General features: G+C 47.0%; 5 protein-coding genes across 7 annotated transcripts; 4 read left to right on the top strand and 1 right to left on the bottom strand.

Annotated features, from left to right (window-relative positions):
- Positions 1–1,139: 1,139 nt before the first annotated feature.
- LOC134516499 (interleukin-8-like) lies at positions 1,140–3,393 on the top strand. The gene is made up of 4 exons (XM_063336737.1): positions 1,140–1,237; positions 1,597–1,726; positions 2,453–2,536; positions 3,114–3,393. The coding sequence occupies exons 1-4, from the start codon at positions 1,144–1,146 to the stop codon at positions 3,124–3,126; spliced, it is 321 nt and encodes a 106-aa protein (XP_063192807.1). The 5' UTR covers positions 1,140–1,143; the 3' UTR covers positions 3,127–3,393.
- Positions 3,394–4,542: 1,149 nt separating this feature from the next.
- Positions 4,543–5,549, top strand: LOC134516572 (alveolar macrophage chemotactic factor-like). The gene is made up of 4 exons (XM_063336901.1): positions 4,543–4,606; positions 4,868–4,997; positions 5,170–5,253; positions 5,377–5,549. The coding sequence occupies exons 1-4, from the start codon at positions 4,543–4,545 to the stop codon at positions 5,399–5,401; spliced, it is 303 nt and encodes a 100-aa protein (XP_063192971.1). The 3' UTR covers positions 5,402–5,549.
- Positions 5,550–5,942: 393 nt separating this feature from the next.
- Positions 5,943–7,504, top strand: LOC134516574 (C-X-C motif chemokine 2-like). The gene is made up of 4 exons (XM_063336903.1): positions 5,943–6,063; positions 6,570–6,705; positions 7,032–7,115; positions 7,246–7,504. The coding sequence occupies exons 1-4, from the start codon at positions 6,000–6,002 to the stop codon at positions 7,346–7,348; spliced, it is 387 nt and encodes a 128-aa protein (XP_063192973.1). The 5' UTR covers positions 5,943–5,999; the 3' UTR covers positions 7,349–7,504.
- A 5,185-nt stretch (positions 7,505–12,689) lies between these two features.
- On the bottom strand, positions 12,690–45,897 carry CNOT6L (CCR4-NOT transcription complex subunit 6 like). 3 transcript variants are annotated; one of them, XM_063335240.1, is made up of 12 exons: positions 45,742–45,897; positions 25,198–25,319; positions 24,558–24,744; positions 23,992–24,077; positions 23,455–23,544; positions 22,572–22,640; positions 20,495–20,652; positions 19,361–19,515; positions 17,804–17,955; positions 16,462–16,686; positions 15,608–15,810; positions 12,690–15,234 (listed from the first exon to the last, which is right to left on the bottom strand). In XM_063335240.1, the coding sequence occupies exons 2-12, from the start codon at positions 25,307–25,309 to the stop codon at positions 15,022–15,024; spliced, it is 1,650 nt and encodes a 549-aa protein (XP_063191310.1). In that variant the 5' UTR covers positions 25,310–25,319; positions 45,742–45,897; the 3' UTR covers positions 12,690–15,021. The 3 variants fall into 3 exon arrangements, with proteins under 3 accessions (XP_063191310.1, XP_063191308.1, XP_063191309.1); XM_063335238.1 differs by lacking the exon at positions 45,742–45,897 and adding an exon at positions 42,999–43,195; XM_063335239.1 differs by lacking the exon at positions 45,742–45,897 and having other exon boundaries at positions 24,558–24,740; positions 25,198–25,311.
- Positions 45,898–48,003: 2,106 nt separating this feature from the next.
- MRPL1 (mitochondrial ribosomal protein L1) lies at positions 48,004–62,176 on the top strand. Its single transcript, XM_063335241.1, has 9 exons — positions 48,004–48,114; positions 48,270–48,381; positions 49,529–49,772; positions 50,859–50,942; positions 52,498–52,569; positions 52,816–52,927; positions 54,170–54,270; positions 59,773–59,854; positions 61,726–62,176. Exons 1-9 carry the CDS (start codon positions 48,081–48,083, stop codon positions 61,896–61,898), a joined length of 1,014 nt encoding a protein of 337 aa, XP_063191311.1. The 5' UTR covers positions 48,004–48,080; the 3' UTR covers positions 61,899–62,176.
- The last annotated feature ends 6,067 nt before the right edge of the window (positions 62,177–68,243 follow it).

Here is a 68,243-nt window from a genome sequence, read left to right as displayed (position 1 = left end):
GCCCACTACGGTTTGATTATCCCCGCCAGGAATGATGGAGAACGGGCTCCCTGATGGCACAGCACACCGCGCCTTCGAGCTGATATTAAATTGGCTGCTGATTTAATAAATAAAAGCTGCTTTTCCTGAAACTACAGGCAGGTAGGACACCTCCAGCTAAGCCCAGGGTATTTCAGGTCCTAAGTGCGGTAATGGGCTACGAAATGGGGCCGAACAGGACAAACCCTGGTGCCACCCCATGGCTCCGTGAGGATTTGATCCCTGTGTTATGGAAGGGCGCTCTGGGCGTACCATAGATGTTGGGAAGGGAAACGGCCCCTCTCCTTCCAACCCCAACACCGCAAGGGTGGGTGTCTCACCCTCACACATCCCTGAGTCCGTCCTAACCCCGTTGCTGTTCCTGATGCCGTTCTCTGGCATCCCAGGCCGCCGGTACCGAGAAAGTCGCTGCTGATAAATGCGCACGTCGGCACTGAGTCACAAAATGTGCGGAGACGTAGGAACAGTTTGCTTTTTTGCTGGTGCTACCGTCCCAGTCATCTCTTGCATTTCCTGGGTGTTTGACTCCTACAGCAAAGCGCTAGATGTGAAGAGATCTTGATTTTTTTAAATTTATTTTATTTTTTTTCCCCCCGCTACGGTGCTAGGCGTTTTTGCTGATGTAAGAGCTAGCAAAAAAAGACCGTGGGTGGGAATTATAGCCCTAAGAAAGAAATATGTAAATATCTGAATGCATTAAAAAAAAAAACCAACAACCCTGCTTACCCGGGGTTTTGCGCTCTGATTTTATTCCGGGCTCTTTTTGTGGTTGAGGGGGGTAAACGCTAAAGGGCCCGAGGGGTGATGTTTGTACGGACCCAGCTAATCACAAAGGGGGTGTGGGGAAGATTCTGCGGGGAATCCAAACACGCCCTCTGTCCCAAGGGCTGGTTTTAATCAGTAATGGGGCGTAAATGCGGCTTCTGGCCCGGCTGCGGCGAGCATCTGAGAAATCACGTCACTTTTTCACGGTCCACCGCCCAGATGCGGCTGCCGAAGTTTGAATCTCGCCGCTTGTGTGGGAGCGTGGGCCCCCCCGAATAAATAGGGGTGTTTCTTCAGCCGGTGCCTCAGTCCGTGCCCGGGGCTGAGCCTGCCGTGAGGATGCGAGTGCCGGCTGCGGGGGGGACAGGAGCCCCCGTGCTGCTGTGGCTGCTGCTGCTGCTGCTGCTGGTGATGTCCCACTCGGCCCACGCAGGTGAGAGGCGGGTGTCTTTGCGAGGGTCCCCACGGCTGTCAGGTCCTTGGCGAGGGATGGGCATCTCCTGCGTCCTGCACCGAAAGGGACCGGAGGAGACAGGGAATCCTCCTGGATGCTCAGCCCCAGGGTTTTTCCTGGTAGCCAAGAGAAGAGCGTGACCTTCCTCCTTGGCTAGGACCCGGTAGCAGGGCATCGAGGTAGAGGCACAGATCAGTTTCCTAGCGTGGTCCCTAAAGCGTTGTCAGCAGAAGCAGGGAAAGGGACAACTTCTTTGGCCCTCCAGGAGATTCGGAGTTGCCGCACCTCGAAATAAGGCCATTTGTCTCCGTTAAGTTGCCACCTTCTCTCTTTCTCAGCCATCCTGGAGGTGAACGGAAACCTGAACTGTAGGTGCGTAAAGACAACTTCGGACTACCTGAGTCCGAAGAGGTACGAGAGCATTGAGATCCGGCCCGTGGGCAGCACCTGCAGGCGCACAGAGATCATGTAAGTGCTGCAGGCGGGGAAGGGGGGGTGTCGGGGGGCAGAAACCCGCTTTCTCCTTCGGCCCCCGTGGAGCAGCGGGGCCAGTGCCGCACCTTTTCTCCTGCAGCCGCCTCCCTTCTCCGCTCCTTTTCTTGGCAACTAAAGCTTTCCAAAATTGCTGGCGGAGCTCTCTCATGCTTAGGGCCTGAGAAACATCGGATCCGAGCCGACCCGGAGCTCCCTGGGACCTAAAGGAGCCTTTCCAGCGGGGGGGAAAGCACAATCTCCTCATGCTGGCGCTTAGCGGGGAGCGCGATGGTGGGGGGCTGTTTGCAGTTTGGAGGTAGCGCATCCTCAGACACCGAGGCGGGATGAGCCATAACCAATTTTCCCGCTGCCGATACGCTCCTGAGAGCAAACAGCATCTCGGGTCAAGCCCTTCTCTCGTTACTGACTAAAGCGGCGCGTTAAGCAGAAGCATAAGATTTCTTTAACTGTTGGCTTTTGTAAAGAAAATTGTCTTTGAAGGGCCACCTCTGGCTTTCCAGCGCCGTCTCTGCTCTGCACGGGAACGTGTTGCGTCTCGCTTTTTCCCCGGCCGTCCTGCGGCTTCCCTCTGTCCCAGCGGCTTTCCGCGATCTGCCGGCGCTGTCAATGAAAGCCGAGCCCCGTGGCTCGGCTTTGGCTGCCCCGATCCCCGCCTCGGGGAGGGGAGGGCGACGCTCACGACTTCTCCTTGCGTTGCAGAATTAAATTAAAAACTTCGGGGAAGGTGTGCGTGAATCCCGACACCCCTTGGGTAAAGAAACTGCTGAAGCGTATTGCGAGCACGTAAGTTGCTTTGATTGGAGAAAAAAACCCAACAAAACAAAACAAAAAACCCAACCCACAACCCTTTGGCTCAGGTGGGCGACGTCCCATCCCATCGGCGGTCCTGGGGAGCACTTGCAGGACCGAGGGCTCTCACGGGGGCGCTGTGGGGGGCCACGGGACCCATCCCAAGGTGATGTGGGGTGAGACTTTGCTGTGCAAAGCAGCCTTCGGGCGCTCAACGTGCCAATGCTGCCGTCCCTGCATCCCGCTCTCCGCGGCTTGTGCACGGTGCTGTGATGCTGAAAACGTTTTGGCAAAAAAATCTATGTATTTTGGGGGCGGGGGGATGGCAAGAGCGGGGTTTGCTCGTTGCGGGCGCAGTAGTGTGTCGACGCTCGGCTGCGAAAGCCGCCCTCCGCTGTGGTGCCCGGGTTGGTGGCACAGTGTAGGGGTGGCTCAGACGTGTCCCCGCGAGTGACGCCCCGGGGAAATGGCAGCCGCTTCCTTCGGTTGGGGCAGGAGCTTCCTCTCCCGCCCCCCGCAGGAGCCACTTTTCTCCGCGTTCACACGTTTCTCCTCCTTCTGCTTTTCGCAGGAAGAAAAAATAAGTTTCCTGCTAAGGAAGTTGAGGTGCGGAGCCCCGAGCCGGGGGCACGGACGATGCGCAGGCGTGCGGACCTGGCTGCTCCTCCCTTTGCCCTCGCTTCCCCCCATCCCAAAAAACCCTGTGTCCGGCCCCAACGCGGCCGCTGCTCTCCCCCGCCCCACGGCAGGTTTTGGAGCGGGGGTCCCCGGATTTGGTCCCCGGATCAGCGTAGATGTGAACCCTTTGTTTATCTACTTGCCCATAGACTGTGAAGCCTTTCTCTGCCAGGGGCTGCTCCTGGCTCCGTAGGAACGACTTTGCGACTCTCTCCGGGTTTTTATTACCCAGCGTGGCGTGTCCTCAAGTCAAATAAAATTCAGTTTTGGGGTTTTTTTTTTTGGTTTTTGTTTTGTTTTGTTTTGTTTTGTTTTTCTTCTGTTGTATTTTCCCTGCATCTCCTGGCTTCGAAGAAACGGGGCAGAGTTTTGATAAACCCCATGGTTGTAGCCTTGTTGGAGCCAAATTTGCCGTCATTTGCATCCGGCGCTCTTGTCTTGGTGCTCTTCCACATGCTATGGAAACGTGCATTTGAATATATGTCAGGGGAGGTATTTCGACTATAGGTAGGGGAGCGAGGGCAGCACCCAGGCGTGGGCCAGGCACCAGGAAAACCCCTTTTACGCAAAGGAATAAGACGAAGGCAGGGAAGGGTTTGTCCAAGGCAATGCTGGCAGCTGGGATGGGCGCTGGACCACCAGCCAGGGATCTGGCAGCCCCGGCAGAGCCGGCGGAAAGTGAAGCTCCTTCCCCACGTAACCTGTTCTCCCCCGCGGTGCCGATTTGTGGGCCACGATGTTGCCGGAAGGGAAATGGGTGACACAGGTGACGTCCCCCCCCATCCAAGCATTGGTGATGGGGCTGGGGCATGCAGGCGGGCGTACGGCTCTGGAGAGCAGCGAAGGCCATGAAGAAAATATAAGGGAGGGGTGCGAGGTCACTTGGAAGAGGTTTTTGGGCTAATGGCAAAAGGCAAATGCCCCCAGAGCCCAGGCTGGGATGAGCCTTGCAGGGGGGAAACCTGGGTGTAGGAGAAAATGAGTAATATCTGATGGTGCAGAAGAGAAAAGCAGCCCAAAAACCCTCCAGGCTCCTGCGGCCACTAAGAACAAGGGCCGGGGGAAAGGATGGGTATATTTGCAAGACCCAGCTTAGCAGGAAGGGGAAAACGGAGTCGGTTTCAGGAAGCCGGGGCCCCTGCCAAGCCCGGACCTGCTTTTATCAGCATCGTTGCAAACTCCGCGAGCGCCGTCAGCAGGGAAAGGGAGATGGGCAAAAAACCACCCCGACCGACCCCGGGGCCTCCCGCCTGCGCCGCTTCACTTCTCCTATTTTCCGGCTCAAATAGGGGGATGCCGGCGGGGCCGGGGATGGGGCCGGCATGGCTGCGCGGGCGGCCCTGCTTCTGGGGGTGCTGCTGCTGATTCACCGCCCCGGGGATGCAGGTGAGGCTCCCCGTGACCCCCCAGGCGTGGGGCTGGAGGATGCTTGCTGGGGGGGGGGTGGTGGATGGAGGTTTTTGGAGGTGGCATCCCACTGTCACCTCTGGGGCTTAAATACATCTGAGGCTCTTCTGGAAGTGGGTCCGGTGATGCTGGTGGGATGTGGAGCGGGGGGAAGATGCATTGCCCAGAAAGGGTTTTGGGGACTTTCGGTGGGTTTTCGGGACACGCAACGCGTGAAGCCGCGGCCGTGTGCCCCTCCAGCTCTCCTGGAAGCCAATGGCAACCTGAGCTGCCGCTGCGCCAAGACCACCAGGGCCTTCATCTCCCCACGGAAATACAGCAGCATCGAGGTCCGGCCGGTGGGGAGCAGCTGCCGGCGCCTTGAGGTGGTGTAAGTGGCTCCCTGGGGGGGGAAAGGGGGGGGTACGAGTCCTCTTCTCCCCCCCATCCTCCCCAAATTATTTGTTTCGTACTCTTTTCCTTTATGAGAAGTGCTGGGGGGCTCGGCTGCTCCAGCCCCCCGACTAGAGGAGGATGTGGTGAACCCCCTCCGTGTTTTCTAGGATTAAGCTAAAAAGCCTGGAGAGGGTCTGCGTGGATCCTGACGCCCTGTGGGTGAAGAAACTCCTGCAGGACCTCCCGCACCTGTAAGGTTCCCCCCTCCACTCACACACACACCCCCTCCCCAGCCAAAGGGGCTCCTGGCGGGAGCTGGGGCGTCCCGTGGGGACCGGTCTTCACGCGTTTCTCCCCACTTCTGCTTTTGGCAGGAGGAAGAAAGAGGCTCCCCGCTGAGGAAGCTGCCGCCGCTGGGACGGCCAGATGTGCCAGGCCCCAAACTGGACCCCCCCACACCCTGCTGTCCCCTTGCTCCGGTGCGAAGGGGGGGTGCGCGCTGCTGCGTGATGTCCTCAGCCCCTTTTTCCTTTGCGTTTTATGCATTTAAGCCCTGGAAAATGCCAGTCCGCGCTTCCCCTCCCTCCCACCCTGTGGCCGTGCACTGGGTGTCCCCTTTGGGCGCCATCCAACGGGTCCAATAAAGGTGGAAGCCCTCGGTCACCGTCACTTGCGTCCCTTCCTGCGGCACGCCGGGGGTTTGGGGGTGCTCAGGGGGACCGAGTCCCCACGGGGTGGAGGGGCAGAATCGGCGTTCCTCCACCGACAAACGTGGGGCAAGCAGGAGGTTTGGGGAGGTGGCCACTGTGTCTTCCGCCTTTTTTGGCGGGGGGCGGCATGGGCCACGTGCGTCAGGGGGAAGCGATGGCAGGGAAGTCGAAGCGCGGGGCAGCTCCTTTTCCCCCCCGCCCCCTCCTTGGCGTTTCCCTGCTTGCAAAATCCCCGTGGGGGCTGGCTATAAAGCAGCCCCCGCGGCGGCTGGGGGCGAGCGGCGAGGATGCGGCTGCTGCCGGCGGCGCTGGCCCTGGCCATGCTTCTGAGCGACCTGGTGCCGGTGGGCGGTGAGTGACATGGGGGTGTCCGTCCGTCTCCCCACCCAAACCCCTCGGTGCCCCGGATGGAGCCATGGGCTCCTCTGGGCTTTCACGTTTGTCTCCGGCCCATCTTTGAGCTGGAGTTTATCCTTTAAACCCGGTGGCGAAGCTGGAGGGGGATGCATGGGACTGCCGGGGGGTTTTGCCCGATGGGTTTAAGCTGCTTCTCTTCAAGACCCCCATGAAACCAGAGCGCTTGGTGGGTGGGTGATGGGTTTAATTCATAAAATGTTGGTTTTCGAGCCCTGAGGCGCTGAACCCCCTCCGTGTGCATGAAAAGGAAGCTTTGGGAAGGATTAGCCTTGCGTCAGCCTCGCCGCTACAAACCCCATTAACACCAGTCCGTCCCTGCAAGCATCCCCATGGGTGCTGGGGAGGGGACAGGACGGTGGCAGGGGGATGGGGGGGATGTCCCCGTCTGCCTCCCTCCGAGGGGACGCGGAGAGCTGGGTGCGGGCTGCTGTGGGGCGCAGGTCTGTCGCTGGAGAGCCTGCTGACCAACGTGAGGTGCAAGTGCATCAAATCCACCGCCCGGGTCATCAACTTGGGGCTGATCCTCGCCATCGACGTTACGCCGCCGGGGATTCACTGCCGGAGGAAGGAGATCGTGTAAGTGGAAAGCCTGCAGACTGATTCCCGCGGGTCGCTTGCTTACGTTCCGGCGCAAAAATACGCTTCCACCCTCTCCGAAGCCCCCGCACCTCGCGGTGACTCTCGCACGGGACACCGCTGCTCGTTTTAATGGGGGTCACCCCCGGCGCAGCTCACGGAGCCGCCCAAAATCCCGTCTATCTCCCAGCGAGGGTTGCAGGGGTTGGCTTATAACGGTGCCGGGGAGCGAGAGGGGTTTTCTCCGCAGACAGCGGCGCGGTTGGAAAAACGCTGGGGAAGCGGCGTGCGTGGGGCTGAGGGGGGGGTCTTGTCGCCCCCCGCAGCCTCACCCTAAAGAAAAACAAGAAGGTGTGCGTGGCCCCCGAGGCGCCCTGGATCCAGCTGCTCATCCACAAGCTGATGCAGAGGTACGCGCTGCCCCGCCGCCCATAAAGAAGGGATGTATCCAAGGTGGGGCCATCCCTTCCTCCCCACTGCTTTATTTTCATTTCTTTCCTTCCCCCCCCCCCCCCCCCCCCCCAAAAAAAAACCCCGCAGGAACGCCACCAAAAAAGAAGGGGCGTCGCGGGCACGGCGGGAAGCGGAGCGGTGGGCTGGGGGAGCGGGGCCGTGGTGCTGGCCCCCCCCCCAGATTCCCTAAAGCATCTCTCTCCCTCTCTCCTGACACGACGATAAATAACTGGCCGCGGTTATTTATTCCTCTGCGCCGTGATAACGCTGGGTTTCACGGCACAACGCCGGCGGCGCTTGCTCTGCTCCCAGGGTTTTGGCAGGGGGTAGGAGCCTTCCCCTGCTACCCACCCCCCCACCCCCCAAAAAATACGCTTCCCCCTCGGTCACCCGGCGTCACCCTCTGTCGCCTGCATGCGATGGCAGCCTGTGCCAGGCGCCATCAATAAAAGGATGAACGTGTTTCGCTCCCTGGGCTGCAGCAGCTCTTTCTGCACGGATTTGTGTGAAAATGGGGGGGTTTTGGGGGGGGAGGTTAGACCGGACCGTGGCACCACGGGGCCCTCGGCTGCTTCATCTTAACGTGCCGCTTTTCGTCTGGCCCGGGTTTTGGTGGCTTTTTCTGACAGCTCCCGGGAGGAGCGGGTCGTGCTATGGGGACACGGGGTGGGGTCTGACCTCTCCAGCCCCGCGGCGTTGGCTCCCAGTTGGGCGAGCGCGGGAGGAACGGGAGATACTGGGAAATTTCTGGCTCTCTCCGTGGACCCCCATTTCCCTGGGAGGGATGCACAGGTCCCGTGGGGACCTCGGCGCGGCACAGGGATGTCCCTTGGCCACCGGGACCAAGGTGATGCAGGTGTGACTTGGAACCCAAATCATCGCTGTTTAAAGGTCTCCTTGGCGTCTGAGGTCTGGGAACCTCCCCAAAAGGGTAGGAATCAAACCCGCGTCACCCTCCCCACCACCCAAAAGCATGTCCCGGGGCAGGGACAAGGTGTGATATCCCCGGCCGGTCCCCGCGTCCCCCTCCTGCCCACCCCTGGGCTCCTCGGGAACCACAGCAAGGGGCCAAGAGTGGTGGCAAAAGGGACGTTTATTGCCTACAGAAGGAAATAAAAGTACACAGGTGAGGAGAAAAGAGATATTTCATCTTATCCATCGCGCGTGAGCAGTACCCCATCTCCACTGGGGATGGGTGGGGGTGGGGGGGGCATTTAAATTAAATTAAAAAATAAAAAAATGGAAAAAAAAATTAAAAAGGGAAGAAAAAAGTAACAGAGAAAAAGAGGATCCTTTTGTAAAAGCCAAGGGGAGAGCTGGAGAGAAGGTTTCTTATTATTTATTCTCGTGGGAAACATGGAATAAGCAAGTTACTTGGTTTTTTTGCTGAGGTCTCGGTTGAAGTTGGAAGCGTTGGTGCCCAGGGCTGGTGTCAGACTTTGGGCTGGTGGGGATGGCAGCCGCCCAGGGCCCCCCCTGCCCCAACCCCCGGCTGTTTTTTTTCCATAAAACGAGATGTAAACCCCCCTAAAATTTTACTGTAAGCGTGCCCGGGAGTGACACTGCCACTGCCGCTTCCCCCCTCCCCACGTGCACTTCCATCTTTTGAGGGACAGGACCTTGCGGTTGCAAAGACAACGCAGAAGGAAGAAAACCAACTTTAAAAAAATTCCGCCCCCCCGCCTCCCCGTCCCGGACATCCCAAAATAACCAGTGGGAAACGGGGGCGGGAAGAGGGGGAACCCGGGCTGGCACGGCCGCTGCTGCGGCCTAAGCCTGCGAGTTTGTGAACGAAGGGCATATTTGGGTAACGCGGTGCGCACAAACGCTCTTCATTGCTCGGAAAGCCAACAGAGGACGCGATAATTAAAAACAGAAAAAGTCACGTAACGTGTCACTCGTAAAGAAAGCCATGAGGAGGGTTGGGTTTTTTGGTTGAGTTGGGGTTTTTTTTTTTGGTTTTTTTGTTTTTTTTTTTTTGGTTTTTTTTTTTGTTATTTTTTTCTTTGGAACAAAGACAAATACAGACAAATGCCAGCTCAGAAGGGGCGAGAGGTTTTGCAAGCTCAACGCGCCATACGGCTGCCGGGGGAGGGGAAAGGAAAATAGAGAAAGAGTCATATCACTTGGCGTGCTTCGCCATCAAGGCTGAGAAATCACCCCGAAGTACCAAAATAGCCCAGCATCTCTCCATCTTCGTGCTTCTTTTCAGACACACTCCGAGAAACCGTGCTCCTGAAGCCCATCATCCTCCAACGTAGCCGAACCAGCGAACTTTACCCTCTCTCAATACCTTTTTATAGGGTCGAATCGTTTTTCTTAGGATGAAGTTCTTTAAAGGTGTTGATTTTGTCCCTTTTCTGATGGTGCGATGCCTGCGCCTGCCTCGTCCCCTCTGGTTTTTGTCCCTGCTCTTGTTTCCTGGAGGAAAAGCCAACCCGTGGTCGGTGGCGGTGCAAAGAGTGGTCCCAGGAGAAGACACTGTGTCACTTAGAGCTGCGCCTGTATCTAGAGCCTAATAATCTCCTAAAAAGTGTTTTTAATCTTAAAAGTGAGTTCTCGGGTGATGCTCGGCATAGAGACTTAAGAGATTTACGGTTTCCACCAGGTTCTCTTGCGGTTTGTGTGGCCTTTGAATGCCGCGGGGTGGGAGAGGGGAGGTGCATGACTATACTTTGATTATATTATAAAAACTGATGAGCTGTGTATTGCAAGATGCTTTCCCTCGCTATGAGTGTCTGTCAGAAAAACCCAAACCTTTCTGCATCTAGGGCTCGTTTATTTTCCGGCCTCTAACAAAGCAGGTCCTCTGCTCCCCAGGGTAAAACCTCTCCAAGACCAAGCGCTCGGGCTCCTTTTGGGACACGGGAAATGAGGCAGGCGAGGATTTTCAATGCCCGTGCTTGGTGCCGAAACCATACCCCTTCTGCAGCCAACACGAACTTCAGCCAGTCTTCGTGCGCTGCTTCGCTTCCTACCAGGTGGGTTTCGGTGGCGAAGACCGCCCAGACCATCATCCCACCTCTGTGGTGACCCAGCAGGCCAACGACCCGCTGCACCTCCTGCTGCTGCCCGGTGTACCAGGGCGTCAGATAGGGATGCGCTCAGTTCGGTCACCCCTCCGTACAACAGGGAGAAGGTCTTCAGGTTTAAATCAGGTCTTAGATCTTCCTTATCATTACAAGAGAAATATCTACGGAGAAGCCAAGAACAGAGGAATCGTAATTGCGTACAAAGCTGCGGTCGCTGGGGAGAGGACAACTAATATTTGTGACTAAACTCCCTTTTATACCAGTGCCTAGAGGGTGCGTGTAGCATTTGGGTGATGTTTCTAAGGCGGGCCGTTGGTTCAGTTTGGGTGGGACTAAAAGACCTTTCGCTCCGTCCCGCTACGCCAAGTTTCATCCCAAAGGAAGGGTCTGATGCTAGAAGCCGAAAATGCTCGGAAATGGTGGAAGCGAAGTCTCTGCTCCTCTGTCGCTGGGTTTAAATCTGGTCTTTGCGTAGCTCCTGCTCCCTACCGAGAAGGTGCGAATACTGTGCTCCTGGACTAGGAATCCTTAAAGTGTTTCCCCCACCCGTCTTCTAAATTAACAAAGAAACTCTGAACTTCAACAAGCCCTTCCAGTCTCCCCCCCGCCCCCGACCTCATCCAAACCAACCCCCCGAGAAACAAGTGATATGAACCTTTGAGGTCTCAAATTCTCGCTCGCGATTCGGACCCGACGTCTCTCACGAGCTGGGTGGGGAAAACCAGTCTCCAAAAACCCAATATTGGGGATCAAGTGGGAGCTGCAGACGCTCAGCGTCTTTGTAAAGTGGGCAACCATCAGCCATCCGCAGCGTCGCCCAAACGCTGAAGATGACGACGTGGTTTTGAAAGCTGTGGTCAGCGGTTAAGTGCTCCTGAAAAGGTTAAGAGTCAAAGATTTTGGCTTTCTAGTCTATAAAACACAGAAGGGTGAGGATTTGGGACTGATGAGACCTTTTCTGAATGTGTCTGCGGACTAACAGGGAGTGGCTTCCGACAGGCAGCGAAAGGTTACCGAAAAAATGACGTATTTTCTCCACGAATGCTAGAAAGAGACGACAAAAGCTTTTAAGGAGGCAAAATGGGATGGGAAGCTGGTCTCGGAGCCCATTGTGCCATACCTGACTTCAGCGTGGGGGACGCAAGTGTTCACGCTCCTTAACATCGAAAGAAGGAAACAAAAATATTCGGCTACATTGTACAAAATTCTCTTTTTTTTTTTTTCTTTTTATATATATATATATATATATACACACACACACACACACACACACACAAAACCCCGTATCTAACAGATTCACCGTATTGAATTTTTAAAAAGTTGCTTGTAGAAGGGTGTTGGATTTTATTTTCTCTGCTTGCTTTAGGCAGTGCTGTCGCTTCGAAGTTGACACCAGGCACCGTATTTTCCAAAGCAAACCGAGCCGGCGAGGAGCCGTAAAGGATTCGGAGCTTTTTTATTTTATTTTATTATTATTTTTTTTAATCTTCCCGGCGTCGCCTGCGACGTGCTGGGAACCGAGGGTCGGAGATGGAGGGAAAGTGATGGTTTCCCATCCGTCTCTGCTCAGGATGAGGGATGTTCCGCTTTGTAATACTTCCTCTCCCCTAGGAAAAAAAACCCTCCCGTCGCCTTCCGTCTGGGTCAGGAGAAAATCAGCGTCGCCATCTGGACGATGCGTATGTTTTACCCAAAGGGATCTCATCCTGCGCCGAGGGCTGCCTGCTCCCTTGAGAGATTTTTTACAAAATCACGTTTCTGCTCGGGTCGGGGAGGGGGGAAAAAGCGCAATCCCCTTACTGCTCCTGCCGGGAAAGGGGGAAAAAAACAGAAGGAAAACTGGGAGGGAGCCAGACACGTGAAAGGCGGGCAAACACGTCCCCAGTTACATGCATGGACTGAAACATAAACAAGACTCCTTTATTTTAAAAAAAAAAAAAAAAAAAAAAAAAAAAATGCAGAGGTTTTGTGCAATGTCTGTTAAAATAACGTGGGTTTTGGTTTCGTTTTTTTGCTTTTTAAAAATCGCAGAGCGTAGCGGACGTTCGGAAGTGGGTTTCGCAGCAGAGAAAATCCAATTAAACACCTTCCCGCAACGGAACACTTCAATCGGTTAGAAACCAAAGAAAGTCAAACGTAAGCAGCGTACAATGTTTGCCAGGTTGGTTCGTTTGGTTTTTTGTTTGGTTTTTTTTTGTTGCTGTTGTTGTTGGGTTTTTTTTCTTCTTCATCCCCATCCTCTCCCACCCCGATATTACAAAAGGATTGTTGTTGGTTTTGCTTTTTATTAACAAACGGGCTCCTCCGCAGTTCATATACAATCATAGGTGAAATTTGAAATCCCATTTTATACAAACAGCTCAAAAAATATTGGGAGTGAAGTATGGTAGGAAATATTGCTCGCGTCGCTAGTTACCATGCGGGTAGGAAAAGGAGGAGAAGGGTTTGTTAGTGCACACCTCCAGAGCAGAGCAACCCCCCCCCAACCCCCCCCCCCCCAAAAAAAAAAAAAAAAAAAAAGATACAGTAGCTGATTACAGAAAGGTAATGTCCACAAAATTAAGTTTTTCATGCTATTCTACTTTCCAGTACTATACTCTCAAATCGCTCCCGCAATTTACGGGCAATGGCCAGGTGGCGAACGCTGAGGTATGTTAAAAAAGAGATACCTGCACCTCGAGGAAAATCCGTCTTTAAAAAGGGCTTTGTTTGTGGGTTTGTTTGTTTTTAGCGCTCTCCGGGGATTTCACCCGGCTGCGATCGCTTCCAATTTAGAGCAGACAATAGATGACGCCTCCTTTTTTCTTTTTTTTCTTTTTGGTGGGTTTTTTTAGGCACTTCTTTTCCAAGGGAGCTACGGTTTCGTTAAACCCCTCTTTGCGTTCTGTCCCACACCACCCCCTCCCCGGCCCCCAACAAGAGTCAGGGAATAGTTTCTACTCTAGATCCAATTGATTATTATTATTATTATTATTAATTTTTTCCTATGGGTAATTTCCTACGTATAAAACGACAAAGGAAACGCTTAATTATAGAGTTAGAGGAACAGCCTGACTTGGCAGTTTTGCGAGGCAGAAGATGGCTCCTTAGTATTTAAAATTAATTTCACAATTTTAAATTTGACTTTTTTTTGGTTTTTTTTTTTTAAGTATACGAATGAGACATAAATATAGGCTATCAATCTCTTTAAAAATTTCATTCACATCATGGAAAATTTTTTTCATTTATTAAAAATATCACATTTTGAGACTAGAAACAGTAAAGTGCATGAAAAGTTTAAAATATAAATTCAAGAAAATCTTATAGCAGCAAAAAAGCAGAATAAGGAAAAACTTAAAAACACAGACACGACCTTTTCCTATCACTGTGCCATTTGTTGTTTTGCCCTTTTTTTTTTTTTTTTTTTTTTTTAAACATTAAGCAGCCAACCAATTTTTCAGAAAATTGCATTATGTTTAACGCCTCTTGAGGCACAAGGTTTTGAACTGGCCACCTAAAGCATAAAAATGGGGAAAAAAGAAAAAAAAAAAAAAAAAAAAAGGATTTCCAACACATCCAAAGAGCATTAACAGTTGGGAATGAACCAGCAGCTTTTTAATTCAACCCTGACCGACAACAGAAAAGCGAGATTATTTTAAAAAAGGTGGGATGGCTATTTGGCAACTAGGGTCAGGAAAAATAATCCCAAGGAATGACTACGGCTACCGCTCGCTCCCCCGGTGAAAAAAGCTTGTCGCCAGCTGCTGCGCGGGCCCTTCGGAGACAGAAGAAAGGTCATTTCCAGCGGCTTCTCCCCGTACCCTACGCTTAGGTGGTTAATCCCAAGCTTCCCGTCTTTGAGACCGAACTTTGGAAAAAAGGGAAGCTAGGAGGGATTTGCACCGTCTTTACTCCCCCACAACCCGAAGGCTGGCGACGGCAATCGCTTCAAGTGCAATTTCTTACCATTTCTACGTCCTGCTCCCAAACTGCGCTGCTCAACAGCGTCGCCCCGGCTTTGCCGGAGCGGAGAGGTTCCTTCGGATCCCTGCGCGTCTCGCCCAGGAAGGACGGAGTCCTTCAGAGCTCCGGAAAAAACTAATCACCGCGGCATCGGCCGAGCAAGCGATCTACACGCAGCGTTAAACGCTCACCCGCAATGTCTTGCGAGACGCAGCTTGGCTGGAAATTTCGTTGTGAAGGAAATTACATCAGGAGAATTTAGACCTCCGATTTTATCACAGGTATGAAGCCATCTTTGGTTTTCTAATATGAGTTAGAGGAGGGGCAGGACCACGCTGCTAATCATTTATAATCAGGAATTAAGTGCTTCGCTAATGTGCAAAATTTATTTCGGATGCAGAGTTCAGTCTGCGTTTTGGGTTCAAACAAACAGTATTTCTAATAGCCTTCCTACAAAACAAGCGTTTCTATTTTTGTTTTCCTTTCTCCTAAAAGGCTGGCTCATTTCGCCACGTTCTGGAAAAAAGCGTTCTCTTGAAATATGTCAATAAGCAAGTTTTTAATCTCATTTCTCCATTTATAAGTGCAGCTTCCTACCGAAAAGAAAAAGCTTGCCAGTTTTTTAAAAAAAAAAAAAAAACAAAAAAAAAACAAAAAACCCCAAACTTAAATTAAAAACCTGGAAAGGGAATAATACTTTGGTTCCAGCCCTAGTGCCAAATGATACCAATATGCACCAAAATGTGCAAAATCTCATCTCAAACACATAAGGAAAGGAGCTTGAAGAAGCAGCTTAAGGTTGGCCATACTTCACTCCTATATACTTTGATTTACAACTGTACAGGTCCGTAACAACAGGTCCTTGCCCTCAAAGGGGCAGGGCTCCACACTACCTCCTGTTCGGCAAGTGCACACCGTTGACAAGAGGCAGGAGCGGAGGATGGAGTTCGAGTTGTGTTAACAGTGAGAAGTGGTCTGAAGGGATGTGAGGGTGTGGACACCCAGTGATGTTGTTGTCAACCAGCCACTGAGGGTCCAAAGGCCCCAGGACACCAAGCACGTTCATGTGAGTGTTGGAATAGAAAATGTAGTCAATCACACCCTAGGGAGAAAGAGAAACACGAGAGTGAGAACAGACCTGGCTTCTTCTGGGAACCTCAACTCGACTGGCCTCTTGGCTGCGACTCGCAGGAAGAGGCACAGCGCTGGGATTAGGGTAAGAAACGCGCGCGGCGTTTTGTGTTCAAAGCGCGGCATCCATTCTCATTAAGTCACTGGCCAGAGCCAGGTGGGAAGCTTAAAAACACCAGCAAATCAAGGATTTGTGTGCGGTAGGAAAGCGTCCAGCGAGTGTAGGAACCAGTGATGAAGCACTTAGAGGAACAAAGAGAAAGACAGCCAACGGTCAGAAAATTAAGACAGCGTCCTGGGGAGACCAGGTCAACGTCTGCCATTTCAGAAAAATCGCTGCTTACTTTGAAATCAAAAGTGTAATTGGTGTAAGGCATCAAGTTGTTTTCGTAGGCGCTCTTGAGTTGGAAGCCATGCGTTATTCTTCCTTCAGAAGCCCCGTTTTTTCCGTTGCCACTGAAGTTCATGAGACACTCGTTGTAACGCAACTCCTTGAAGTCCTTGTGGTTGTCAGCTACTATGCCATTGCTTAAGTATTCCACTACACCTGTTTGCAAAGGAAAGGATTCAGGGACTTGCTTTAAAATACAACGTTCAGGGAATGTTGGCCTCGGAGTCAAAAACCAAACCGCCAATAAAACACCCCACGAGATGAGAAAAGAGCTTTCCACCTAAGGGGAAATCTAAACAGCAGCTGCCTTGTCCACATCTGAGCCACCTTTCCGACCGTCAGCCAGGGAACTGAGGTTCTCCAGCGGTTTTGACACCATTTTTTTGAGGATTACAGTAAACCCATAGAACCTGCACTGTAGTACGCATATGACGGGGTGCTAGAGAGGCATCTTTCACAGACATACCTGATATTACAGTATCAAACCTGTCCGCTTAGAAAGTTTTCACGTTCCATCACAAACTCACACCTTTCCTATTATTGTTGCTCAAGGCGTGGGTATTTATTTAATGATTTATGGCAGGCGCAACCAACTTTTCTGGAGCGTACGACCGATGGCGAAAAGCGGTCTACTCAACCGGAGGACTTGCATTCTCTTCAGCCAGATTTCGAAGGACAGCTGTTACTGAGGAAGCTTTCATCCATACCTACCCAGGGAAGCGCAAACCGCCCCGTTGCCCTCCGAGGACAAGAGGATTCAAACGTTCTAAAACCGTAAGTTAAGAATTAAGGCAAAACCAGTCTTACCTGAATCAGGCAATGAGTTGAGATCCGCACACAGCACCAGAGGGATAGAGTTAGGATCTGCTGTTGGGCTACCGGGCCTGCTCGAGGCTTTCTCCAGGATATTTTTCAGTTCCGAGACAAACATCATAGTCTGAATGAGTTTCACATCTGAGTATTCGGGGTCCCAGTGCATGTGGGCATTGGCCACAATAAGCAGCTGTTTGTCCACATGAAGCGATTTCATACCTAGATAAACAAGTACATTTCTATCAGTGGATTTTTTTATGTGTATAGACAATCAGGGTCTACCTACTAAGGACTCCAAGTCAGACACACCAGCAGATGGAGGCATTACCTGAACCGCTATTCTTTTCTAAATTAGCAGCATTTACGTAATGTTATGTGACTAAATCTCTCCAATATAGGAAAGAAATAGCCAGCAGAATCTGATACCATTACAATTGTACCCCTTTTCTACTGCTCAGGCGGTCGTCCCTTGACCGTGCACCACTATTCAATATTTAAGGCACAAGGGAGTTTCTCGACTTAGCTCCTACGCTGCGGCAAATTGTTCGCTTGGGTAAAAAAACCTGCTTAAATGAATGCAGCGTGAACCTGGCCGCTGCCAAACGCTACAGCTGGTTTCCCTATTTATCTGAGAAACAGTACGCTGAAAGATGGGGCATAAAGTCACCGGCAGCTCCTTCCAGTCCTGCGATTTAGACATTCTGCTCCTTTGAAGGGTGCACCGGAAACCAGCAATCAAAAAAACAGACGCACAGACAGAGCAGGGTGGCAATTTTAAGTACGTTGAAATTGTCTGCTGCCTCTGATCGAACTTAATGAAAATGTGACAGTCGGTCAATCAGGTGGCATGAAAAGATACCTGATAATCTCATTCCTCCACATCAGTACATTAGCACTGTCATATAATCACTGGGGGAGGATGGAAGGATTCAATCAAGGGGAAAAAAAGAGAGTTGAGAATAGAAGTTGAACGCTGCCGGCAACTATTGGTAAGAGCGTATGCATGTGAACACGCTGACCTTGGAAAAGCTTAATTCTTCAGGTAGAATTTAGCAGAGCAAGTCAGCAGGGACAAAAGCTTGAGAGGAGAAAGGTAAAGCTGGGCATCTGGCTGCGAGCGCAAGCAGACCAGGAAATCATGTCATCTGTGCCCCGTCTTAGCCACCGACTTAGCCACACAATTTCCCAAATTAGCACAGTCAACAGCGTTTGCTCATCTGCAAGCATTTGGTTACCGCCACCGAAGGCAATAATATTCTATAGAGACGTTTTACCTAAAGAATAACTCATGCCTTTACGTGGAACTGAATAAAGAGAGAACCACGGTCATACTCACTTGCTCCAAATAATTCTTTGTGCACCTCCAACACCACAGCAACTCCGATGTTGTCCTTCGTCATCACTCTGTTTAACATGGCTTCTGAACCTTCAGAGTTCGCCATGGCCACCTGGTTGAACTCCACCGTATGCTTCTGCACCAGCGTGAATCTGGTTAAACAGAGAGAATCGCGTGTGAGCACGCGTGACGTCCAGCTACGGGCAAAGGCATGGTTTCTACCTGCACTCCGGTCTACCACGTCCAAGGAGAGAGCCTGCAGGACAGGGTGAGGCGTATTTCTTTTGTTTTATAAAAGGAAAAAACAGGTGTAAGAGACATTCCCCCAGTCAGGGGAGAGCTCTCGGTCTGGCAAGTGAGATACTCTGAGGGGTGATGAGCAACCTGGGGTTTGGGAAGTGTTTACTTGTTTCAGCGTAGCACTATTCAGAGCAACGCTCAGAGGTTACTGCACCTCCTCCGGCGCGTTCTAGGCAAAAAATTACGATGAAATAGTAATTAAAGGCTTGCCTTTTACTTTGGGCAACTGCAGTATTATAGACCAGCTTCTTCCAAACCACCAGCTGTCACCACTAGTTTTGTGAAATTGGGTTTTTACTCCATCCCAGCCTTAGTATGCCCCAAAACACCTTGCTTCGGGACAAACTGAAGGCTACCTATTAAAGGGGGTTTTTTTGGTTTTGTCCTCTTAGAAGTTAAAAAAAAAAAATATCAATAGCAAAACAAGAAGATATTTTCTGTTTGTTAACCGAGAGTGCCACAGCGTAATAGGCAGTTCTGTATATACCCTTCTTTGTACCAGGGTTTGAAAAACACCAGTTGTTTGTTCTCACAGACTTCCTCTATTCAAAACCAGTCGGATTGTTTTTATACATGATCCCAAAGGCATATTTTGGTTTCTGGAAGCAACGAAAACTCTGTAAAAGAGGTAAAGCTTTGCAAAACTTCCATTCTCATCACCGAAAACTGTTGCGAGGGGAATATTCAGAGGGATGCTCGGGGTGGTGCAACCCATCAGCAGTTTACGCAGATGAGAAGCCTGAATGCCAGCACCTCCCTTCCCTTCCCAACAGCTCGCTGTTTTTGGTGTAGCAGAACTTTTTTGGAGCGGGTATTCAATAATGGAAAGTCTCCATTCGGAAAAGCAGAGAATATTCTGTGAGACATCTTCTAATACCTTAAGCCAGCACAGTTTATAGATCTTTGATCTTAGAGGGGGTGAAACTTCTGTCAAGCAAGGCAAAAGTTTGTAGAGAAGGTGAAGTATTTGTTAGACCTGCCAAAAAATGCTCACACGGAGCACAGAAGTTTTTACTCACACTAGCTCTCCCGCAACTCCCGTGTCTTGGGAGAGAGATATTTGTTCGTAGCCTGAAAGGAATGGAAGGACTCTGTCGCAAAAAGAGCAGGAAAAGGGGAGGGAGGATCATTTTTGCAGTGAAGTTTATTTTTTGTTTTATAGCACGGTACTTAACACGCACCCTGAGAGAGGAAAGCTTTCAGACCTACATCACGCTGGTTTTAATGTATTTTTAAAAAGCCGCTTCTGCCCCTTACTTTTCAGTTTTGAAGAATATTGCACAGCCGTCCACATGCTTTTTCTCCTGCTCGGACATGATTTTGGCACGTGACTTTGGAGAGAAGAAGCCATCGTATCCCCGTTCTTTCAAGGCTGGCAGAAAAAGGGTGAAGTATTGCTCTGTTTCCACTTCCTGCAATTGAACACAAACACCCTAAGGCTACCAAAGTCAAAGAAACCCTTCCTGCCGCTGCTGTCTGGCAACTCGGGCCTGCCTTGGCTTGCAGGCAGCAGCTCTCACCAAAACCAAAAGGTTCTGTTTGCACAAATCATGTCACTTCCCAGATGAACGGCCCGCTGGAAACAGATCTGCATTCCTGGATATCCTGGAATCCTCCCAAAAGGGCAAGTGACAGGTGTATTTTGAATAGCAACAGATTACACCTGGTATTTTTGACAGCTGAATGCCGATACCGTCCCAGGTTAGATCGATAGATATCCAGGAGCAATTAATATTTAATCTGGAGAGCTCTTTGGCACAAGGGTCTCTTGCTGTTCTATAACAATATATTTTCTTTGTAGTAACGTTTGGTCGCCCAGAGGATTTCAGAGGTTGATCTCTTGAGGTTTTCAGACCGAGGTAACTACTCTCTTCTTGTGCAGGCTTTTTGCCTACCACAACTTGCTTGAAAGCCGAAAAGATCAGTTTAAAGGCAGAAGCATTCAACTGTTCTACACTTTGGCGATAAATTTCTAATAACACAGCAGGATACACGTACCGATGACAACTTATATTTAATTTTGACCGCGAGAATCCCCTTGCTTGCCGATGAGAGTATTTTTTTGGACTTTAGCTTCTGTACTTACAGCAGTCTATATTCTCCCTTTCTGCAGTAAACCCCGTATGCACAGAGGGAGAATATTCAGGATGCTTACCTGACGGGGAAAAGACCCAGACCTTCCAATGCAAATTACCTACCAATTTAGCTAATTTTATCTCACTCCCTTTGTCTCATTTTGTAAAACACAAGCCAACGGGTAAGCAAGGTGCGTAAACCCCAGAATTTGTTAGTAAGCAGGCGAATATGGTGTTTTCAAGGGAGCATTTCATTCTAAAGGTGGAAGTTAATGTTTTCTGTTTCTGATGAAAAATACAGTTATGTTCCAATTACCTGAAGACTAATGATATCTGCATCACAGTTGACGATTTCTTCCATGATTCCCTTTTTTCTGTACTCCCAGTTGAGTGCCCAAGATGGGCAGTAGCCGTAGAGCTGCCGGGTGGCGTATTTATCGCACAACACGTTGTAACACATAACTGTGAACGAAGCTGGAAGGAAAGAAAGAAAGGGAAAGGTTATCGGCCTCTGAAGGTTACGAATGCTGATCTTGTTCAAGCCAAAACTACTGAATCTTACACGGTCTGTTCTGGAGGGCTTAGCGAACACAAGTCAGTGGGCCTATTCCACTGAGCGTTTCGTGAGCGGGAGTAAAAAAGGCCCTGCTGAGCCAGCAGTTACCACGTAAGGCTAAACTCTTCCCGAAAACAAATCAGCATCGCTACCAAAACGAGACGGCGTCGTGTGCCTAACAAGGCAATGCAATCCCGTTTCACGGTCAGTTCTTTATTCCGTCTGAGGATGGAGGAGATGCAGAGGTCGGAAACAATTAGGAACAGTCTCCCTCTGAATTTGGGGGTAAGGAGAAGGAAAGCAGCAGCCAGATGGAATCAAAACCCAGTATTTATTGCATGAAATGCCCCGATAAAGCAACTTCAGGCTTAAGCAACCGGTACAATTCTAAAGCAAAGGCAAACCCAGGCTGCTAAAGCAGCTGATACCGTGTCATGACACCACAACATCATAGAGAAACGCTGCTTTAGAATGCTTCATTTTCAGACAGTCTCATTCCAAAATATCTGTACAATTTTCCAAGAGCCTATTCAACATTTCTAAGTAGTATCTAGTTGTATCTGTGTCTATCAAGTCTGAGGGGGAGAGAGAGGTCTGGGTGGGGGCAGGGAAGGGAAGGAGAAATGAAGTCATAAATTAGCAAGCAGCTAATACGTTATTTGGTCGCATTTTTTTTTAAAAAGAGAGAGAGCAGTCAGCAGGCAGCTCATCAGCTCATTCAACCTGAAACACACTTCTTCCACACAAACTTCTGAACTCCCTCAGACTTCACATCAATTTAAAAAGATAAGTAAATGCAACATCCTAGCACCCTGCCACTGGGAAAAGACTGCTCGTATTTGCAGGGAAAGAAGTGAGGTTTTACTATAAGCTGTATTTTTTTATACTACCATGAAATATTCCACAGCTCACTTGCCTAACTATGCTTTCTAAGGACTTCTGAATTCTATTTCTGCTCAGGAAGTATAAAAACCAAAACCAAGGTCCACAAAGCTCCACCGAGATACTGATTTGTAAGGGAATTTGAAACAGAAATGCAGAACTTAATGTTGTGGTGGCTTACGGGACTTTGGCATCTCTCATTTCTTCCTTTATTTTTTTTCTGGTGTGTTGTTATTTAACAGAAAAAAAGTGACAGATGATCTTAGCTGCAACATTAGCCAGCCTAACGCACAACCGAGGTAAGTTTTGAAGACCTGCCATCTTCATGTTTCTAAAAAACCGTAGAGGACCGCCACGTTATTCTCGCTGGTTATTAATCTGATCATCTGCAATAACAATATTAGTATTTTTCTTCTTTGTACAAGCCCACAGATGCTTTTTGAGGGCTATATCCAGGATGCACAGGGGAAGAAGAGCCACTGGATTTGGACAGCCAACGAAACGCTGCCTCTTGCACTTTACCAAAAGCAACAATAGAGGGCATTAAATTAACTTCATACCAGGCGCTCCAGGGGTTTACTTGCAGATAGGGACTTCTCAAAGTCTCACTTTAGTCAGCCCGTGCACGGACACGGCATTTTCAGACAGTTATTTTACAGTTCTTATTATTTCTGAGAAATAAGGTTTTTTTAAAAAGCTCTTTGGCTTGGGCATCCGTGGCTAGAACAGTTATGAGAAAGCCTAACGTGGAAAAGAAATGACCGGCATCCCATTGAAATTACAAAAACGATATTTACAGCACAGCTGTATGTTAATTGTTTTAGCACGGAGGAACACAAAACTGCTATTTTCAATCCGATCCACGTGAGGCAGACGACTCCTCTGAAAATCGAGCCAAAGAAAAGTTTTTCGGTGCGCCATTGTGCGAATACGGGGAAAAGAACCACAGATTTACCTGAGGGCAGAATTTGGTCTCGTTCTTTTAAAGTAATCCATGGCCTTGGAGGCAGCTGCTCTGGATGAACTAAAAAAAAAACCAACAAAAAACAAAAACAGTGATTTATTCGGGTTTATATTTGTAAGTTACAATTTCTAAGTCAAAATGACAACCGAACAGTAATGTTCCGTACTGTGCTTTGCAACCCCAAGTCTTTTTACACTCCAGGGGAGGCAAAAATCATTTAAATGGCTAGCTATAGTAAAAGCAAATTTGTCAGTTTTAAGATTCACAACTACGTTTGTCTCTTGCTTGCAAATCTAGAAGCACCGCTGCAATATTCCTGCTGAAGAAGGAGGGATAAACCCTGTAGTGGTTCAGGCATCCTATACCCCTCCGTTCTCCAAGAACTTCACCCTATAGCCATCATTCCTGCAACGTTTTAACTTAGTGGACGTCAAGTGGCAAAACAGAAAGCTCAGTTACGGCACCACGAAGCAGGATTTAAGTCAGGTAATGGATATTCTTAATCACTTTGGTATTTTTAGATCTCAATTTGCCATTCTGCTAGCATTTGGATTTCTACTGGGAAGTATCAAAATGGCTTCGGTAAGGAAGTACTTTGCACTTTGTTGGTAACTGAAGGGTTTTAAACAGAACAGTGGGAACAACTGGCTGTAACGTGGTAACATGGGAAAAGCTCGGACAATATATGTCAACCGCTTCCACTGTGTGTGCGAGCGTGTGTTTGTGCGGACGACTGGAACCGCTTGACAAAAAGGCAAAAGCGGTTAGGAAATACTCTCCCTTCAGGGGTTCGGAATCTTGTTTTAGCAGCAAACGCTGTCAGAAATGCACGCTTTTAAACCACTTCGGTCAATCAGATTTGTAGGGCTGTCACCTGCTAGATTGTCGAGCATGTAGTTCAGTAGCTTTCGAGTTCCGTCTGGATCCTGGTAGAGGCTGAGAATATCTTGTGATAAAGGATTGCCTGCCAAGAGGAGAAAACGACGACTGGGTGATTAGCTGCCTGACTTTCTCGAGGCTTTCCAACCAAAGAAAATCTCCCATAATGAGAACAGACAAATTGACCCTGAAGATATTTAGGTTGCTTAACTTGGAGCTGTGGAATCCCACAGCAACAGATGCTATAGAAATAGCTAACACACAGAGACTTTCTTCCTTCGACTCACCTCAATCAATAACACAGTAGGTTAAAGGGTTTATTTACCTATCTACAGGTTTGAAATAGGCTCGTAAGGAAGTTTAATAGCATTAAAAAAGAAAAGCATTGTTTTCCAAACTGGCTGGTCATTTTTGCTCCGAGCTTACTATCTCAAATAAACTGTAAGAAAATGTTGAGGTAATACACAAAGCTTTTGAGCCCAGTAATTCAAGAGTGCTCCTAGGAATATTTAAAGGTAAAGAACTCGCTCACCTTTCAAACCTAGGGTTTGTAGCTGGAAGAGACGTCCAAGTTCATAAGGCAAAACCCGTAACAGATTGTTATTTAAAAGCAATTCCCTGCAGCAAATGCAAAAACACTTTTGATGAGTATCACTTCACAAGAAAACTCTTAAAGCGCTATGTGCCGCTCATCTTCAAAGATGACATTTTCAACATCTTTTTTTTTTTTGTATTACGGAAAGATATGCCAATCTTCCCATTTCAAAGCACGACCAAAATACTTTCATTAGAGGGGAAAAAAAGCCGCAAAACCCCCAAACGCGAAAGTAAATCAGGGAGAATTTAAACAGCAAGCAATCACCAAGTCTCAAAGAACGTTTCAGAGCAGAAGACTACGTAGCTTACAGACGTTTATCTGTAGAGGTCAGAAAAGAAGGGTAACGAACCCAACAGTAATTATTGGAACTGAAGCTTTGCACCAATCTTGAATTTTTTTCAGAATTATTTTAAATACAAGAATGGAAAGCAAAATAAGATTCTCGGTCCCAATCCCAGAATGTAGATTTTTGACTAGTGAACCGGAATAATTGCTCTCACCTGAGAGATACCATGTTTCCTAGTTCTGCTGGTAAACTTCTGAGTTTGTTGGATGACAGATCCAGGTAAACCAGATTATGAAGCTTGGCAATATCAGGTGGAATGCGAGTAAGATTATTGTCATTGAGGTGCAGAGCAGTCAAGTGCGTCAGCGACCAGAGAGACGTACTTAAGCTCCGCACTCTACCTAAAAAAGAAAAACAAAGAACCACCTCTTCAGTCAGGTTTGTGCTCTCAAACCATCAGATACAAACTGTGGGGGATGTCCGAATATGGGATTTCCGGGGTGGAAACCCTACCACTTCACTGGAACGCTCAGTGATGCTTGCGGAAGATAACTCCGTGTATCTTTTCCACAAGCAGATTTTAAATAATTATTTAATCCTCCCAGTTAGAGACCGAGGTACAGTTCTCGGGAAGCAGATGTGCTACCCACGTCCAACCTGAGTTGGCGTTTTAAATCAACTGGGCCGAATATGAGCCAGCCAAGCCCAAAGGCAAGCTGGGAAGTCAGTTATTCTTCCTCCCCCAGCTCAGAAAAACTGTTTTCACAACAAGATCTCCTGTCTGAAAGCAGCTGGTGCGATTCTGGGGTACTGACATCTCCGCCGAACCAAAATTCAAACCCAAATCAACTCACCCGAGATCTCCAATTCAGCCCAGTGCGACTTCTTCCCGTTGGCTACCTCTTCTGCTGACATGATGGTGTAAATTCTGCGAGGATCTGGAGGATCATATTTTTCCTTTGGCATCCCTGTTAGTCTGAAAGACCATCACAACCGTTACGGTCTGCCACTCGCCAGCGTTTCCTCATTTCTAGCCCGCCAGATTACCTTCCCCAGTGACACTCTGCAAAAACACATGCCCTGGAGTTTATGTACAATAAATATTATGCTGATGTCAGCCCAACTGCTCCCAGCGCAACGAGTTAAGCAGGTGCTCAGACCTTTGCAGAATAGGGGCCCATAACGGAAAAGGGCGTTTCTTCCTACAAAGTTTGGGTTTCTGCAGTTATCCGCAGTGTCACCTTGTACCGCCCTGATGCAGACTTTCTGGATTTCCTAGTTTATCCCCCCCCCAGACCGAAGCCTAACGTACGTCATCGCTGAGTTATTTGCTGTGTGCAGAACCTGCAGACAAGATGACAGCGTTTCGCTGTTCCCGGCGGAAGCGCAGGGATTGCTCCCTCCTGTAGTTTTCCCAGGGAACCAACGATTGAAGGGAAGGCTCTTCTCTGTGCTTCTACAGCCATTATTTTCAACATACAAAGTCCTACTTTTGCGCTCCACTTATACAAGACTTGAAATGGCAACGTGAAGGGGAATTAGCTCAAGTTTTCCATTAACTATCTAGGATTTCTGTTCTGTGCTTTTTCACACTCAGTATCAGTCAAGACCTTTTTACTCCTAATGGCCTAGGAGACATAAAACGAGCTCGGGTAAAATTCTCGTCAGCCGTTCTTATACATACAGGGCTTCAGCCCATGCCAAAACTTTAATATCAGACGCACACATGTCTTAAGGCTGAGCTTGCGCATGCACAAATTCAACCGATCGCATTTTCCAGATTCTTGTCACAAGGGAGTTCCGATGTCCCGTTCAAAAAACAAGACACTTTCCAGATGACACGGGGAGAAGTTTCCCTCCGCACCTCCCCGGTTATCATCGTGCTGAGAAAGACTGGGGCGGGAGAGGGGCTGTTTGGTTTAAAAACATAAGGTTAGCTGAACTTGCTGTTCACTGCTCTTTTCCTCCCCAGACACACAAAATACACAAACCTTGATTTTACACAAATCCAAAGCAGCTGTTTTACAGGCTGTGTTTTTTCCCCTCACCCATACGTCTCTACTACAACTGGCTGCGATAGCTGCGAAGCTCTTAAAACAACTCCAACTCGTCTGGTTTGCCGGACTGACAAGACAGAAAACTACAAAGAATTTGAGAAAACTAGTTCAGGGGCTTTTTTAGCTAGTCCAGCTAAACAAAGACCACACGTCCCCTTTATGAGCTTAACGTACTGCAGTTTTTTCCAACTGATGAAGACCAAAAAGAGCGTTGCGGCATTGCGCGGGAGCAGGAGCTCTCAGGGCTGTCCCCAGCGAAGGCTCTCGCTTACAGGTCCGGTGCTTCCTTACCCGACAAACGCCCGAGGAAATTCCATTCACGCTGAATTAAGGCTCCCTGTTGCAGGCGCAGGGCAGATGCGAGCCCCACATCTAATTATAGCCGACTTCTATTTACAGGTGAAGTCACACGGCGAGGAAAGCTACAGGGTAAGAGGATTCTGCGCTCACGCTGCTCAGCTGCAGCAATTCAGTTCGAGGTGATGAATGAAATAGATAACTTAAGGACACGGGATTAGAGCTGAAATCCTTCGATCCTCATTTCAGAACCCCAAAATCGGGAACGGTACTTCCCGATACAGTCAGAGTTACAGGCTGTGCTTCGGATGTGCTAAATCTCCAGTGGTCGGGGTTTGATGGATTTATTTTCACTGTTAAATACGCGGATGTGCAGAGGCAGGGAAAAAACGGATTCCTCAAAGCCCCTGCTGAAAGCCACAAGAGCCCTATTTCACCTTTTTTCTCCCGAGCATCCCTGCCCTTAGACGTGTATGAAACTAATCCACATTCCAGCAAGTCTCGACATGGCTCTGCCTGGATTTTCTTCGACCCCCGGAGCCGACCAGAGACATCCAGCAGAGCCGTGAATCGCTGCCGAGACAGGGGGGGCCAAGACCCGAGCGCTGGGAGAGCCTGAAGTCCCTGGCAGCTGCGGGGGGCACGGCCCCAGCCCCAACACCTGCGAGGAAGCAGATCCCAACGCTACCGCGCTTCGTATTAAAGCCTAATTGCCTCCATCAGCACCGAGTGTTATTATCTAGCGTATTACTCAACAGAAATTTTACGAGATACACACCCAAATCAAGACGACAGTCAGACGCAGCATAAATGGAGCGAGCCTATCCGTGCCAAAAAGCAGCAAGCCAGTTTTGCGGCAAGTAAAGCTGGCACGTCACTGTCACACAGTTACCTACAATAATCCTTTACTAGAAAATGAGATTTCATTGCCTGGCAATATTTATTTCATCCGCAAGGCGTACTGCACGCTAGAAGGGGAAAACCTAAAAGCTGGGTGGTGGAAATCACGCAGAATACCAACAAAGGATTAAGTGTTTATGGCAAAAGGGAGTTTTTTGGATCTTTTAAGTCTTAATTATCAAACATTTGAACTGATCAGGATGGGTATTCATTTTGCTTTTTTAATCTGTCATATATCAAAACAATCCGTACTTCCACCGCATCTGGACCTCGGACATCGCAAACCTCGCTGTGCAATACCCGGCATCACCATTTGGGTGAGTGCTCTGTAAAACACGCTGTCCTCGCCGGGTCTTCGCGTTCTTGTTTTCTACAGTGTAATATTATAGTAATATCAGACGCAGGCAGATTTACATTTCAGTTCCCGCATTCTGCAAGTCCTCCCTGCCCTGCATCCTGCTGGCAAAAGCTTTGGCCACGGTTGCTTCTCAAGGTGCGTTTCCAGGTTAAAAAAAAAAAAAAGGCAAGTGGGAAATTAGCTGTATTTCTGCTCGCCGTTTCATCGCAAGCCAGACACAGATGGCTACGAGCCCGAAGAAGGCTCAGTCCAGCCAGTTGTCCTTGCTGTCACACACACGTTGATTCGAAGTCTGGAGGCGGCAGAGGTCTTCTCCAGCTGCCGAGCAGCCTCGCCGGAAACCAGAGCCGAGGCTCACCGTTCCCACTGCCAGATGCCAGTAGCTTCACTCCTCGCAATGGGAGAGAAGTCAGACAAACACCCCAGAGCCTGGTGATAAAGTCTTTAAAACTGCGGTGGTTAAACCATCTGAGTCACCCCATACTCATCCATGCCCCTCCCCAGGCCAAGAGATGACCACTGACCAGGTGACACCATCAAAAAGCTTCAGGATTACAGTTTCCTCCTTGGCAGGGGACCCAATTAAATTATGTTGAAGTATGGCTCGTTATGAGAAGTGCTCTGCCAATTTAAAGCAATTTGCGGCAGTCAGAGGCCCTCCAATGAAATGAGCCCTGAACGGCGAGTCAAACGACACGCACATTTTTCAGATATTAGTCACTTTAATATTATTTTGAAATAGTAGTGAGTCAAACGAGCATCAGTGTAATTTCCACAGTTACAGAAAAGGGAAAACAAACCTAAATCAAATATACTCTTTTTTTTCCTTCTGCGTCACAACAACATTGAGCAAGACTTGAAAGCCACCACATGTATTTTTTTGAAGCAAAAATGAATTCTGCCTGGGTTCCCAACTCCTATCGTTCCCATCTCTTCTTCTGCTTGTCCTGGAACTAAACCAGTATCCAAAAATCTCAGCCTATTTTTCCTCGGTCTTCAGGGAGCTACACTGAGTTCCCTGAATCAGTTAACCCCCAAATCGGAGGGGTATTAGCAAAAGGAACAAAGCAGGAAGATGCAGCCAGGGATGTGGGAACTGAAGCAGCACTGATTTAGGTCAGCTTGAGCTGTTGCGGAGTTGCACCCTGTGGGTTCAAGCAAGGCCTTTGCTAAAATTCAGCTTACGCAGGCATGACATGCGCAGAATAAGTGCACTCAGTTTCTTTGCTTTTCAAGTGGGATCAAAAAAGGAATTCTTGCCGGTTTTTCTTCTAAGGCGTTCCCTTGGAAAACTTCGGAAGCTGCTAAAACTTTACAAGTCTAACCATGTAAACCTAAATTGTATGACCCTGATACTGTGTTAGTTAAAGAAAACTTGAACATGAGCCCATCACTGTATTAGTAAAAGCAGTATTTAAGCTCTGAACAAACTTCAAAATCCGGGGATTCCTAACAATGTCATGTTTATGCGCTAACTCTTTGGCTACAAGTCCATCCCTCAAAAGCCTAGAGCTGAACTGTCAGAGCTGGGTTACTCAGCTGAAACCCTTTGTGTGTCCCAGGTGAACTTAATCAGCTCTCACTCAGGTGTATATAAAAAGGGCTCGGGGGAAGTTGCTTGGTTTGGAAGTGTTGCAAAGGGTGGGTCTGTGGCTGCCTTTTTTTACACTCTTGTTTCTCTACGCTGTTGTTTTTGCTGTTTTTTGTGTATGGGGCACACTGACTATCAATTAAAGCCCCCCAAAAAGGAATGCCTTAACAGTAGTGAAGAGCGGCAAAGAAGAAAGTTTTCAGCTATCAGGCTGCGTCACTGGCTTTTACGCTGAAGACATGTTTTTTTGGCAACAAACAGGAGCTTCTGCACTCTCGGAGTTTCAGACAACCAGGTAATAACAAAAAAGAGGACTGCTATTTTCTATTTAACTGTCTAAGATCCTCTGAAGTTATACAGGTGTGGAGAATAGGAGATAGGGAGGATATAGTTAGCAGTATGAAATATAAACTGTGATTTTTCTTAGGGAGAAGCTGAAGGCAGCCCTACAAACTGCATCAGCACGAGAGAAAAAAGGATGCTATGCTAGGGATTAAGAAATTTCTTAAATCACAGTGTATTTTTTCTTGTATGGGTGGGGGAAATCAACAGCAGCTGTGAACACAGGAAAACCTCTCCCATTACACAGCACGTCCAAACCCACCAAAGTAACTACCTCAGGGTCGCTATGAGAGATGAACTGCATCACTATAGTTTTTAATGAAGTCAGATGTCGTCTTCCGAAGGCAAATACCCCTCATCAGGCAGTGGGATTAATGTATGTTCAGAGGAAAGAGAAAGCCTGCTCAAAGCTGTCCAGATTATTTGGTGTCTATGTTGCAGGAGGACTTTGAAGCCAGATAGGTCAAAGGCCCTTAAAGCAACGTGCTGCTCCAAAATAATGACCAGTCCCTTCCCCAGAGAGGTTAGAAGATGCATTTCTTAAATTACAGTGACTATAACGTGTCATTCCATTTAAGTTTTCCTACCTCAGTGCATAAGGTCTGCCTCTAACGAGGAAGCAAATCAAAAAGAGCTGCAACTTCATCTCGCTTCAGCCCTGTGTTCACGGATGTGTTGACGCAACTCAAAACCCTCGCCTCCAACGGCGTGACGTTCTTTGTGATTTTTATTTTATTTTTTTTTTCGGTCTCTGGATAGAGATGAGTCAAACTGCCGAAGTGTTTTGAAAACTATCCAGGCAGACGGCCCTGAATCATTCCTCCTTCCTCTGCGTGCTAAGAGCCTACTGTCCATCCACTTCCATATGGTGATCCCTCCCAGGATTTAAAAATCCTGCTGGTTGATGAAGCCAGAGCGTGTGCGTATGTGTGTATACACGCGGGCACATGTTATTTAACGTTGGAAAGTTGGACCACAACCCGGAAAACGGTGCCATTTTTATGTGTTTATTTTGTAAACGGGACTAAAAAGTTGCAAAGGGAGGAGAGGAAGGCTACTCGTCTGTAATAAGCGTGCTCTGCTTTTAAGTGAGCGTATGACAAAAGTCTCCCCATTTTGGCCTTCTGAAGGAGAAGTACAGTCAATACCCACAAACATAAAAAATTCTTAAGAGTCCTGTGGGGGGGATGAAGATCAAGAAAATAAGGTGATTGTTTGAGGGTATGTTAAGGGCATTTAAAACAAAACTGCTAATGCTCGGATACGTATATATATGTTAGCTTAACGTAAACTACTTAGTGTATCAGTGTATATATAGTAACTAGTGTATATATGCTAGCAAGAAAACATGCATGGGGAATTTGGATCGTCTTTTGCTTGGATCCGAATTTCCTTCATTGTGCTTTCCTGCAGGAACACGTTCAAGCACCTCTGTGTACGCCGTCCCTACCGAGAGAGTTCAACGAGCACCGCGAGTCTGCCAACAAAGGTACTGTCCTTTTTCAGTTCCTTATTCCAAGTAACCTGGTTGGGAATAGAGAGTATCAGCAGAACAAATAAAAATGCCTCATTGTGGGGTTTTTATTAAAAAGAGGAAAATAAGCGCTTTGTTGCTGTCATTTCCAATGCTGAGATTTCAAACAATCTTTGAGGAAAATATAATTTAAGTACAGAAGTAGCAACTACTTGGACACAAGTATCCTACCAACAGGAAGAGTTAAACAGTAAGTGGAAATAAATCGCAAGGCAAAAGATGCAATTTGAGGTGAATATTACATCTAAGGAATAACAACGAAAATTTCAAGCTTAGCAGCATGGAGCTAGCAACAAATGATGAAGTCCACAAGTACAACTGAAAAAAAAAATAATGTTTTGTTTTACAAATCTGTGAAAAGATGTATTTATTTTCACGCCATCCATCCAAGAAAATTGTTTCTCGTGAGAAGGCACGCCGATTCTGCTGTACAAAGGGCTCCTCTATGTGAACTCAGTAGGACTACTGATCTCCACTCACTAGCAATCTCTTATTTACCAGGAAGAGTCCAAAACCACATCGTGAGGAGACATCTAGACCATTACAGATGATCTCCTTTCAAGTCTGTAGTAACTGCTTCTATAGTAACCTGTAGGCAGGGCCTCAGCCCGGTTTGCTGCTGCTTAAATAATCTGGGCTCCAAGTGGGAAGGAGACAGGACCTTACTTCTGTAATGCTGTTAGCAAATTACATCAGCTTGTATTCTTCTCGTCTGCTAATACATTTAAAAATACAGCAAGGTAATGGGGGGGTGGGGGGGTGGTTTCTTCAAGCACATCAGTCGTGCATCTAGAACCAAGCTTGCTCTGGTAAGACATCTTTGTTACTCTTAGGTTCGGTAATTAAATACCTTAACGTGAAACTTTTAGAGAGCATTGACACATAGCGCAGGCTGAACATTTCAATATAAGTGCCGCTTCTGCTACATGATCCAGATAAATACTAGATGTAGAAAACATACCAACAAAATAAGCTTCAGTCCTTCCACGTACCTATCACAAGGCAGATCTCCGTCAAGGACTATAGCTTTATGTTGCAGCTGATGTAGGCAACATACACAGAAGTGGAAAGACTTTAGTGGGATCTCTATACTGATGCCAAGAGGATGAAAAGCTGTTCCTCTAAGATGTATATATATGACCTATAACGGGTCAGGAGGCATGTTTGTGCTGAGAAGCAGAAGGGACCAGACTCTTACTATGGTGCTGCCCCTGCCTGGCAATTTTATCTTTGCCACAGTCGAGGGAAACTCACAGCCATCCATTGGGTTTGGAACAAGGTCGTACAGGCAGGAGGCATCTTCATGGAGTAACTTCAGGGTTGGGAATAGAGCACTACTCCTTGATGGACTTGGTTGACAATTTGGAAAGTGTTGCCATCCTTACCTGAGCATCCTTACCTGACGACCCTGCGAGAACCTGCAGGCGGGATTTTGGACTTGCATTCACCCACTCCAGCTAGCGAGGCCAGAAGCGTGGTGAAAAGGATGCGTCAACAAGCAGCACGGCAACAATACGATGGAATTTGTCCAAACCTTGCTCTAGTTTTTATTCCATGTGGTACTTAGATTAGGCTCAGCAAGAGGAGGCTATTTAGGTTTCGCGTGTTCAGTTTCACAGATGATCCTCCCTTTGCTCATGAGCGAGTTCTCCATTGCGCGAGAGGTGCAGCAGTTCATAGGGATCTGCCAGCGGCTGCTGTACAAAGGGACTGTTTTCAGGGATTGAAAACACAGTAGCTATTACCTTAACTACACAGCTTTCTTCCTTTCCAGCAGGGAATTGCCTATGCCCGGCACACTGGTTAGGGTACCGGCTCCGCTCGCACTGAGCTGCTTAGGTGCTGTCGAGCCCCTGTAGGGCATGGAAAACAAGACGTACGACCGGCTGCAGGGATGTTCAGCAACCACATCCTGCGAAGCTTCTCGCCTCCTCGGCCCGTCAGACATAAGGCACAAGCCCAAGCGCAGGGAAATTCAAGTTTGGGGTGGGAATTATGAAACGCAAGTGCTAACCAAGAACCTGCAGCTGACAGTCAGTGCAGTGGTGAAGGGATCCCAGGGGGCTTCGTGTTATCACTTCAACAAAGACCATGAAAGCCTAGAGAAGCATAGAAAAGTCATAAAGCAAATCCTGGAGAAAAAAAAAAAGGCAGCAGAAGCCAAGGGGAGGAGTGGGAAGGGAGGGAACGAACTGTATTCGATTAATTCTAGAGCCAACTGGCACTCACTTGATGGAAATGCTAATTGTCCTACTGACATACACCCACTAGTTATTTCCCCCTGTTCACTCATCTCCTCTAAATGAAGTACAGAGTCTTTTCTTAAATCACAGGTAACACAAGAATATCCAGGTTTCCACCCTTCCTCTTCCTCTATGTCACATCCCCACTTACAAGAACAGCCGAACTATTTACTGCATGGAAAGAATACGTAGCATTACGCAGCTATTTTTAATTTCTGTACTTAGTTAACACTTCGGTCCTCACTCCAAAAGAACAGTTTTTGCTCTGTTTTAAATAGTCTGTTACCTCTTGTTGTGTGTGTATATAAACTCTTGAGTATCTGCATCAAGTCACAGGGTAATACCCGCCTTTGTCTGCAGATGCCGTTTATTCTTATTGCTTTCAAAGGAGCTCTCAGGGACTAGTTTACAGGCAAACACAGGGTAGGCAGCTCGTCAAAACCAAAGCTCTGATTAACAGAAATGCATACAAGAGGTCTATTATAGGGCAAGAAGAGGTTTCAACAGGCAGCCTGTAAATAAACCTAATCAGAAGCCCCCAGAGGGATGGTTTAAAGAGTACATTTATTTACACAAGTATCCCACACCAGTTCAAAGAAATGACCCATTTGCAACACCGCCCCATCCCCTGGAGAGCATTGGTCTTTTAATGAGATACAGGACAGAGTGGCTTAAAGGATTAAGAACTGAAGTCACCGGGAGTCCGGGGAAGGAAGCAGGCAGTGCCGGCTCAGTGGCAAGCATCAAGAAGGAAAGCAGCAGTGCGTGGCTGCAGTTTAAAGCAGGAATTTTTCCTAGTACCGGTTTGACAGCGATAGGACCGGGGACGCAGAAAACTCTCAACACCAAGAACGGAGCACGCTTACAGCGTCAGGGGGTGTGCGAGCGTCCCGCCGAGCCTCGAGGGAAAGAGCTGTTTTATTGACAAGCCTAATCCCGCACCTCAGCTCATCCAGGCACTCGCTTAGAAATGGTAAAGACCCTGTTCAGGTCGCCCCGAGCCAACACCTTATCTCATTCAACCCCTCAGGATCAATAATTGGAGAGAAGTCAGCTATCGACCTGTTTTTTGCACAAAACTACACCGGAATTGTTAATTCACGCACACCGCTGCAGCAACTTGGAAGTGGTCTTCTCAGCGAACGTTTCCTCCGTTCTTTAAAATACAATTCGAATCATCAATAACCTTTCATCCTTCAAAGAAAAGTTTGTGCTAGGAGAAAAGAAGAAACGAGATTATTTCTGCAGCTACGACATTATCTTACCCTTTTAAGTGGTAGGCTGCCAACACTTTTAACAAAATAAGCGAAGCCCAGCAGCACTTCAGCTACTCTCCTTATATGATAGAAAGATAACGGCCAGCTTATCGCTCACAATCTGTTCTTTGCAGCAATAATTAACAAGAGAGAAATCTGCCACCAGAAAACTTAGCTTTAAAGTTACACGGCCTGCTCTGCTCAGCTACAGGTAGGTTTGGATGAGTCAAAGCTCAAGATTTTAAAAGGAAGGGGGGTGGGGGTGGGGGGGGAAGCCACAGGAATAGGTACACACCAATAGTGGAAACTGTTTTGCAATCGCTGGCGCAATAAATTAGTCCTTTAATATTACAGCCCCGTTTCGACAGGCCACAGGATGCTGCATCAGTGCTCAAAGTAGCTAGGCTTGTATGCTCAGAAGAGGAGGAGAAAGAAAAGGGATCTCTTTAAAATCAAGCCGTTTGTAGGCATAACCCCCTTTCTCGGTAGGGCACGCTTAAATGTACTTTACCTCTTTAATCAAAGTATTAAAAAAGCTTGCCGGATAGCCTAAGAAAAGCATATTGTTTGGATATCGAAAGATAGTTAGTTCAGCTGCTTCTGTATCTGATTACACAAATCTTTCCCGTGCGCATTTACACCACACTTAAACTTGCAAATACTACATTTAGTTTTAAAATCAACGTTGACAAGTAACAGATACTCCTCTAGCTACACTCCAGCAAGCTGGAAAATGAGAAACTACGGCAACGGTAGCCTAAGACAATCTCTGTGGGGCCCAGGAAATTCACCTCTCACAGAAAGGGAGACACGGATATCCGGAGGTTAAACAACGAGCATCTGTGAAATCTGACTGCAACAAGACAAAAGATCTGGGATCTCCAGTGGGTTAAAACGCTACCCCGTGCAAGAGGTAGCCTGCTCTCTAAACCAAAATTTGCAGAAGGCTACTTCTGTTGCCCAGAACGATCGCTGTAATGTTTCATTTATTAGAGGGAAGCAGGCCGTACAGGAACAAACCCTGAGGTCTGTGTTAGCTGTCAGGGGGCACGGCCGAGAGCCGACATGAATTTTACCCTTTCCTCTGCCAGAAGATAGGTTGAACTTGGGTGGATTCCTCTGTTCAGCCACTTGAAGGGATTTCATCTAAAGTCCATGTGTTACCTAACAAGGGAATACCTTTGGCACTTCTTGCTGAAGTTTTTCAAACCGGCCAGTTTCCTGCTACTTCTTAATATGCCAGCATGAGAGAAGTTAATTCAAGAGTTTCCTAATGTTTGCGTTTGCAAAGGCTTCCTCATGGTCCCCCCTCCCTCTCCGGCATGCTGAGTTTTGGTCACGGTCCTTTGCTGTGGATTTGGAGTAACGCAAGCCATCGGGCACCATGGGAAGAGCTGTGGCACTAACACTTTCGAGGCACTGAGGTGCTAGGAGGTCCAAGTGCTCATGGCACTAAGTACTATAAACCTGCAAAGAAGATAATGATCTCTGAACGGAAGATCAAGAGGAGGAATACAGTCCGAAGCCCCGGTCCTACCAAGCATCCCTCACCGCTGGGTTGCAGGCACACCGCCGCTTTACAGAAGCAGAGGCTAAAGCAAGAGCACAGAGACAGTGGGGTATGCGGAAGAGGCAGGTAGGCATTCAGGAATGCTGTAGCATTGTTGACAGCTTGAGGTTTTAAACCAGGTAATTTTCCAAGTAGAAAATACTTATGAGTTATACTCATCTCCCCGCATGCACGTCCAAGGTTGTTTTGTCCATACCTGCAGCTGCCGCGAAATACATGGCCATCAATTGAAAACTGAGCGGTACCACCTTTACCTGCGCGGGGAGCTTTGTTTGGCAGCACTTAGGGGTTTCTCCAGCAGGCAGAAAAGCACCTTGCAGTTCATCGCAGGACTAGTCACTGCGCAGCCTTCAAGTCACACCACACACCAAAAAACACATCAAAGAATGAAACGGATATCCTACGGTCAAAGCCTCGCTCAGGCTTTGCTACTTAAATCTGCAAAAAAGCCGTAGAACCTTGTAATCCGAGACATTTGAAAGAGATCTTAATACTGCAAAAAAAACCCAAAAAACAAACCAACCCCAAACCTCCTATTCTATCAACAGGTCTCAAACGCTTAATATATGTGCTTCTCTCATCCACTCAAAATATTCCTAATTTACCCGATGAACTCCACCCCTTCACAGTCTTGTGCTCCAGACCAACAAGGAGAAGGAAGAGGATCATTGCACGGGTACAGAAATGCGCCTAGAGATTGAACTACTCCCAGTGGTAAAGCGTAATTTGGCTGGAGGAAAAAAATGCAAGCCAAGGGCCATCTGATGAGCTGAACCCGAGCCTTCCTGGCACTTGTGACTATATTCTGGTACGTGAGAAGTTGTCTGGCCCCGTTTTCCTTTTGCTTTCTTAACTGTCCAAAACAAAAAGGGATTAGAGGAAAGGCGTTCACAAGTGGAAATTTCTGCTGGGTGGATAATTCATCCTGTGCTAGCTCTCTCCCACTTGTGGGGCCAGTCGTAAATTCACGTAACAGAATAAATACAAATTGAATTTTAAGGTATAGAGGAAGCAGTAACAAGTCTTCTGGAACTATGCTCAGCACTGCCCCAGTTGGTCTTCTCCTGCCAGGAGCTGCAAATTCCACGAGCCTAAGAAAATGCAAAGAGGAGTGTTTTTTTTACCTGGAGAGCATGGTTTCTGACAACTGTTCTGCTTTTATGTCCCTTGCAAGCCAGTTTTAAGTTTCCTGTCTGTATCAGCAGGAAGCTCTATCTTGCAGCAGCCCTTGCGCATACTGATATGCGCTCCGACAAGAAGCGAGCGAACCAACCCTTTCCGAAAGGCCAGGAAACACTGGCAGTTTCGCAGCGCTGGTAGCGGTTCCTATCTGTGTTTCTCTCCGCAGGCGACGGGATGACAACTCTACGCTTTCTTCCGAGCGTCTTAATTCTGCTCCAGCTCTCAGCCTGAAGCAATCAGAAAAGCAAAGGGTATTCTCCACGTGTGAAGGCTGACTCGAGATAAAAGACATTTATTTGAGGGAGATACGCACCCCTTGTGCCATCGGGAAGCTTATTGATTTCACACAAGTACGTATGGCAAGCAAGTCTCAGGTACACATCCACCTCCACCCCCGAGAGCAAACTCCCTAGCTTGCATGGAAGAGACGAATGTATCTGGAGTCCTTGAACGGGACCTTTCCATCGGAAGCTCTCAAATACCTTTCTAGGCCATAAAATCTTAGCCTTAAAGCACCAGGAGCAGGAACAGCTGCAGGCCACAGAGCTGAAAATTTAAAAAACGTCAGGATCTTTCCACTTGGCTGTTTACAAAACACAGGACGGTAGTATCCAACAAAACATACTTTGTATGTTTTCTGCTTTCTCCCTTTCTGAATTTTCCAGCTAGTATCGCGTAGAAAAAAAACAGACAGAACTCTGCAGGAGGAAGTCTTCCGCAACGTGCTTCTCTCTCTACACCCTTAAAGCCAAGCCAGAACTTTCAAAGAGAGCCTTTAGATTGATTCCTTAGGCAGAAAAAAAAGCAAAACTAATTTGTGATTAGAAGGCACAAAGATGGTCAGTCAGATGGAAGCATTCCTGAAAAGCGAGGGGAGAGCGACCCAATCAATTCATTCAGCTGCCCTGCAGGGTAAACAGCCAACTTGAGCCCAGTCTACAAATCCTGATTATTACTAACAGCTTGACTAAAAGCGGATGTTTTTTTGTAGTTATCTTTGTACTCGTGAAATCTGATGAACGGAAAAAAAAATACGTTGGACAGGCCCCGCCACCAAAGCAAAAAGGACAAAAAAGAGCGGGTTGCTTTGCGCTACTGCTCCCAGTGTGAGGTTCGGGTCCCTCACTCGGAGAATAAACTTGCTGAAAAAGGTCGTTTCGCCTGGCAGTGGGCATTCGAAGAAATGAAAACAAAAGAGGCTTTCTGGGTTTCAGATTTACCCGAAAGGCTTACATCTTAGCACTCACAAAACTTTGCTTAGCAGCCCATAAAAAAACTCCTTTTCAAAATGATCTGTCAGTAAAGCAGGTTTCTGGAGCTGTTAAAATGTCTTAAGAAGAAAACCACAGCCGTTTTTTACATGGCGAAGGCTGCCTTTTCAGTACCAGGGCCCCGTAAGGTGAAGGCTCCGTACCCTTTCTGTCCGTAGCTGTGAGCTGTGGCAAGTGTACTGCCACAGCAAATGCCACAGCAAAAGGCAACTCCCTCTCCCCCTCGGTTTTCCTGAGACCGTTCTTGTCCTTGCCCGCTCTGAAAGCGGACAACGGAACTTCCCTCTGCAGCAACACAAGGCTAAACGTTCCCCTCTCTTCCAACTTGCAGAGCTGCTTCGGTCCACCAGTACTTTTTGCCTTTAAAAAGCATTTAGGATATTTTAATTTGGTGTTTAGTTTCAGGTGGTTGTAGGTAGGAGACTGGGGAGCTCTTGACTTGCAGTAGTAGTTGCGCGAGACTGGTGGCCAGGATAAAGGGCCCTTAGTCGGGAGCTTTGGCTTGCCTTCCCCTTCTTCCTCCGGAGACCTCGGGAAGGCAAAGGCCCCCAGGCTCTTCGGAGGAGAGCTGCCTCCGGTAGCTCCCCAGCCATAAAAATTCCTGCTGCTCCTAGCCGAGGGCACAACAGGTTTGGCTTTACGCTTGGTTTAGGGTAAGGAATAATCCTGATTCACATCAGCAGGGATGAGGGCAGGCTGCTCTGAAGGATTAGTTGCTCCGTGTCTGTAAACAGTCAAAGATTTACTGATCCTCAAGCCGCAAATGGCGGGGGAACCCTTAAAACTAAAAGCCCTTCTCAAGGTCCATCACCCCATGGACTCAGTAAAGTACGTGACCCCTCCCGGGGGTTGTCATCTTCATTCCTAGACTGATCATTGTCATTGGCATGATGGACGCTTTGGTGGGACAAGTAAAATAGTACAGGAGCTCCTGTGGACCTGCCTGAACTGGAGCCAGATGGCAATGCTGCTGTTTTGATCCTGAGATCCCTGTTTTTGACACCTCCGCTTTTAATCATGAGCGTCATCACGCAAGCCTCAACTTGCTTTTTCGGCAGCGAGGCAATGAGCGAAAACGCCTCCTCTTCCTCTCTCCTCTGGCCCCACTCTCGCTTTTGTGCTCAAAGTGGAAGTTCCAAAAGGGAAAAGTATTTCATTTCTCTGCTGCTACGGCAGAGACGGTCTGAGCACCTTTGCTAACAGGACTGTGTTGGAAACCTGTGAAATCTGTCTGCAGACAGCGTATGCGCGGTGATAGCTTTATTTAAAATATGCACCTATACCACAGGCTTCGTATCCTAGGAAATCTGCAGATAAGAGTCCTACAGCCCTTTTAATCTCATTTTTTATATACCTTTCTCAGAGAAAACATAAAGTTCCTTTGCAGGCAAGCAGAATGGGAAAGACAATAAACCACTTAGCTAAATGCTAGGCATAAACAGCTACAACGCCGTGCAATCATAAAACGCCATTAATCATTTACATCAGGAAATGCCAAAGTAAGGGCGAACACACACCACCTTATCTGTTCCTTGTGTACACGTGTGGGTTACAAGCTTGAGTTGAATTACTTGTGTGCCTGACACACAACGGCTAAATGAGGTTCGGTTCCTTGCTCCTACGTGCTGACTTCGTACAACTTCAAAAATTTGTGTTCGCTGATCGTGTGTGACTTGTATCTGAAATTGTTTGTAGCTGTTTCTTCATCTTGGAGCACTTTTACAGGTGCTGGCTTAACTTGTCCCCTTGAAAATAACAGCATTTGTTTCTTGTAGAATATCGTATAAGGCCTTTTTGCCCTACGTAAGGCACTTCTGCCTACCTTTAATCATATTTTCAATGACTACCTCTCAGACCCTGGAGAGAAAGCTTTCTGTAGCGTCTGAACGTTGAAGTCGCACTTCTTGATCCTGTGTAGGGAGATGTGCAAGCGGCTGCAAAAGTGGTTATAAACAAGATTCCAGAGCAACTTTTCTGGAGAGATTTTCTTCCAGTGCTGCTCTTTTTTTTTTTTTTTTTTTTAAGAGTAATTTTAGTTTGGGGTGGGGTTTTTTGGTGGATGTGGTTTTTTTTTCTCCCGAGTAACAGAAACCAAGTCGTGTCCAGTACCTTGCCGTTACAGGTAGCTGTCACGTAGCCCTTTTGTGAATTTTGCGGATTTACCAAGCTTCAAACAAAGCCAGTCAGTGTGTTCAGCCAAGGGCCTTACACGGTCTTCTCTGCACCTTGCTCTTTGAGATCTACTCCGAGGCACTCCGGAAAGAGGCACGAATGGATCCAGTAAATCCTGTGCGTATAAAGTCTTTTTGCCATCCCCTGTGGGATACTGCAGAGTGTTTGTTTTGTTCCCTCTGAGCTGTTTGATTTTTTGGGGGGGTCCTGCAGTGGGAGGTACACACGTGAATTTTGCTGACACAGACCTGAGACGCACAAGCCTCTTAAGATGGGGAAGGAGAGCAACAGGATTCCAGAAACATTGTCACTAGCTAAAGATATCGATAAAGAAACGTCTTAAGAAAGTCTCTGCTTTTATCTTTACAGGTGAGATGGAGAAGCTGTACAGACAAATCACTGCAACCTGAAGAATTAATCAAAAAGTGAAGCTAGAAGGTACTGTTGCTGCCAACATGAGAATCAACGCTTTTAAAAAAACCACGAATGCTTTGCAGCCTCCATCTCCTGTTTTGTTTCTTTATTTACTGTCAGGTTAGCAAGCAAAACTGCCTCAGCACAGGGTCCAACCAGCGGCAGGGCTGGGAGCAAAGCAGCGCTTCCCCTTCCGGCAACCAGCAAAGCTCCATCGGCTCAGCCGGGGACACTTGCACCGTCAAAACAGCCTGCTGCGTGTTTTCACACATACATTAACTGATAACCTGATAAACGCAGGAGAAGGAACACCTCGTGGATTTAATCAGTTTCTGCACGGCTTTCTAGAGCGACTGGAGAGCTGACAGCAAGGTAAGTGCAGGGTTAAAGGCAGTTTGCTCCCCTAGCCAGAGCCACCAGTGGTGCACAAGGGGACGCAGACAAACGCAGGATATCTTTATGGCGCTAGCAAATCTGCTTCAGACAGGAGAAACGCTCTGATAAACTGAAGAAAGGAAGTAACAAGCACCCAAGCCTCGATTACAACAGGCTATCGTCAAGAGAACCACAGAATTTGGGGGGAAAAAAAATATATTACAAGAGGCTTAGCATTTAATGCTCTAAAGCAGTAAATCCACAGCAAATCCTCCTGAAACTAAATATGCCTAAGACATATTTTAACTTATTTTTTTAAAGTTCTCTCAAATGCCATCTTATGCTCCCGAACAACTAAGCTCCACCGTTACATTTGCTTTCTCACTATTCCGCAAATCAGGCTACAGCCAGTGCCTCGAGTGCCCTTTTGGCATCCCAAAAGCTCTTTCCAATAAATAGTAAGCAGGCCATTTATTCGTATTTATCTTCCCCTTTTAAACACAAGTAACCGAAAAGCGTCCAACAGATTAAAGCTGATCTAAGCAGGTCCGGGGTTTTTTTCAGTTCAAGAAAGTTTGCTCAAACTGCACTGCAATTGACGTGCAATTTTAACACTTAAAAACAGAATGGCCTCGGAAAGGTTATAATAAGAAAAAAGAAATACACCTCCCCATTTGTGCACACTGACTCTGGACAAAAAAGACAGCGGCTCCTGCCACCTATCTAAATGTAAGTTTTTGTTCTCAGTGTTTTAGATTTAAATTAAGTAAAGACTTACCCCAGTGTGGAAATTAATTAATTTTTCTCCAGTGGTGCCTTTTCATTTTACTCCCAGAGTCCACATGCAGCTTGGGATCACTTTCTGGCTTATTTCTTGTACGACTGGTGTGAAAGCTAAATATTACTGTGCTTGGCAAACCTGATCAAAAGCCTGTCTCGCTCTTAGCAGAAACAAGGCTGTCATGGCAAAACCACCACGGTCCACGTGGAAAAAACCATAAAAATAAATATCCCAGCTTTATCACATGAAATGGAAGTTTTAGAAACACCTCTGGAGGGAAAGAAAACAAGTAGCAGCTAGAACACCACTTACTTCCACAAGAGAATTCCCACTGCAAGCGTGACCGAGCTCCTATAGATGGTGGATGGGCAAAGGAGAGCCACACGCAGAAAACACACCCTGACCAGTCGTCCCTTCCAAGTCAGGTAAATAAATGACCAATTACGCTACATCCCTGCGAGCACGGGGCTTTCCTGCCAGCGGCACTGCTAGCAGGACAGGGAAAAACACCCTTTAGAAAACGAAAACAAGCTATATCAGTAAAAGTGCGCTTTTGCAGATAACTGCTTCTACAGCTGGGACTTCTGCTGGCACAGCTATGTCAGTCACGGGTCACACTTCGTCACAGCGCTCGCAGACAGAGCTGTGCCAGCAGAAGTTTGCCATATAGACCTGGTGGGAAACTCAGCAGCCACTAAAATGAATGTGTAAAGTGTCGTGCTGCCGCCAAACTAAGTTTTTCTAACAGCCTGATGATGGGTAGTCTTACTTCTGTGCCGCTGACACGTTAGGATCTCGGCTTCCAAGGACAGAAGAAATCTAAACTTAGCTCAGGAACATGGCAATACCTATCAGCCATTTACATTGTACTTTATCCTTCAATTAAATACACAAACTAAATTAGAAAGAGCCCCTGTAGGAAGGAAAGATAAGACGGAATAAATTAAATACTGCTGTACTTTAGCACTCAAACCGCCCTCATTTTTAATAGTAAGAAGAGAACAAAACTGAAAGTGTTTAATGGGATTTGTTTAGCTGACAGCAAAGCACTGCAAAATTCCCACTGTTCAGTTAAACCAAACAGTCAAACTGTAACGGGGCTTTTGTCACCTTCAATCATCTTTGAAGACAACGAGCAAGGAGATTTAACGCCCGAGCTGACGCTCAAACACAAGTGCTGTTTGGGTGAATCGACACGATCCGGCGGGTCGTGCGTACGGCGATGTGTATCGTCACTCCAGAGCACGGAGCAGCAAGATGTCAGAAGCGCACGCGCGTGCTGCCGGTCTGCTTTGGAGCAAAACTACAAAAATCAAGTTGTAAATAAACTCCCACCACCCTCCGTGGGGGGAAAGAAAGCTACAAGCGAGTGCTTCGGTGCCTCCGAACCCGCTGGCGTTCAATAATGAATAAAGCTGTGCGAAGCGCGGGGCTGTGGAAAGGAGAAGGGTTACGTACAGGAAGTCAGGTCAGGCTGCGGCGCTTGCACGCAGCGCAAAGTAAACCTCAAACGTAAAGCCTGCCTTTATCTTTCGGGAGGTATCGCCAGCACGTGGCCCTACCTAAAGCGGGCTGCGTGTCGGAGGGGCCGTGTTCGGCCATACAAATTTCCCCCCTGCTTCTTATTTTGATAGGGAGAACACAGAAATAAAATCGCTGGCAGTGCTGTGTTTGTAAAGGCCGTGCTCCACCTTTGTCAGAGCCTTCTGGCCCTCCAAACTGGGATACAGCTTCTAGGAATTCCTGGGGTTGTGTCAGAGGGAAAACTTTCTTGCTAGAAATAATGCCTTTTTTAAAAAAAAAAAAACAAAAAACCCACACTAAAAAATATACTAATTTTTTTTAGGGAAAAAAAAAAAGCACCAGGGCAAAAACATCTCAAAGGAATGGCAGAGGCTAAAAATAGACACATTATCATCACTTTCATTATCAGCCATGTCTACACACACAAGAAGTATAACTCTGAGCGACTTCAGGATGAGGCATTTTCCCCTCCACGTTAGTTTTAGTTTGCGGGGGAGCACATTTGGGCTTGGCTGAGCGTTGCAGGGAGGGGATGGCATAGGTATTAATTTAATTGTAGCAACCTCCCCCCTCCCGCTTAAACAAGGCCGTCTAAAATTCATATCAGCGGGCTGGCTCGTGAGAAGTTGTAACTCCCCAAAGCAAATACTTAGCCTATTCAAAGTTTCAAAAATTGCCTGATAAAGGCTACTCGTCTAAAGATTTCAGAAGGTCAGATAAAACTTGGTGTGGCTGCGAAACGGCAAAAAGCCACCGAGCCCTCGGCCATATTTACCAAGAGCACTGAAGTTTAAAAACCAAGCCCCAAACTGTCCCGAAAACTCAGTGTTTAGGCGCATTATTTTATTTGCGAGCACCACCGCCTGAGCTCGAAGCCCTGCTTTGATCGCAGGTGACATTCCTGCCATCCTCCTCCTACGGGACTGCTGGGGGCCATGGGGAAAAAGCGCTGAGACCCACGACTCCCCAAAAACACCCTCCCCAACCCCGCCGAGGGGTCACCCGGGTTGTCCCATCCCGGGATACTGGTGGGTCTGGAAGGGCCCGGGGCCGAGCACTTGTGGTTGCCCCATGGGCAGGTTCACCCCACAGCCGGGGTTCCCCCCCCAGCCAGGGTTCACCCCAAACCGGGGTTCACCCCACCGCTGCCACCCTCAGCCAGGGCTACGGGGTGAGCCTGGCACCCCCGAAAGCAGCTCGGGGGGCGGCTGCCAATACGCCCCAGCCTCCGGGGATCCCCTACCGCCGGGCCCGGGCCCCCCGCTCCCTCCTCACCCCCCGGCCCTTCGGAGGGGGCCCTATTCCCCTCCGGGACGCCCCCCGCCGGGGATATGCCCGCACCCCGTCCTCCCCCGCATACACGGTGCCCGTGAGGGCGCGGAACGGCGGCTGCGAGGCGGCCCGGGCCCCGGCGGCCGCCCCGGGTGCTGGCCCCGGTGCTGGCGGGGCGGCGGCGGGGCCCGACATGGCGGCGCGGGCCCGCTCCCCTCGCTCCCCGCCCCGCCAGGCCCCGTCGGGCCGCGGCGCTCACCTGCATCCGGCGCGGCGGGGCGGCGGGGCCGGCGGCGGCAGGGCGGCGGGGCGGCGGGGCGGCGGGCAGCAACGACATGCAGGCGGCGGCCCGCCGGGGAGCGGTGCCGGGCCGGGGACGGAGCCGCGGGGGCCGGGGCGGCGGCGGCGGCGGCGGCGGCGGTGGCGGGGAGGAGCGGGCCGGGGCTCGGGCGGCGCGGAGGGCGGAGGAGACGGAGGAGGAGGCGGGGAGGGAGGCGGGCGGTGCCGGGGCCGTGGAGGAGGGGGACCTCGGGCACACGCCGGGCCTTGTCACCGGCCCGCAGCCGGTGTCAACACCTGCTCGGGGCAGGGAACGACGCGCTACCGGCCCGGGGCGGGGGGGCATCACCGGCCCGGGGGGACACCACCGGCTTGGGGGGACACCACGGAGCCGGGAGGGGGACACCGGCAGGTCGCCGAAACACCCGACGAGGGGAAGACACCCCATTTTTACCTCATGATTTTGTCGGTGACAGCTCTGCGGAGCGGGAGCCGAGGAGGCGGTTGTCATCGGCCCCCCCCCCCCCCCCCCGGGGGGACGTGGCTGGGGTTTGGGGGAGACTTCTTTGGGGGGGCTGCTTGACCCCCCAGGTTATGGAGGCGAGGCGGTGAGGAGGGTTGGGAGAGCGGGAGAGGGAAACGGCCGCCGGCGAAGGCGGGGGGGCCGCAGGGCCAGGCCTCCTCTTTGAGGGTGCAGGCGTCTCCTCTTCAAGTGTCGGTCCCGCTTGTTTCTCCACAGGCTCCTTTTTTTTTCCGGGGAATCCTTTTCGGCGCCCCAAATTTCAGTTGTACGGACCCCCGTGAGACGGGGGATGCTCTTCTGGGCGGCTGGGGCGAGGAAGCGCAGGTAAATGTGGCTGCAGCGTTAGAGCCCCCCCTCTTCTCTCAGGCGCACCAACATCCCGTCGGTGGCCCGTTCCGCGGTCGATGAGGAGGAAACGTGGGCCTACCGTGAGGGAAAGATGGGTTGAAAAATAAAATAAAAGCAGCAGCCGGGGGCGGGGAGGGACGTAGGTCTTTGCGCGCTGGCCTGCGGGACAGCCCGGGTGGGAAAATGGTGTGGGGAGGCGTCTGCAGGAGCAGCAGGCGGCGGAGGGGGCGCGGGGTGGGACGAGATCAGGGCCAAGAGCTTTTTATTCCAACCTGGTTTCTGCCCAGGCTCATGCTGGACGAAAAAAGCTCATTTTATGCTCCGAGAGCGGGAAGTGCAGACGGAGCCCCTGCGATAGAGGCGGGGGGGTTTGGGAGCAGGCTTCGAGTCACGGGGAACGGCTGCACGTTAACCGTGAGTCCGTGTTTCCCTCCCAGGGCCAAAATCCACAGCAGCGACCCTGCGCGTGACGAGCCGGAGCCTCCCAAGGGACCGAGGAGTGACGGAGGGCGACCATAAAGGATGCAGCTCGTTACCTGATGACCGTTTAAACGGAGCCACGGGGTGAGTCTTGTGTGAAATTGCCCCCGCTATGGGAGACACACGCGCCTCGTGCCCACCCGAAAAGGCGGCCTTCCCCAAACCCGCTCTTGCCTCTGTGATTTAAATTCACGCTTTTTCACTCCTCACTGAGACTTTTTGAACCGAGGAGAGGGTTTTGTTTTGTTTTGTTTTTTCCCCGTCACCCTCACGCCTGCCCATCTTGATCCTTTCCCAGGACGCTGAGCGTATAGTTACATCGGACCGACCCGTATCGCTCGCGTTACCGCTCGTTTTACACATGCACACACATCCGATTTAAAAATAACAATTCTAGTTCAAGAGTTCTAGTTCACAGCGTATATCTGAACAGCTTAGGACCCCGCTAAACAAAGCCCTCATAGGTGGACGCTGCTCCACGAGGAGGTTTGTAGACCCGGCCCATCTTTTCCTAACCCATTTGCGAGGGAACAAGAGTGACGGCAGACGGAAAATCTCTTTATTGAATTACTTGGGATTCGCAGCAAAAAACGTCCAGAGTGAAACGGCCAGCGTTAACCCACGCAGATGTTTTTTTTTTTTGCGGCGGAAAGGGGCCGGTTTCTGAGGGATGGCGGCTCCGGCCGCCCGCAGGAGGCGCCGGCCGCCATGTTTGGTCTCTGTGAGGCAGGCCCAGCCTTCTGACCCCTTCCGGGGGCGTGTCTGCGTGTATCAGTTTTATCCGAGGTCGCCTTCCAGGCCGGTTCAGACCCGATCTGGAGGTTTTTAATCCGGCCCCGGCAATAACCCCCTCAGCGGTCACCGGCAGCAGCGGAGGGGGAGAACGGAGAACGGAGGACCGGGGACCCCGGGCGGCACTTCCGGCCGCCGCCGGAAGCTTCCCGCGCTGCACCGCGCGGCTCCGCAAGATGGCGGCGCCCGTGGGACGCTGCCTGTGGAGAGGTGAAGGAGCTCCAGCGTCTCTCTCACTGTCGGCCTTTCCCTTCGTGGTGGGGAAGGGGGGCGGTGGGGTCTGTCCGGGCAGGGGTGGCGGGCGGAAGGCGAAGCGAAGGAGGCCCGGGCGTCTGTTTGAGGCGGTGTTTGCTTTTCTCTCGTAGCGCTGGCCCCGCGTCGCGGATGGGTCTTCCCCGGGCTCGACCAGCGCCTGGCCGCCGCCCCCGCCGTGGTGAGCGCCGCGCCGCCCGCCCGGCCGTACGCAGCCGCAGCCAAGTGAGTCCCTTCCCTCCCCTTCGAAGCATCTTTCTCGGCCCTTGGGTGTTTATAAATGTCAGGGTGTTCTGGAAGCGTTGGGGGGGATGTGTGATGTTTTTGGTGTCTGCAGTGTCGTTTTACCAGCCGAGCTGGCCTTGGCGGCATTCTGCAAGTTGTTAGCTCCTTATGAAACAGCCTGGCGAGAGAAAGTTTAAGCTGGACTTGCAGGGAGTGTTTTCTCTTGCTGTGGCTTACTCTAGTAATAATGAACGCAATGGTTATGGGGAAGGCTTTACTTGATATTTCTGGTGTGTGCTTTTAGAGGGTATGGCTGGATTACAACTGAAGGTGCGCTATCAGCCTGAATGCTGGTGAGCTTATGGAACTGGTTTCACACAGTTCCTTTTCTTGTTTCAGGTTGCTTTTTATTGTTTAATTTGTCATCTCTTTAATATTACGGCGTAAGTGGGAGAAGTAAAACTGACCTCTGTGTACAGAGCAGCGAAGCGTGCTGTACAGCAAGCGTTCTGAAGCGTTGCAGACCCTTTCACCATAGTTACCAGAGAAATGGAGTATTTAGCTATTATTTTTTTTCTTTCATTTGCGAGCCTTTGAAAATAGGTGGGAGAATAAGGATTGGGGCTAGCGTTTGTTAGCTGCATGCAAAATGATACAGGAAAGGGAGGAGAAACCTTTTTTGAAAGGTGGGACTGCCATGATCCATGGTAAGAAGAAGAGAAACTCTGCAGGCGTGGCTCCTTCTGATAACTAGGAAAAGGCGTATGGCATTTGCTTGTATTTAGAAGCAGCTTAGGCACAGTGCCCGCTGCCAGCTTGCGCAAAGGCAAGACGTGTAAAAGTGTGTTATCTCAAACTGGTGTTGTTTTGATATGGTAGGAGGCCATTAATTTGGTTCCATGATGCATAAATGTGGCTATGTTGTTTGAGAAGCTTAATTGCCTTCAGAGTGTTTGATTTTTTGTCTTGGCCGTCTGAGACAAGTAACTGGTATGACTTTAGAGATGCTGTTCATCTTTGTGTAGAACACTTCTTGTTAACTGGTTGTTACTTAATAAGTAACACATGTCAATATTTACTTTTTTGTTTTGGAACATGTGCCAAACTTTTCATTTGATGATCTAACACTGTTTTTTGTTTGTCTTAGAACTGCAAAAAAAGGTTCACAAAAGACCAAGCAGGAAGAAACAAAAAAGAAACCAGCGACTAGGAGGTGGCCGCTGATGAGCAAGCCTGTGGATGATGTATACTTAACGTGGTATTATGAGCGGCCCTCCTATGATGTGGAAAAGGCTGTGGGTATGCTAAAGAAATTTCAGGAACTGGACTTCACTCACCCCAAACAGTATGTCTATATTAACGTATTCCTAGATATGGCGCTACAGAAAAAGGTAGGTTGGAAGCGTATACAGATTTTGATACTTCTTTCTTTTTAACGTGGGAAGGCTGTATTTTAAGCACAGAGCAGATGCTGCTGTCGGCCTTCTTGGCTGCCTCTTGCAGCTTCTCTGATTGGCAGAATAACGTGTGCTTTTGCAGGTGGCTTTGTGCCTTTATACATGTATAATTATTAAACACCCTTCACATTCCTGAGCTGAAAATTGCCTATTTTCCAAATTCTCAATGGTGCTATCATGTGACTAAAATTCATGTCTGGACAGAACCGATCAAACTAAGCCTTACATCTTTTCGTGCTTTCCATTAAAAGATGCGTTACCAAAATCGTGTGTGTGTTTTGTTCTGGGATGATTGTTGACCGGGAGAAATGTGAAGACAAGCTTCTTCGCTCCTCTGTCCTTCACGTTGTTTTGAATTATTTTTTTAATAATGTTCCTTGAAAGTATGGTATCGCTTGTTTGCCTATGACATTTTTGATTTAAAGGCGTCTAGCCCAGTTCAGTCTTTCCCTAAAACTCCTTCTGCATCCCCCATAAGTAGAAAACATTTAGGCCACTTGAGTGTTGATTTCTTTGCATGCGTAACTAAATATCCCTTTGGTAAACCGGGGGTCCCGTAGGGCTAGAAAATAAGTTGATGCTTACGGAAATGCAGAGCTCTTGCACCTGCTTTGGGAGGCTGTGTGGTATTCATGAGGCTTGGTGAGAGACACATTCCTTGCCGATGCTTTCCATTGGCCATTGCATCAGAAATATCACTTAGATAAGCTGCAACTACAGCACAGGTCGTTATTGACTGCACCTGAGCCTGGTAGCGATTCTACACTGGAGTTGCTAATCCCAGCCTTTTTCTCTTGGGCAAACTCCAGCATAATTAATTCACGTCTCTTAAGTCTGAGGATATACCAGACATTAAAAAGCAGTCCAAACTTCTGCATCGTGCTTGTTTGTTATGGCCTCGGTGCAAGGAAATTGTAAGATAGATTGCTATGTAGGGCACCCACTCCATGTTGACTGTATAACTTGCCCTTAAGCCCTGATTTCTTTTTTGTTTGGTTTAATATTTTTCTTTCTTTATAGAAAAAAGTGGATCCATTTGCAAGCAATGTTCTTCTTCCATATCGTTTTACAGATGAAACGAATAAGGTCTTGGTTTTCACAGAGGTGGGTAAGCCTGAATTATTTGCTTTAGGCATGTTACGTATGCTGTTGCAACTAGTTCCCATGCAAGTACTACACCTTTTATACTCTCTGCGCATGCTTTACAGAACTCTTCAGCCTGTCTACGATTCATTTTCAGCAGTGTCTTAATGTATTAACAAGCATCTTACAGGATTTCCTTCGTCTTGATAGTTTTACGTATATGTAGATTATTCTGGCAAGTCACTTCGGGAGTAAACATCTGCATAGATGTGACTAAGGCAGAGATGTTTAAAGATCACTTATAGAGTAAAACCTTTGTCACCTTTTTGTTGTACAGGCAGATGGTTTGGCGTAGCAGCTGTGTCCAACCCCGCTGTCTTAAGCCTTAGTAGGAAGTGCGGATTGGAAGAGGGTGTTATTCACAGTAACTTGTGCTGTAACAGGATGCCTTTGGGAGAGGAGAGGAAAGTACCTTCTGCTTAAAAACCCTGAACAACTTAGCAGCCCTCTGCCCCAAACCCTTTGCTCCCCTAGTAGTTTGTGAAATGGTGTGTAGAGCGGTTGTAGCATCTGCATGAGACTAGTTTCAGCCTCTGCTGCTGTCCTTTGCCAGCCAATCATTCAAAGAGAATGGACGTACAAATAACGTGTATGAGATTATCCTAGAGAACCGTCACAGATCTAGTTGTCTGCCGTTTGGGCTCAGTTTTTGTGAAACTCTCTACCTGAGCTACAAGATGAGAATACTCCTATAGAACAGAGGGCTGACAAAACACCCGAGCACGCCAGGGTCTTTGGTGCTGCATCTCACAACTTTCTTCGCTCGAGTTTGTGTGGGATAATAGATGCCATGCCTTTTGAAGGTGTGTATGTGGAAAAAGACTGAGCGACTGAAAAGCTTGCGAGTGCTTTTGGATGGAGGGGTGGAGCTATTCAGTTTATTCTTGTGAGGAAAAGTTGATTCTGGCTTTGAGTCACAAATATCTGCTTGTATCAAAAGTTCGGGCCAAAGTTTTTACAGAACTGATGCCTTTTACCTTTGCATATTTCAGACTATTAAAAGCGGAACCTTGCGGAGGACAGATGGGGTTAACTTCAAAATGAAGTTTGAAGCCAAAGTTTAATAGGAGTTTCATCGGTCGAATAGCCTTATTTTACAGTGGGTTATAGTAACATGTTTTGTTTTTCTCAAAGCTTAGAGTAAGATGTTGGCTCCATCCAGTGGTTGGTTGGTTGTAGTTTCCAGGGCATGGAAGTGGGAGAAGAAGAGCTTTTGATAGAGCTCCTCAGCAAATGCAATGGGCTTTTCTCCTTCGTCTCCAGTAGAAGTTGACTAAAGGCTTGACTATTGCTTCTTATCGGGATCTGGCGTGAAGTGGAATTGCTGCTTCTATATTATATCACCAGCATTAGATATTTTTGGTCTTTGATGGCCTTAAACCATTTTTTCTTTCTTAACCTGTAAATAGCCTGTTCTTATACCCAGTTATTCAAGATAAATCACTGATCCAGTGCCATTGATATAAACTAATTAGCAGTACAGATGTTACTAAATTTGTGTTTTTTCTCTCAACAGAATGAGCAAGAAGCTGAAATAGCTCGAGAGAATGGAGCTGCTGTTGTGGGAGGAGTTGAATTAATCAAATGGGTATTTCTTTTTCTTTTTTTCTTTTTTTTTTTTTTTGAGAATCACATAGTTCTCCTAACTTAAACAGTGACTTGGGGGGGGGGGGGGGGAGCAAGAAACCTCATGTCCAGTAAACTCTAGCTTGAAGTTAACAACCCGTATGAAGGGTGAGAGATGGGTTTCTGGGCTCAGACATGCTTGTAGGTCAGCTTGTGTACCGAGGTCACTTATTGTATTCCTTAATATATTTAATTGTTTTTATTATAGATTTTGGAAGATGAAATCCAAGTGGACTTCTATGTAGCTGTTCCTGCAATAATGCCTAAGCTAATACCATTAAGGAACAAACTAAGACGAAAATACCCAAGTACAAAAAGAAGTAAGAATCGATTCTTTCTTATGAATCTCAAGTACCGAACAAGATTTAACTCTAGAGGTGACACTGAAACTTTTTTGATGAGAATGTGTAATGACATTGAATATGAGACTGTATGTGACTGAACCGCTTGTTTTGTCTCAGATAAGGGTAGTTTTAGGAACCTAGAACTGTGTTTTCCTCCTACACCAGGAAGATGTGGGATTAGAATCAAGATAACTTTGCCTCCTTGTTGCCCCTGTGCTTGTTAGTTCCTGATGAACCATGATAGTATTCTGAAGTTACACAGTAAAACAGAAACAACTTGAAAAAAACATATTCACTGATAGTTGCGCTGTCGAACGGTTGTGCAGTTGTCTGGATATCGGCTTCGTGACTGCTACTGCTCCTTCTGCCTGTTCATTACTGCTCAACAACAGACACATCGGTCCCTCAATGCTTTTATCCTCCCTCGCTGACTTAATTTATTTTAGCTATGTGTCAGGGGTCTATTTCAAGTATGGAAAAAAAACACCAACCTGTTTTTCAAACACGGAGCCTGTGCCAGCTGTGTGAAAGCACTGAGGCTTGAACTGTATCTCTTCCTTCCATGACCCAGCAGTCTAAATGCCTTACAAGCTGCAGGCAGTGTTTTTAGGTTGAGACAAACCTATTAACCTTGTCCAAAACACTGCACCAGAGACTACTCCAAATACTTCTTGGAGCAAATGAAAGCGATATTAAGCCATTAAGAGCTTGGTTTGTAGCTTATCCAGAGCCAATTTCTCTTGGAGCTATCAAAAGATGTGTAGGAGAAGTAATACTTCTATTTGAAGCAATTGAGTGATGGTGTAAATCTGTCAAAGTCGCCCTTGCAGCTGAGATAAGAAACAACGTCTTGACTTGTGGGAATGGCTGGATTTGGCAAGGAAGACTTGAGGCTTGTTCTAAACCTAACTCAGTAGGTTTTGGTCTTTCACGCTACTTTAATTGCATTAGGTAATAAAGCTTTGTTTTGTATATACATAAATAGGTTCTTTATTTGAAGTAAAGCCGGCGCTGTTCATGGCTGCTCATTAATGAGGAAGGAGGGAAGATCGAAACAATTTAGATAGTATGTGTTGTCTTATCTTGTCCGCGAAACTGCATTTTTGATTGGAGTTTAACTGCCTTCATTGAAAGATTGAATTCTTTATTAATATCACGCTTAGCCCCGCTAATAAGAATTACTCAGATGACTTTTTTGCTTTTTTTTTTTTAAATTAGATTCCCTGGGCCATGATATTCCCAAAATGCTGCAACTATTCAGAGAAGGTCTTGAGTATATGGTAGAAGATGAGCATGTAATCAAGACAAGAATAGCAAGAGTAAGTTGTATATACACTTCTTAGTGTTTCTGTACTGCGTAGAACTGAAGTTAGTAATAAAACAGGGAGAAAAACATGGTTTTAATCTGTGTCTTCCCAAGATTTTTACCTATGTTCTTTAACTGACCCGTAAAGTAAATGGAAGCCGTTGTTGTGTGACATCTTCAGCTGATGCGAGCCCTGTACGTTGTTAATGTGTGATCATAGGAGATGGCTCCACAAAAACTGAGAGCAAGGCATACCCGATGCTAGGAAGTTAAGGATGCTGAGAATGGGCATCCTTATTTTGGCAAGGAATTGTAATAATGAACAAAATAGAATGAAAAAGGTACTATGCCTAATAATGTCCTTGTGAGGTGACATCTTAACGTAGGCTTCCTGTTCCTCCTGCCTTCCCCATGGCTTTTCTGTGGGTAAAATAAAGCTTATTTGATAATTTTTTTTTATAAAGTAAATAAACGGTGGGTTGTAAGTCCATGGTCGATGCGCACAGGTGGATCAAGAAGTGTTTGGTTTAACCTAGTAATTAAAGACTCACTTAATTTTGATAACTTTTGCTCTGCACCGGAGCAAAAAGCGAGAACTGTTTGCGTTACACCTGAGATATAAAATTAATGTGTGCTTTGCTGTCGTGTAAGAAATTGGGTTATATAAGAGTATTTTTTCTCTTTTTCTTCCAGGCCATTAGTATGTTTTCCTTAATGTTTTCTTTCATTTATTTATTTTCCCTGCTCCAAACTGTGTTTTTTGTTTTCTTTCTGTCTTTTTTATAATCCTGCCTAACTTTTAGTTTAACCGATGGTGGTACAGAAAAGAAGCGTACGGGATATCTAACCCTGAAGTTTTGTCTGGCGCTGTTAGAGATAAGCGAGTTTATTAGTTCAGGCTAGCTGCTCTGAGTTGTACGTGTGAATTTCAAGGCCTTTCTTGTCTATATGATACTCAAAACTGAGGTTCTTGGGACTGTTCTGCGAAAGCATGTTACATATTACACTTGGATATGGACAGGAAGTACCTTTAGCTCTTTGTAAGTTTAATGGGCTGTGTGAAATGCTTCAAATCCATAGATGAGTCTTGGTTTCAAGTGTTGTGACGGTGTTCTTTAATTTTGCTTTGGACTGCTTAAATTTTAATCATTAGCCTGTAGATCAGGCTAAAAATACTTGCAGTTTAAACTTACTGTAAAGTTTCTTCTTGTTTAGTAAAGAAGAAAAATCATGTTTTTAATAAAGGTGAATGAGGAACTCTGATGTCTTGACAGTATTCGGTACAATTGCAGCTGGTTCTGCTTAGCGTAGCGTCCTGCAGCTGCGGCGAAAAGTTAAAACCGCGTCCTGTTGCTGGTGTAAGATGGTGGTGTTAAAGATGACCTTAGGCTCTGTGTCTGAGGCAGCTCAGGCCTGCCGTTTTGTGGCGCTTGAGAAGATTCAGTGCAGCCGGAGATGTCGCTCTGTACAAGTAAACAAGAGGTTCTTGTGAATGAGCTCTTCATCTCGGATCAGAAACAGTCCGATGAGGGTTTGCTTACGGAGAGGGTTCTCATCTGCTAAGTTAATGTCAGCTACGTGGCAGAGGTGACTCTTAACACTGCGTGCAGCGTGTGACATGCTCTGTCACGGTGTTGTGTGTTGAGTTGTGTGCAGCAGGGTGACTCAGTTGGTTATGGCTCGCGTAAAAATGTCTCCGCCCTCTCTAGCTACTATCCTTTACCTGACCTAATTTTCTCACTGTTTGCGTCGCGGCGCTGGAAGGAAATCGAGCGCAGGCGAGGCTGCGAGAGCCTTGAGTGGTTCTGCGTATCTGCTCACCACTACATCAAGAGCTTTTTAAGTTTAAATTTTGTCATTGAGAAAATAATAATTTACGAATTACACAGAAGGATGGAGATCTATTGTTGTGTTCCAAACAGTAGTGTAGATGTTGCTGGGAGTCTGCCAAGCTGGTGTTTCTCAAAGTGATGTTTTCCCTGGCGTGCTGCTGTCTCACGTTGCCTGTTAGTTCGATTATGGCCAGCGGCTTGATCTAATGCTGCGCTCACACATAACTGCGCAGCCCCAGTGGTGTTTTCTTAGTAGTAATTGAGATGTCTTTTGAAAAGCCCAAAAGTTGGCAGCGGTTAAGTTTAATTAGTAGGTCTGAAGCTGTGAAACTGAGAACATAAAATGTTATTTTAAGACATGGAGCTTAAAAGCAGAAGGGAGACAAATGAGGGCGCTCGGGATATCTCCTTCAGTATCAAGCTATGTGCAGAGGATAGCTCTGGAACACTGTTTTGTTCACAGGGTTAGACGTATGGAGAGAGGTGTGCTGAAACAGGGATCTCAAACTTGGTAACCAGAACGTAGAGGTGCGTGGAAATGAGGTTTGAGGCAGGAAACAGAAATGCCAGTTTGCACTAGAAGTAGCATCTACCTTCCTCGAGTGTTAAGGGGATTGAAGGCCTGAGTGTGAGTGTCCCTTGAAAAAGAAGGGGCATTCTGCAGAACCTACTTTATCCCACACGAAGCAGACACTCCATACTGCTTCTACCGTGAAGAACAGCTTTGCTGCGTCTACTTGTGGGTTTTCTTACTGGCTGGTTTCTAGCTTTATTTTCCTGCCCTACGATTCTTAAAGCACCGAGTTAAATAGCTGGCAATGATCTTGGTTTGCAGAGCGTTCATCATTTTGTGTTAGTCACTTCTCATCTTCTACCAAGCGTTTCTGCCCTGCCACGACTGTCATTCTCTGCATGTGTGTTATATTTGAACTGCCTGGTAGTTAAGTCTGCAGTACGGTTTCAGCGCTCTGAACGATCTCTTGATAGAACTCTCTTAAGTACAGTTTAGAAAAGCCGTTCTGTGGTTAAAGCTAGTGTTTTAATAGCAGGGCATCTTTTTTTTGTTCATTTTCATATTCAGCCAGCTGCAGTCTTCTAAAGATCCCCTTAGAAGATCAGAAGCATTGAGACTTCATGAATCAAGTTTTAAAACGGCATCTGTTTTGGTCAAACTTGTGCAGTGCTGAGTATTAATAGGCAATTCCCCATTAAGCAGCAGAGTTAGCGGGAGGCCCATTTAAAGACAAATATAACATATGTCCTAATTAAATAATAATAATAAAAAAGGAACAAATAACTTCCTTGAGCCTTTTCACAGCACCTTATGCTGCTCTACAGAGAAGCGTCCTAAACTTTAAATGGTAAGATAGGTAATACTTAATTTCTGTGTTCTGGTTGTAGTATGAACTGTCATTTTCAAAGGTACTTTGTAGTTCAATTGTATTTATACAAAGTGGACTAGAAATTGACTTACAGTTGCTCCCTCCGCAGGCGTGGTTATTCTTCAGGAAGGCTCAGGACTTAAAGATATTTAGCTCTGACTGCGATCGGTCTGAACAGAGTAGCTTGCACAGCCTTGAAGACCTGGTCCAGAGTGCTTTTGTCAGTTTGGTGAAGGTTTGAATTAAATATCTAAGTGCTGACACACAGTGACTGTGTGTACCCAAGGAGTTACTGTGGAATACTTATTTGGAAGCTGAAATATTTAGTTGGATGTGGAAGCTATTTTGAAATACTTGGAACCCTCTGAGCGTTACCTGTCTTCATTATGGAGCTGTCAGCCTCTCGAGGAAATTACGGTGTGTGTGATCTCTTGGGATGCGTGGTGTTGTCTGACTGAATGCAAGTCACTCTGTCCTATTTTCCTGTCTTAACAAACACAGAGTATTAACTAATGTCTTTGTATTTTGCGTCTTGTCTCATAATGTGTTGTACTTCTAAATCCTTAAGAGACGTGTAACTCGTTTAGAGCAACTTGCAAATTTTGTCGCTTCTGAATGCTTCTAGACTTAGTTACAGGTGACGAATGCCAAGTAGCTTGCTCAAACGGTACAACTGAAGGTTTGCTTAAGACCTGAACTTCGTGTAAGGTCTGGGAGCAAACACTCTTTGAGCTTCCGTTTGAAGTGTAGTTTCTGATTAGTTATTACCAATGAATTGTTGCGTTTAAACGGTTCTGAGTATTCCTTTACTTTGAATTCGATGCACCGTGGTGAGTCTGCCAGCAGAGTGAAATGCTCGGCGTTAACAAACAGATTGTTACGTCTGTAAATTTATGAATGATTAAGCACGTTGCAATCCACATAACAATGATAAAGACAAATGTGTTCTGGCCTGTGTAACAGAGGAACTGCATTTGGACTGTAAGTCTGCCAGAAGAGCATAGAGAGAGATTAATGGGCCAGATCTGGGAGGAGAGCAGTCAAGTATAACAGTATTTCTGTTGCAAAGTAACGCATACATTTACAGAGAAGGGAGATATTAATAAAATACGCTCACGCTACCTTGGGAGGTGGCAGAGAGGAAGAGAGCCCAGCGATGCCTGTACGCTCCCCTGAAACAGAGTTGATCCTGTGAGAATAAATGCTATGATTTTTTCTTAATTCCATAGCTGAAACCTCTAGAAAAATAACTTGATTTTTCATCCAGATGGAGACAGGCGGATGGTATGGGTGAGACCAGACAACACATTAAATAAAGCATAGCAGGGCATTACAGCAGCCGAACGTTAAGTCTGAGAAATGCACGTTGAGCTCTGCAGAAGCTGAGAGATCGGTCAGTCCTGGCTTTGACTTGAGGGGGTTTTCAGGTTGACACGTCTCTCGATCAGGAGTTGCGCGTTCTCGAAGAGATGAATGGCGGTCGTGGTTTAAGGTAATCGGTATAGGATGGAAGATGGAGGTATTAATTTTTTGGCAACGATGTTCACTTACAAGTTGATTGGTCCCGTGAGGATCACCTATGTGTCTGAAGTGAGGTGTGCTTGAGTGCTCCGTTTGATGAGGACATTGGGCAGAATGAGGAGCCAGCAGCCCACGGTTTTTGCTGGAAGGTCAAAAATGTCACGGACAGGAACCAGGGTGTGTAAAAATAGTAGATCCAGAACTGGTATGTGTTTAGAGCTCGATGCTTCCATGTACGTTATGAAACAGTAGAAATTCTGTGTAATATGTTAAAGTGGGAAGGAAAAGGGGAAGGAACTTTATAATTTTAAAATGCTTGATTTGGTTCTGCTGAAGTTCTTAATATCTTCAATTTTAGATGCTTGTGTTTTTTGACTTGATCTGTCTTGTGGTCTTTGATATCTACTTCTTGAAGCTTCTTTCCTCAATTACTTTATTTGAATATGATTTTTGAAAAAAACACCTTGTACATATATAGTAGGGTGTTTTTTTAAGACTTTTTGCCTCTTCAAGGCAACATGTTGTTGCAGAGCCATGGGAATTTTATGTCACGAGTAGAAACATGGAGAATAATGATGAGCATATAACCATGTATAAAATAGGTTTTTTTCTTCTGAGTCATTTGGATAAGGCTGTTAATGGGATTTGTAACTCCTTAACAGGGAACACAGAGAAACAAAATCTCTCCAAATGTAGAATAAGTATGTACCCAGTGCTTTCAGATTTATTAATCCAGGCTTTAAGTATCACCGTGGCTAACTTCGCATTATCCTTTTTCAGCTGGATATGCCTACTGAGCAGATAGTTGCCAATCTAAAAGCAGTTATCCAGGATATCTGCACGTTCAAGCCATCGACTCAGGGTAAGTAGTTGTTATTCTGATGTGGTAGTTGAAGTTAGAGCAAACAAAGTTAAGAAATGAGCGTTCTTCGCTGGGTTGTCGTTAAATCACTTTGCTGCTTTTGCACGAGTAGCATCTGCTCTCATTTAAATGAACTCTCATTGCACCGCAGCACTGCCTCAGTGTCTGTGTGAGGAAAGAAGTGAGATGATGTACAAAACTAAGTTTGCAGGCTTGATGCTGAAATGGATTAAAGCCAGAGAAGGAAACCCTGGTGAGAAATGGGGCCTTCAGCGTCCGTGTGCATTGGTTTTACCCCACTGACGTGACGCTGTTGTGGCTCAACGCAAAAAATCTGAACCCAGAATCCACCTGCAGTTGCCTTCGGTAAAACCCGTGCTTCAGTTAACATTTAGCCTGATGTTAGCTACCCTGTTTGAAGGTATACCACCATTTTCTTTTCTGTAACCAAGACAGTTTTAAAATTTCTGCTGCTACAAGGGAAAATGTGTTGATCTCTTTTTTTTTTTAAAATTATTATTACTTGATGAAAGGATCAGGGTACAAAAGAGCGAAGGTGTGAATTCTGGGTGGTGTTCCTGTGGGTTGTGCTCACAGAGTGTGAACAACTAACGCACTATCTGCTCTTTGTTGTAATGAAGTAAACTTGAAACAAATGTCGTCTGCTTTACTGGAGTGGAAACGGTGATATATGAACATAATTTTATGGAAGAATAGCCTCGTTTAAGTTAAGAAAACAACTTTTTATATTCATGTTGGCTTAACATCTGCATAAAGAATCATCTTGCATCTCTTCCAGTGATGCAGTTAACTACTGTACGGAGAACGGGCTGCAAAAAGCCAAGGACACATGCCTTTAGAAGCATTTCAGCCCAAATAAGAAGTGTAAGGGGTCGGTTGACTTGAAATACGAGTAAATAGAAGCAGAAAGTGATGGTATTTCTGTCCTTAATGAGTTTATATGTGAACTACACCAACCTCGTTAAGTAAGGGTAACCTCTTCTGGTCTTAACGCTTCTACTGATTTTGTGATATCAAGCTTGATTCTTGTGGTGGGTCTTTTACTGGCTCAATTAAAAATATTTCCTGTTTGTAGGAAGCAAACTTGATAGTTAATATAGCTTTACAACAGTGGAGTCTAGATATGCTTGCTAGCTATCAGTCCCTTAGACCAACTAGTTATAGATATCTGTTCCTTTCACACTTTCCATGTGTAATAGCACGTCTTCGTGCAGCTATGTGCTTATCACTAAAACAGCATTCCTCTGCCAAGTCACTTGATCTAATGCCAGACTAAAAATACCACCAGGCAAATGTTCTCAAAGTATAATGTAGATCGATTTCATCTTCCCTAAAAAAATCTGACTATTTCTGTAGTAGTTATTGTCAAAATGTTCCCACAGCGTTTCATGGTGGGATCCTGAATTAGCAATGGTTTCTTTTGTGCTCTGAGTCATGTAGGAATATTTGGGTAATCGGCAAACTTCCCCACCCCCCCATATCTTGCCAATCAAGATTACTTCCCAAAGTGAGTTTGCCTGTGTCTTGTTTTTTTGGAGGAGTGTGTGTGTGAAGCTTTACTTGTATGTTCTAAGGCCCAGGGGCACCAGTGATGCCAAGCGCGAGGTACCAAAGGAATAAGGTAGCCATTAAGTTAGTATCTGTTACAGTGCCTGAGTGGGAATCGCATTTTGAACCCAAGCTGCCAGGGTGGAGGTTAAACTCTCTGTACTAAAGGGAGGTGTCTACAGGTGTAATTCTGATTCTGGTCGCCTCCTTGACATGGTGTGGATTAATACTAAGATAAATCAACCTGGAGACATGAAAAGTAGAGTGACCGAATTGGCGGTGCGGTGTTCTTTGTTTTCCAGGTCCTTTTGTGCAGAAGTTGGTTATTAGATCTTCAACCAGTGAAGGTTTGCTATTGAACCTTGATGGACTTCTACCTCAGGCGGAGAAGGCAGAAGGAGAAAAAAATGTAGAAGATGAAGAGGAGCCTGCAGAAGATGAAGAAAAACGTGTCCAAGAACCTGTTAGTACCTGATGTCTTTCCTTGTAGACCTGATGATCAAGCTTGGAAAGCAAATGGTGTAATTGAAATCATACTTCATGAAAAGAAAAAAATAAATCTAACTTGTGAATTTCACTTGTAAATTCTGTGTAACAAGAAACATTGTCACAAACAGAAGTCCGTTGTCAAAACCGAAGACATTTTAAATTCCTTCTCTTGGTAGCTGCAAGCTCCCTACTTTGTGTGTGGTTTTTTTTTTCTTTGCACGTTATAGTTCTTATTTTAATAAAAGTATTTCTATGACTTCTGAAGTATTGCCATCCAATTTCCACAGTTGCAGCCGAAAAGCTAGCACGTGTTATATCCGTAATGCTGGGCTTTTTACTCTGGGAATTGCAGAATCTTCAATGCCTTTGTTGTCTTGACTCAGTCTCCCCCAGAGCAACTAATGCAGCTACTTGTGGCGATACGGCTGCTGTGTAAATCGCGAATGAAAGAAACTAGTTTTTGTTTACTATTCCATTTTTCTGCACAGTCCGAGATGGTGGTCTTTTTGAGTTGGTGGGAGTAACGTCTGTGTGATGCCTGTGGTATCTCACTCTCTTTTCATTTAGTCTGCCTGCCTAGATACCGCAGGGATATACAGAGGATTACTGCTCTGCTACTTTGAGCCTCTGAATGCAGGTTAGTCTTTGTGACAGACTGTAATAGGTGAGGTTATTCTGAAGAAAAATGGCTTTCCGTGAGAGGAGTGGTGATGCACCTTGTCTTTCAAATAATGCTATTTTATCTGTACATAACTGATACGATGTCCCTCGGAGATGAAAAGCACGTACGTAACGGGAGCAGTGAGTAGCTAGGAGCTGTAGGGCTGTGGTCCTGGGCTAGTTAGTCGTCTTGGAGGTACGCTGGGCTCTGTAGACCTGGTTAGAAGACACTGATTTTTCTAGCGGCTGGATGGAGGCTCCCCATCCCCTCTGCCGGTGTAGGGGGGGCGGGGGGGGGAGGCTGTGGGGTCCACCTTTGGTTATCTACCTGCTTAACTTTGTTCCTCTGACTCTTAGTAGCTATGCATGCCACTTAGATTTGGCGTAAAATCTTGAATGTAAAGATTCTTTAATGGCAATAGAGGTCTCTCTCGGCAATGGCACAGTTTGATGTTAGTGGTAGATTCCCAATAAATGATTTGAACTCTTGTTGGGGTTTGAGCTCTTAAACACACCAGAAAACTCAGCTTGGCGACGGTTCCGTTTCTTGCACAGTTAGCGTTTTGTTCTTGGGGGCTGGTTGGTGTGGGTCAAACAGATTAAAACCAAAGCACCAACCCTTTTTTTGCAATAGCCAGTCTGGAGCGTGCTTGTAATGTAATCTTACCGTTCTGCCTGATTTAATTCAGTCTGTGGCAATTGCTGTGACTTTTTATTTTGCTTACCTTGTTTTCCTCCAGCATAGTTCTTAAATATAAACTGGAGACCAGCATAAATATCCATGCAGCTTTTAACTGACTGTTTAAAAATAGGTGGGTTTTGCTTTGTTGCAGAACTTCTTTCCCAGTTTTTTCCACATTGTTTCCAGCAGGTGGCATTCTTGTTCCTTTCTGTAGAGGTGTTAGGGAAAGGGTTTCTTAGTGGTTTGGGTTTTTTTTTTTTTGGACTTTGTTGCTAAACATATGTTACTACAACTGCACCCTAAAATGTAAGATGGTTCCAAAAGGGATGAACTTATCCAAATCTGGAAGGGTGGTTTGTGTTTGCAGCTTTAACTCATTCCTATTATTGGAGGCAGGGCTCATTTTTCAAAGAGGTTACCCGTATCTGTCTGCATAGACATTCTTGTACCTCCCATCTGAAGCACCGGGCAGCTGTCGGACAAGGTGCTTGACAGATTACTGTTAGACCACGCTGCTGTATTTTTGATTACGTGACGTGCTCTGCTCAGAGTTCGATCAGAAAATTCTCTTAGGGGTAAAAGAAGGTTTCACACGGACTTCAGTAAACTTACTAGGTAGTATGTGAAAACAGCAATCCCGATGTGCTTGAGTAGCCATCTAAAAGCATTTTTTTACTGTGGGCGGTGCTCATATGCCTGGTAGAAAGAAGAAACTTAAAACTGTTGCTTTTCGATGTGAACAGTTGACGTGACTGGCAAAAATACTCAAATATGTTCGGTGATGTTAACTGCCCTAAACATCCCATTTGGTCCACATCTCGCATCAGGAATTGGTGATGAGGAGGCTGGTAACGGTAGTAACTTGTGTCTTTAGGATGGATAATGTCTTGGGTTTTGTTGGTTTTTTTCCTCCTCCTTCTGTTCTGCAGTGGTTCAAGTTGCAGAGTAGAACTTTTTTAGCTCCCTAATACTGATTAGTTAGTCTATTAATTTCTGGTCTGGAGCACCAGGCAAGTTTCAGAAGATAGGTGAGGCGAGGTAATCGAGAAGAAACAGGGTTTTTTAGCGCGTTTCAAATCTGTGGGTTTTTTCCCCTCCACGCTGTACCCTAAATAATTGATTGTACTGATTACTGATGGTTGTGTACTGGCAAGTCTAGTCTGTGCCAACACGGAATGGGGTAGCAACTTAATCAGTCTGCCGCAAAAGGCTTGGTTACTTATGACGAGTTTTACCTAGATGTTTTTTTTTCCCTGATGGAAAAAAAAGAATTAATCATATTGCATAAGTGCCTCATCTGCAATATGTCTGGCGTCATTAGCCCGAGTTACAGCATCCTCTGCAAGTACATCACTTAACGCTGTAAGCTTTTCCTAGCCGGGGTTTGTGCTGGGAATGCATGTGCTTGCGTGAAGGGGAAAGATGGGGCCATGGGGGTGTGCTTTTCTCACCTCGCACGCATCCCAATTCGATTACAGGTGGCTGATTAACACTGCATTTCAGCAAAAGGTAGGATATTGTTTTACAGGAGCGTTGTTTCGCCCTGCAAATAATGTTTTCTGCCTGTGTGAAAGCAAAGAGTGTTTTTATCACTCATGAATTACACATACAAGGAATATTATGGGATATTACAGTAGTTACGTGCTGGTTTGTGACCCGAAAGTAGCAATGCGAAGCTAAGTTACCTGTTGGTGTAGAGAAGGAAGGGTTACGATATCATTTGCATAGGTTTCTTGGTCTCTTCTCTATTTTTTTTTTTTCTTGGCTTATTTCAAAGACTTTACTAACCATTATGGAAAAAGGTAGACCTGCCCTTTTGAAGATGGGTGGCTTTTTAAAGAAGTGATGCTTAAGCGTAAATATACAGGTGAACTTAAATCGTAAGCTCTCAGACTGCTGGGTGTACTTTCAAAGCCTATAAGTGGGGAATAATAAGTAAGTGGGGAATAATAAGTAAGTGGGGAATAATAGTACAGAAAACTGTACTTTGAAAATGTGAATGCTATGGGAATACTGTAAATCTGAGCCTCTAGAACTCAAGCGATCAAAAAAAGTAGCTCATGAACTTAGCAAATTTTCAGGTGCCTTTGTTGAGGTGTAATCGTGCGGTTCTGAATACGTGTTACTATGCTACTAATTGATAAAGTAATAATGCTCCTGGTCTGTGTAATACTGAAATAGCGTTATACAAGCTGTCGAGTACATTGTGATTTTTAATCCTGAAACGCTTGATCGGCGTGCGGGAGAGATGAAAGGGAGGAAGACAACATGAGATTATTCCCCTTGAATAAACTTAGTCCCAAAACATGAGGAATGGGAATTGTACATGTGGTTCTTGTGCCAGTACGCCTTGGAAACCGGTTTAATTATTACAGTAGCGTAACCAAAATGGCATCGCTGGCTTCTAGAAATTGATACTAGTGTACTCATTGCAAAGCGTGGAGTTGTAATGCTTTAGTTGTTTCTGATGAGTTAGAGCAGTACGTAAATAGGTTACCTGTCTTGAATGTTAAGTCCTTGTAAGTCCTGTATAATAAGAGGCACCCTTTTCACCAGAGTTTGTGTTAACGAGTGCTTAATACTCCTTTGGTAGGTAAAGAGAGCACACATCTATCAAAAGCAAAATGGCAGTAGCTCAGGACCTGGTTACCCAAATACGTGGTGAAGCGAGAGAGGATGTGTTATGAGGCATTAACCAGTCCATTGCAGTAAGTGGAAATTTATTTCAAGTAAGTTACTCCGTAGGGAAAGGAACTCTAGGCAAACTCTTTGCACATACTTGGGCATGAGAGCACGTACTCTTGGGGCCTGTGGAGCAGCTGACAAGTTCCTAAATTTTCTCTCCCGTTAAGAAACGGTACCTTGCTGTGCACGCGTGGCCCTCAGCAAGAAGGGGGAGATGCCTGGGAGGGTGATGGAAGGAGACCGTCTTCCAATATACCACAAAAGCGAAGAAGGCCGATCGCTGTGCCCCGGTTCTCTCCCAAAGGGCTTTGTGTTTTTCAGTGCGTTTACCCTTCGTTTTCTCCTGTCTGATTTTTAGCTGCACAATCCAAGCTATGCTGAATTTGCTTGGCAGTTTAATTTCAACTAAAAATATTTCTTGGGGAAATATCGGGTTACGGCATTGGAGGTCGCAGGCTCTTTGCCTCTAAAAAGTGTGCTCTCGCTGATGGTAAGAAAGCAGGAGTTGATGTATGGGGCTCGGAATCCCCGCTATTTATGAGCATTGAAAAAGTTCACTGAGGTTCCTCGTGGAAAAAAGGGAGTGCTGGAGTCCATTTAGTAATGCAGATGATGTATGATTGCTTTTAACATTGTCTTATATGAAAGTGCTGTTAGTTTAACTAAGGGAGAAGCAGGCAATAAACTCGGATTCACAGTTAGTGCTTACAGAAACATTTGCCCAAACAAGGAAGAAATTGCCATAGAGGCGTGCACGCGGTTGCGGGGAATGAAGGGTTTAGGCTGACACTCAGCCTAAACCTAGACTTGGACGGGAATTAGTTGCACTCCAAAAAACTTTTGATTCTCTACAGGTCAAACTGAGTTCACGGGGCTTTTGCCGTAAATTACGGCATGGAGGCAAAGTTCGAAGAGCAGGACAGGGATGTTACAAATGCCGTGTTCAAAACTGATGCAGGGAAGACTCGCCTCTCCATACCCCCTGGGGGTTTTCCAGGGTGCTGGCGGTTGGAATTAGCCCTAGTCCCACCGTTGCGGTTCTGCTGTGTTGTGGCTGAGCATAGTCTTGGAAATGCCAAGTAAAATCAGCCTTGTATGCCTCCTGAATTTAACTTGTCGGGTATAGACACCGATTCTAATTTCCCGGGGACAGAGCTGCCAAGTCGTGCTGCGTGTCTGCCTCTGCTCTGAAAGTCAGGCTGGTCTAAGACGTCGGGCCGAGCGCTTCATTTGAAGTATGTAAAAATGCTGGGCTAAGCACAACACCCAGCCAGGCAATGTCACTGAGGAAGTTTGTTTAAAAATCTAATCGTGCCTACAAGGGGTAAGATGTTCCCAAATGCTGAGACAGGCGTTATGAATGATTGCATTCGTATTCTGCGGTACCACTGGTATTGTCAGCCTCCAAACTTCGGGTGAAGCTGATGCTGTAGCCTAAACTCTGTCCGTGTGGTAGAACTTGCATTGACTTAAATAGGCCGGCAGGGGAAAAAAAAGCTGTTAATACTGACTAAAAATACTGTTGGGGATAAATATTGTTATTTTACAAGTGGTTGTTTCTGTCAGTGCCTCAGCTTGCAGGTGACTAGAGGGGCTTCATCCCACAGCTACATGAAGAGGCAGTTGTCGGAGTGAATTCCTCCGAAAACTTTGGAGTTGTCGGAGTGAATTCCTCCAAATGTTGTACCTTGCAGTGCATCTGCAAGTGGTTTTAATGTTGGGTGGGGGGGGTGCTGTGTCATTCAGGTGGAAAGGAGGTTTGGGAGGAGAGCAATGTCCTCACTTCCTCGCGCTGTTCTTAGAAAACAGGATTTTTTTTATGCCGTGAGGATAAGCAGCATGGGAATTGGTCCATCAGGGGTTTGTACTAGCAGCCTTTTGAGAGGTGGAGGCTTCGTGAGAGACTTGATCTGGGTACACTCATTGACTTTCAAGGTTTAGTACTGTCTTTCATCAGTGGCCTTCAAAATAAGCGGCTTGTTTTTAGGGTTACCTTTACCCCTAGTGGGTAGTGTCCTACCGTTTAGCGAAGGCGAGTGCTCATTTGTGACAGTTTTGAGAACAAAGATGGGGCTTTCTGCTAGAACTGCCTGTGAAAAATGTGAAAATAATTGGAGGAGTATTGAATTTCTTAAAGTCAAATCCAGTTGTGTTAAGCATGAAGTTCTTCATATCCAAGAGTACTTGGAAAGCAAGGGGGAAAACCCAGTCTGTCCAAATTGCCAGGGACTGGGAAATGCTGGGTCAAGATAAACTGTTACTGCACATGGCGACTGTGCAATGCCACATCGCTTCAGTCGCTGG

The sequence above is a fragment of the Chroicocephalus ridibundus genome, chromosome 5, assembly GCF_963924245.1.
Source record: "Chroicocephalus ridibundus chromosome 5, bChrRid1.1, whole genome shotgun sequence".
Taxonomy (NCBI): Eukaryota; Metazoa; Chordata; class Aves; order Charadriiformes; family Laridae; genus Chroicocephalus; species Chroicocephalus ridibundus.
Note: the sequence above shows the minus strand (reverse complement) of the source record. Positions and strands in the feature narration are given on the sequence as shown.

Bases quoted from the DNA above. Each gene is read 5' to 3' on its own strand.
- CNOT6L (XM_063335240.1), bottom strand. From the start codon at position 25,309: ATGCCAAAGGAAAAATATGATCCTCCAGATCCTCGCAGAATTTACACC. The intron at 24,745-25,197 runs GTGAGTTGATTT...TTTCTTTTTTAG, and splicing joins GGCTGAATTGGAGATCTCGG to GTAGAGTGCGGAGCTTAAGT. The intron at 22,641-23,454 runs GTGACAGCCCTA...TTTTTTTTTTAG, and splicing joins CATGCTCGACAATCTAGCAG to TTCATCCAGAGCAGCTGCCT.
- LOC134516499 (XM_063336737.1), top strand. From the start codon at position 1,144: ATGCGAGTGCCGGCTGCGGGGGGGACAGGAGCCCCCGTGCTGCTGTGG. The intron at 1,238-1,596 runs GTGAGAGGCGGG...TCTCTTTCTCAG, and splicing joins GTCCCACTCGGCCCACGCAG to CCATCCTGGAGGTGAACGGA. The intron at 1,727-2,452 runs GTAAGTGCTGCA...CTTGCGTTGCAG, and splicing joins TGCAGGCGCACAGAGATCAT to AATTAAATTAAAAACTTCGG.
- LOC134516572 (XM_063336901.1), top strand. From the start codon at position 4,543: ATGGCTGCGCGGGCGGCCCTGCTTCTGGGGGTGCTGCTGCTGATTCAC. The intron at 4,998-5,169 runs GTAAGTGGCTCC...CGTGTTTTCTAG, and splicing joins TGCCGGCGCCTTGAGGTGGT to GATTAAGCTAAAAAGCCTGG. The intron at 5,254-5,376 runs GTAAGGTTCCCC...TGCTTTTGGCAG, and splicing joins CTGCAGGACCTCCCGCACCT to GAGGAAGAAAGAGGCTCCCC.
- MRPL1 (XM_063335241.1), top strand. From the start codon at position 48,081: ATGGCGGCGCCCGTGGGACGCTGCCTGTGGAGAG. The intron at 48,382-49,528 runs GTGAGTCCCTTC...TGTTTGTCTTAG, and splicing joins CCGTACGCAGCCGCAGCCAA to AACTGCAAAAAAAGGTTCAC. The intron at 52,570-52,815 runs GTATTTCTTTTT...TTTTTATTATAG, and splicing joins GAGTTGAATTAATCAAATGG to ATTTTGGAAGATGAAATCCA.
- LOC134516574 (XM_063336903.1), top strand. From the start codon at position 6,000: ATGCGGCTGCTGCCGGCGGCGCTGGCCCTGGCCATGCTTCTGAGCGAC. The intron at 6,706-7,031 runs GTAAGTGGAAAG...CGCCCCCCGCAG, and splicing joins TGCCGGAGGAAGGAGATCGT to CCTCACCCTAAAGAAAAACA. The intron at 7,116-7,245 runs GTACGCGCTGCC...AAAACCCCGCAG, and splicing joins ATCCACAAGCTGATGCAGAG to GAACGCCACCAAAAAAGAAG.